The 71,816-nt window shown below is 36.7% G+C and overlaps 6 protein-coding genes, 1 long non-coding RNA gene and 1 pseudogene across 9 annotated transcripts; 7 read left to right on the plus strand and 1 right to left on the minus strand.

The window, feature by feature from the left end:
• The first annotated feature begins 1,720 nt into the window (after window positions 1-1,720).
• On the plus strand, window positions 1,721-2,703 carry LOC122089850 (annotated as a pseudogene).
• A 5,330-nt stretch (window positions 2,704-8,033) lies between these two features.
• Window positions 8,034-9,282, plus strand: LOC122089856 (putative germin-like protein 2-1). The gene is made up of 2 exons (XM_042659588.1): window positions 8,034-8,191; window positions 8,525-9,282. The coding sequence occupies exons 1-2, from the start codon at window positions 8,071-8,073 to the stop codon at window positions 9,064-9,066; spliced, it is 663 nt and encodes a 220-aa protein (XP_042515522.1). The 5' UTR covers window positions 8,034-8,070; the 3' UTR covers window positions 9,067-9,282.
• A 7,784-nt stretch (window positions 9,283-17,066) lies between these two features.
• LOC122063560 lies at window positions 17,067-17,705 on the plus strand. The gene has a single exon (XM_042627268.1). It carries the CDS (start codon window positions 17,067-17,069, stop codon window positions 17,703-17,705), a length of 639 nt encoding a protein of 212 aa, XP_042483202.1.
• A 6,153-nt stretch (window positions 17,706-23,858) lies between these two features.
• On the plus strand, window positions 23,859-25,031 carry LOC122089834 (putative germin-like protein 2-1). The gene is made up of 2 exons (XM_042659549.1): window positions 23,859-24,020; window positions 24,323-25,031. Exons 1-2 carry the CDS (start codon window positions 23,900-23,902, stop codon window positions 24,862-24,864), a joined length of 663 nt encoding a protein of 220 aa, XP_042515483.1. The 5' UTR covers window positions 23,859-23,899; the 3' UTR covers window positions 24,865-25,031.
• An 11,915-nt stretch (window positions 25,032-36,946) lies between these two features.
• Window positions 36,947-38,162, plus strand: LOC122060730 (putative germin-like protein 2-1). The gene is made up of 2 exons (XM_042623837.1): window positions 36,947-37,142; window positions 37,446-38,162. The coding sequence occupies exons 1-2, from the start codon at window positions 37,022-37,024 to the stop codon at window positions 37,985-37,987; spliced, it is 663 nt and encodes a 220-aa protein (XP_042479771.1). The 5' UTR covers window positions 36,947-37,021; the 3' UTR covers window positions 37,988-38,162.
• A 14,148-nt stretch (window positions 38,163-52,310) lies between these two features.
• LOC122071540 (putative germin-like protein 2-1) lies at window positions 52,311-53,540 on the plus strand. The gene is made up of 2 exons (XM_042635912.1): window positions 52,311-52,488; window positions 52,799-53,540. Exons 1-2 carry the CDS (start codon window positions 52,368-52,370, stop codon window positions 53,332-53,334), a joined length of 657 nt encoding a protein of 218 aa, XP_042491846.1. The 5' UTR covers window positions 52,311-52,367; the 3' UTR covers window positions 53,335-53,540.
• Window positions 53,541-59,479: 5,939 nt separating this feature from the next.
• LOC122063572 (ribonuclease 1-like) lies at window positions 59,480-61,335 on the minus strand. Its single transcript, XM_042627275.1, has 3 exons — window positions 61,105-61,335; window positions 60,140-60,338; window positions 59,480-59,823 (listed from the first exon to the last, which is right to left on the minus strand). The coding sequence occupies exons 1-3, from the start codon at window positions 61,333-61,335 to the stop codon at window positions 59,600-59,602; spliced, it is 654 nt and encodes a 217-aa protein (XP_042483209.1). The 3' UTR covers window positions 59,480-59,599.
• A 2,280-nt stretch (window positions 61,336-63,615) lies between these two features.
• On the plus strand, window positions 63,616-66,152 carry LOC122071549. 3 transcript variants are annotated; one of them, XR_006138205.1, is made up of 4 exons: window positions 63,616-63,696; window positions 63,831-64,027; window positions 64,395-64,462; window positions 65,927-66,152. It is a non-coding gene; the product is annotated as an uncharacterized LOC122071549 (long non-coding RNA). The 3 variants fall into 3 exon arrangements; XR_006138206.1 differs by having other exon boundaries at window positions 63,840-64,027; XR_006138204.1 differs by having other exon boundaries at window positions 63,622-64,027.
• Window positions 66,153-71,816: the final 5,664 nt, after the last annotated feature.

The following is a 71,816-nucleotide window of genomic DNA, read 5'->3' on the forward strand; positions in this document are numbered from 1 at the left end:
ATTTTAATTCCTCACTTAACAGCAACTGATGGCATGGGGTCTGAGTCTAATTTGGTGAAAGAGAAGAGGTATTCTTATAATACTGGCATTCTCCCGGGGGTGGAGCTGTAAATTACCCTTTATATTTTGATTGTCTTCTGTGCATATTTCACAGTATTATATAATATTATGTCATAACTTTGTCTACGAACCAATATTTTGATAGTATTATATGCATATTTTCACAGTACTATATAATATGCCATAGTTTTGGACTAGTAGACATGGTTTTAAACTCAGATTGGATCGATTGGTATCGTCAAATTGAATCAATATCAGCCTTCCCTAATGCATTGGTAAGTAACAAGGGTAAAATGATAATAAAAAATATTTTTTTATCCATCTGATATGATCGGATCAATATCAAATCAATATTGACTTTGATCAATCCCAAATTTTTAAACCTTGTTAGTAGACCCCAAGGTCCATTTGTACATAACAAATTTTAATCTAAAGAAACTTGCAATTCGACAAAATAAAAGTTTGAAAATTTAGGTTGATGGCTGATTCCATGGTAAATGTCGGAATATCGTAAATATGTATAGATATAATACATATCATGTATGCAAGTACACAAGAGAGTATTGACAGAACCTGAAATTTATATGACAAGTAACAACCTATTACAACCCTTACAAACCCAATATTAGCCCGTTTATTAATTGGCCCCGGTTTAAAAGTCTTGATTTATCAATCTCTACCAATTGCAGGAATCCAACCGGATGGGGGATTTTACAGCTTGGACAGTATCAAGCACGAGCTGAACAGAACCTAACCCTTATAGATTTGATTACAGTTTGGTTTTATTAAGTTGATATGACCCGAAACATTGCCTGACCAGTTGAAACAGAAATCAGAAATTGAACCGGACCCAAAATATGTCCAATTAAAACCTTTAAAAATTGCTTAACAAATAATTATTTTCTACATCAAATTAAAAAAATAAATAAATAAGACAGATAAAAGCCCAACAAGAGCCTATTGAGTCAACCCAATAATAGACCAAACCAAATCAAAATCAGACTAAACTGACCCATTGACACCAGGATATATACAGATTTGAAGGGCTGTGTTCAAGTCAGGTACTGCCACTCTTAGAGTTTTGATTTTTGACTGATAATAAAATAGTCCAGGCAAAAGAATTGATAGGAAACAAAGTAAGAAACAACGAAAAGTCTGTTTAATACTGTCCTAATTTTTTTTCTATACAGGAAAGCTTAATTTCACCCTTCATTTTAAGCTTTCAAAATGAAACCTAATCCAACAACTTAGTTTGGAAATATAACATTGAAATAGTGGATGAACCCCATCAGAAGATATCCCAAGAAACAAAAGCCTCAGAGCAGAAAAAGGAAATTTCTAGATAAATTGCCTCATCAATAAGAAAACCAAATATTGAAAGAAAATGTTTAGATTGATTGCCTCATCAATAAGAAAACTAAATATAAAAAGAAGAGTAGGATGTAGTCCTTAGAGAAAAGAATAGCTATTCCAATAGAAGAAACTAAACAGAATGACTGTGACTCTGGGACAACATAATTAGACCATTTCAATGACTCCCTCCTCGAGCCAAGAAAAAAACCTATAAATAGGCATCATTTCTAATCTAAAACAATCAACCCTTCACTCATCAAACTAGAAGAATCACTAGAGAGACTTGCGTGAGAAAAACAGTAGCTAGATGGATATCAATTTCGTTGGTGCTCTCATTCTCTTAGCTTTGGCTACTCCCATTGCCTTTGCTTATGATCCTAGTCCCTTGCAGGACACGTGTAGCTGTAAATGACACAAAATATGGAGGTACGTACATCTATTTCTTGTCCCAAATTATGTGTTTCTATTGCTTTGTCTGAAATCTTTGTGTTCGTCAAGTTGAGTTAGGATTAGCTCCCCACATGGGGAGAGGAGTTACCGTCCCCACATAGGATCTCATCTCCTAGGGTTATAAGTACCATGAGTCAGAGCATTTAATGTGCTTTTGACTCATGCTCTAAAACTCAATAGAGGATGGGATCTCATGTGAGGAGGTCACCACAGGAAGAGCGGATTCAGACTAGTGTTTGTTTTTGTGTGTGTGTTTGTGATCATGTTATTTGACTAACAAAAATGTATTGATGTACAGTGTTCGTGAATGGAAAATTCTGCAAGGACCCAAAGCTTGCCACAGCCAAAGATTTCTTATTCGCAGGGCTTGACATCAGTGGGAACACCTCCAACAGACTTGGAGTAGCAGTAACTCCGGTGACTGTAAACGAGCTACCTGGACTCAACACACTAGGCATATCCATGGTTCGCATAGACTATGGACCATATGGTCTCAACCCTCCACACACACACCCTCGAGGCACTGAGATACTTGTAGTATTGGAGGATACCCTATATGTTGGCTTTGTAACCTCCAACCCTGATAATCGCCTCATCACCAAAGTTCTTAACAAAAGAGATGTGTTTGTGTTCCCCATAGGATTCATTCATTTCCAATACAATACAGGGAAAACTAATGTTGTTGCCATTGGAGCTCTAAGTAGTCAGAACCCTGGTGTCATCACCATCACAAATGCTGTCTTTGGATCCAACCCTTCCATCTCGGACTACGTTCTTGCTAAGGCCTTTCAACTTGACAAGAAAGTGGTTGATGATCTTCAAGCTAAGTCATGGATGTGAACAATAAGAAGGATATTATTATTAGAAAAATAAAATTTTGTATTTTATATCTCTGGCATATCCGGTCCTTCCTATATAGGTAAGGCCTGAATTTATAGAATAATAAGTTTGTCTGTGTCTCAGTCGATGTGTTAAATTATAAGGAAAAATAACGTACACATTGGAAAATCAGAATTACAAAAAACAGACGCTTAACCAGCCATTTCTCTCACCTTCGGCATTGCCATCAACAGAGAAATGGTTGGAAAGCTCCAATAATCAAATTCATAAACAAAGCAAGACAAGGCTAAGTTAGTAAAATGATTTGTTTGTATTCTGGAGCTTCTGATTAAATAAAATGATTTGTTTGTTTACTCTCTCTCTCTCTCTCTCTCTCTCTCTCTCTCTCTTGTTCCTCTTTTAGATTCACTAATCAGATTTCCTGAAATACGGAAAATATCTTAAAATCTATAAATAAATAATCATACTAGAAAACCTAATAATCTAATTTATGTTTCTACTAAACTCAGAAAAATAAAATTAATTATCTCCGATCTTAAGCTCTTTTTAAAGAAACAATGGTTTCTAAACAATTTAAAGGGACAAAAGTATCCTTGAAAATCACCATTTAAAGGGCCTATAAAGCTTTTATTTCTTCTTACTATCCTCTTGTTGAAACCACCTAAGTTCTTAAAAAAATATAAAGATGTTTTTTTTTTTGATTGGGAAAGCATACATAAACTTGTTGAAAATATGAACAATATGATGGACTTTGGTCAGAAGTCAAAATTTATAATTTGTTTTTTTCTCTTTCTCATTTTAACACAGTTAAACAATGTTGGGAATATGAAGTTGGCAAAATGTTTTATATATGGCACACCCATATGGAACATACAGATGGATATATTTTCGTTTTTCCACATAGAAGAGTGATTTAGAAAACTAATCATTGGATATCTAGAGAATAATTTGAATTGACTTGATATATGTCAAATTTCTCCTCAAATTTGTACATAATATTCTCACATATATGCATGCATCTTTTTGTTAGTTTCATTGTTTTATACACAATCTTTGAAATTCTCAGTGTTTTGTTTTGCTCTATGACCAACTCCTAAAATTTCAATGTTTTATTTTGCTCTATGAACGATTCTTTTTTATTTTAAACTTAACATGTTAGTAGAGGACCTTAGGATTTACATATCCACAAAATTTCAATTCCATATAACTTGCCACAAAACCTTTTCCCTTGAAGTATGTGATCGTACACCCAGTACCATATACCTTAAATAGAGGGATGAATCACTTGAAAGACTTGTTCCCAAAGTATAATTCTTTCAACTTTTGGTTCAAGTAGGGTTTAAAATATTTGAAGGCATGAGATTTATTGTCATCAATGTCTAAATGATTAGGACACTTAATATGAAGCTAATTATGATCTAGTCTTTGAATAAGAAATATGGGCAATTGGTTCACATCACAGTAAGATCTTCTATTATATTCCGTAGGTCGTTCATATGGGATGCAAACCTTGCAAACTAGGGTAGGGTAAAATAGTCCAGAAAAATTAAGGTATCAGTATTTTGAAGAGAAAATGGGTCCAAAAAATCAGCTTGATATGCGATACTTGGCTAAGTCCATTCTTATGTTCCATATTCTAAGGGTTTGGAAAAAAAATCAACTACTAAATTATATATACAACAAAGTTTTGAAAACAAACTACATAATAATTTATAGGTTGTTTTTAAACATTACCAAAAGAAAAAGATTATTTTTAAAGATAGGTTAGGTGTGAAAGTTTGCCCCTATAAGACCGAACCTGCCTTGAGTCCAAATAGGGCCTAGGCTGAGATATTTCAAGCCTGAAAAGAGCTAGGTTGAGAATTTCAGGGCTTGAATCAAGGCCAAAATAAATTGGTTTGGTTTCAATGTATACAATGCGGCTCGGTTTGATTCACATTTATTTGGTTAAAATCAAAATCGCATCATTTATTAAATGGTTGCACTTTCTGAAACCACAACTGTTTAGTAAAAGATTTCGGTTCCATGGATTTTAAACAGTGTCGATTTCACTGTTTTAAATGGTTTCGATCGTGGTTTCTAAACGGTTAGCAATCAATTTGCTAGTTTATTCAAATGCTTACTAAAATTTTATTTTGTTGATAATGCTTCAATCTTGTATCAAATTAAATGAGGCATTGAACAAGCAAGGGTTTAACTACATAACTCCATAATAGGAGTAAATTATTAAATAGACTGTTGGACAACCTCTATGGTCCTTAATTCTTCCCTAAATTAAACCATTATGTTTTGTTAAAACAATCAAATATCTAATCGTTATACTGGTTAATCGGATCGGTTTTAATGGTGTAAATGTTCGATTTTCACGGTGTCAATTCGGTTTGAAACCAACGGGTTAAACTATTAAAACTGATCCTACCCATTTAACTAATCCATCTTAAATTTGAAATCAGAACCGAAACCATTTACTAAACGGTTTTGCGATTTCAGTCTAAATGGTTTGGTTCAATTTCGGTAAACGGTTTCGATTTTAAATTCACATCCTCAGACTAAATAGGGCTATGGTTGAGGAACAAAATATAAAATAATTATGTAGGGATTAAACAGAGACAGAACCCTTATAGGAAGTGTAGTGCTTCAGTATGAAGGTTTTATGTTGCGATGGCTATTGCCTTTTTTTTTTTTTTTTTTTTTCCTTTAATACAAATGATATTTTAGAAAAAAAAAATCATTAGCCTTTTTAACAACAAAAGTATTGTTAGCCAAAAAATGATGAAGCTCAATGCGATGAGCTAAAGTAAACCAAGGCCATGACAAAAAATTGTTAGGCTGTATTAGAGTATCTAGACCATTCACATCACTCCGAATTTCCCGAACCTCTCACCCTTGCTTTTGAGCTTCTTCTAACCCAAATAGAGTCCCTGCCGCGGCCTCTTCAGTAACCTCTCCAGTCATCAATAGTTAGTACAAAGGAATAAGCATTCTTGATTATGGAAAATAGCAACAGCCAATCCAAACATATCCCTATCATTAGAAGGGATAGAAGTGGTTATAAGGATCAATTCTGTACGGTCAATAGATCCTGGGAATATTATGGGCTCCAGATTGTATTTTGTTATGTAGGTAATTGGTTTTGGTAGAATGGGTAGTAAAATTAACCCAGTAGAGGATCTGGTCCATAATATTCTTTGTGTCTGGTTTATCTTTTCTTAAGGTTACAAGGTTCCTATGCTTCCATAGAAAATAACATATAACAATGAAGATTGAAAAGAAATACTTCAAGTCACACTTATTCATCTCATGCCGTTGAAAGAAATACATTATGAGAAAAGAAAAAGAAGAAAAATTCAAACACTCGCTTCGTAGGCCCAGAGGGCCAGCAGCCCAAATACGCTTTGAGAATTCACGAGCGAGGAAAACATGGTGAATGTTCTCCGTTCCACTCAAGCATAATTCATAGACTAGATCAAGGTCCTTCCAATTATGCAGATAAGCTTTGGTAGAAATCCTATGGTGAGCCAAACAACAAAAGAACAACTTAAATTTGGGGTGGATATATATGAAGATTCCAAAAAAACCGCCACCACTGAGAGCAAGGTGATGAGCATGCACACCTGTTATGACAGTCATGACATTCTGTTAGTAATTGCTGGTGAAGAAAGCGAGTTGTAGTCTTAGTAGTAAGAGTGCCTGATTTAGAGAGGTGACACCACCACCTATCTTTTTCTTATCAAAGAGGAACATCAAAGACAATGGTGGCATAGTTGGGGGGAAGAGCGTTATTGACCAAACTTCTATTCCAAGAGCTGTAACATGCTAATGACTTTATCAAGAGAGGAGCAAGAAATGGCTATTGCCTATTAATGAATGGGGTAAGAGATCAGTACACCTAGTCACATGGCCCTTGCATAACACGGAGCTAGTAAGAGTGCATGGTGAATCATCTAGACGGCATTCTTCATTTAATTGGGGAAACGTGATAATTTAGCGGGCTCCTTTATGTAGGTGTAGGTACCATGCAACTAGGTTGCATTCTTTCTCTCTAATTGATTGATTGGAGGTTAATAATCGTTTGGGTTTTCAAAATTGTATACTACTTGATCCTCTTAACCATTTGGGACGATTCTAACTCCTCAGATTGCAATAAATGCCAGAAGAATACCCACTTCCATCTCTTATCGTTTTCCTCTTGGATACTGTCCAAAGCATGGTTTAAAAGTATCAGTCTCGTATCGACTGTATTGGATTGGTATTGGCTAAGACTGATCCTTGATCCTTGATCCTTGACCAATCCGGATTGATATCCATATCGTTTCAGGGGTAAAATAGTAAAAAATAAGTACTTTTTAAAAAAGCAGGGATAAAATTGATCAATACCCACTGATTCAATCCAATCCGATCCAGATTGGTATCGGATCGGTACCGTCCCCTAAATACTTGGTCCAAAGTGTAAAATCCCCTATCGGATTGGATTTCTGCAATTGGTAGAGATTGGTAAATCATGAGCTTCAACTGTAGGATTAGCAATTATCGGCCTGGTCCACATCATCCAAACCGGGGTAAATTTCAAGCCCTAACTGTTGGACCAACCAAAACTGACTTGTTCAACACGTCTGAACAGAACCTAATTAAGCCCTATAGATTTGATTATAGTTTGGATTTCATGAAACTGGTATAAACTGAAACAGAGCCGGACCAGCTGAAACAGGAAATTGAACCAAACCCAAAACCCAAAAAAAACCTAATAAGAGCCTATTAAACCAACCCGATAACAGACTGAACCAAACTATACCAAAACGGAACTTCAACCTGCTACTCACCTGGTTAACCTGACCCATTCGTAGCCAAACAATAGATAGGAAAGAAAGAAAAAATGGACAGTCAACTTAATACCAAGTCCTAAATCTTTTCTTTAGAAGCAATGAAGCTTAATTTCTCCACTCATTTTAACCATTCAAAAAGAAACGCGTCTAATCCAACAACTCAGTTTGGAAAAATAACATTGACCTAGTTACACATACGTGAAATAGTGGATAAACCCCATTAGAATATATCCTTAAGTTACAAATTAACATCTCAGAAAGAAAAATGTCCATTTAAGATCAATATTAACTGCCTCATCCATAAGAAAACCAAATATCGAAAGAAGAGTTGGATGTAGTTAGAGAAATAAATAGCTAATCCAATAAGATAAACTTGACATAATGACCATGACTTTGGGACAACATAAGATCATTTCCATGCTTCCCTCCCCCAGCCAAAACAAACTATAAATAGGCATCAGTTCCAAGCTAAAGCTATCAACCCTTAACCTATCAAACTAGAAGAATCACTAGAGGTGATTTGTGTGAGAAAAACAATAACTAGATGGATACCCATTTCGTTGGTGCTCTTATCCTGTTAGCATTGGCTACTCCCATTGCCTTTGCCTATGATCCCAGTCCCCTGCAAGACACATGCGTTGCTGTAAATGACACAAAATATGGAGGTACACGTTTATATCTTTTCCCAAATGATGTGATAGTTTTGTGTCGCCCGAAATTATGTGTATGTTTAGTCATTGAGTCTGAATCAACTTCCCACATGGAGAGAGTTATCCTCCCCACACATGGGATCTTAGCTCACTACCCAAAGGTATCTAGACCATGAGTTGGAGCATTTAATGCATCATTGATTCGTGACTTGATAATCCATAGACGGTAGAATCCTATGTAGAGAGGTCATTAGGTACATGGGGAGAGGATTCAATCTCATGTTAACTTTGAGTATGTGTGTGTATGTGCGTGTGTTGTTTGACTAATGAAAATGTATTGATGTACAGTGTTCGTGAATGGAAAATTCTGCAAGGACCCAAAGCGTGCCACAGCCAAAGATTTCTTCTTTGCAGGGCTTGACAATTGTGGGAACACCTCGAACAAACTTGGGGTGGCAGTAACTCCGGTAACTGTAAACGAGCTACCTGGACTCAACACACTAGGCATATCCATGGCTCGCATAGACTTTGCACCATATGGTCTCAACCCTCCACACACCCACCCTCGAGGCACTGAGATACTTGTAGTCTTGGAGGGTACCCTGTCTGTTGGCTTTGTAACCTCCAACCCTGATAATCGCCTCATCACCAAAGTTCTTAACAAGGGAGATGTTTTTGTGTTCCCCATAGGACTCATTCATTTCCAATACAACACAGGGAAAACTAATGCTGTTGCCATTGGAGCTTTAAGTAGTCAGAACCCTGGTGTCATCACCATCGCAAATGCTGTGTTTGGATCCAACCCTTCCATCTCAGACTATGTTCTTGCCAAAGCATTCCAACTTGATAAGAAAGTGGTTGATGATCTTCAAGCCAAATCCTGGATGTGAACAAGAAGAAGGATATTAGAAGAATAAATTTATGTATTTAGTATATATTGCATATCCAGTCCTTCAATTCCTATAATGGAAGTGCCTAATTAATGGCATAAAGAAGTTTTCGCGATAGTTCCTTTCGTTCCTTTCGCCCAGGAAGAATTCATTTTTATGTTTGTCCCGGACGATGTGAGTGGGACTGCAGGTTAATAAAATCATTTATTCCTCTCTCTCTCTCTCTCTCTCTCTCTCTCTCTCTCTCTCTCTCTCTCTCTCTCTCTCTCTCTCTCTCTCTCTCTCTCTCTCTCTCTCTCTCTCTCTCTCTCTCACCAAATACAAGGTTGAAATGGATATCTAGAGAATAATTTGAATTGACTAGCTATGTATAAAGTTCCAACTCAAATTCGATGATAACACTTCCATCTATATCTATGCATCCTTTTGGTACTTTTGTACACTATCTTTGAAAGCTTCAATGCTATTGTTGTACTATGTGACCATGTCCTTTTGAGTTGAAACTTAACATATTAGTAAAGGACCTTAGGATCTACATATCGACAAAATTTCAATCCTGCCTGAAATTCCTATGAATGAATCATTCTTGGCTGAGCAGGATGTGGCTGAGGAGGGTCTACCAAAGGTTCCTACTGGAGACGAAGGGAGACGTTCTTATTCATCCGTGGTGGGGAGAGCTTTGCCAAATGTGGATAGTCTGCCAGACCCCATTCATGCTGGCAGTGATACCAAGGTAATAGTTCCTCAATATGCCTATGAGGAACGACTCCAGGGTTTCCAATTTGCCTTGATTGGCAGAGCAAATTTCAAATTCATATCTATGGATGATATCCGCAAGGAAGTGAGTGAAATCTGGAACCTCAAAGGCGGTGTGAAGATGGCTCCGATGGGGAAGGGTTACATCCTCTTCAAGTTTGAAAAGGAAGGTGATATGGCAGCACTGTGGCGAAGGAGCCTAACAAGAGTCGCTAGACACGTACTCAGATTCCAACTATGGAAGCCTGAATTTGATGTGCATGCGAAGAATATCACTACTAAGCTCATACGGATCAGATTCCCTGATTTGCCTCTTGAATATTGGTATGAGAAGATCCTTCTCACTATGGCTAAGGCTACTGGGAGACCTATCGCGCTAGATAGATGTACTCGAGCAGCCTCCATGGGATTTTTTGCTTGGGTCCAAGTGGAGATCGAAATGGGAGCAAATAGGCCAGAGGAGATTCAAGTTGAGAGACGACAACCGGGAACGGGGGAAATTTCTGGTTCAAACAGATTATTACCCATGAAGACGGCATGCTAAGGTGCGGACATTGTAAGAGGATGGGTCATAATGCGCAATCTTGTAGCCATCAGAAAGCACCAGTCAAAGAGATGCAACACCGTGAGGGATCCATATCTGGAGCGATGTTTGGTGAAGAAGAAGGTGGAAGATGGGATGAAGGCCGCTGGCAGGGAGGCGACGCGGCGGAGATGGTGAGCAATTCTGGAAGATTCTCCGCCCATCCAAGGGACGGATCTCTTTCCTTATCAAGAACGGCTATTCTAAGGAAGTCTACACCTAATAGCATAAATGGAGATCTTGAAATCATCCTTCCCTTAGAAGACAATACTGAGAAGGAAGGGAATGTGCCAAGTGGCAATGGGATCATTCCAAATCACATATTTGAAGGAAATTCGAAGGAGCACTCGGTGGAAGATAATGGCTCTGAGGCCAGCTCACCATATGGGTAGCGCATTACTCCATCTAGTGAGTTTGACCAGCAAATTGATGATCGAATTATGGTGGACAATCCATTGGGCGAAACTGAATATGGATCTGACCCAGCGGACTCTGAAAGCTCCTTGTCCAAACATGAATCTCTTTCTTCCAGGGAAGAGAGAAACCAGGAAGGTGCTGAGATTGAGGTTCCTAACACAGGTAGGGCCCCTGTGCCTCATACTCTCAGGCCTCGGAAGAACAGAGTAGTGAATACTGGTAGACAGGGAGGCCACGGGCAGACTAGAGTTGGCAGAGGAGGGCGCAGCCAGAAATGGGAGGGCCCTGAGCATGTTGTATCAAACTTGTCCCAATCACAAATTGAGGGAGGAAGGGTGATAGTCCAACACCAAGAAGTGACAGCAATTGACAGTTTTCTTCGAGGTGTGGAAGATAACTCTATGAGACTAGCACATGAAGGTGGAATGATGGGGCAGACTTCAATGTCTGGTCATCTGGATGCCAAAAGAAGTGATATGATGAAGGTCCTCTTCTGGAATATTAGGGGCATCAAGAAGGCAGTCGGAAGACGGGCCGTGAGAGAGTTGATTATTCAAGAGGATCCAGACCTTTTGTCTATCGCAGAATCAATGATAGGTACCTGTGACTTTCCTAATTTTTTTTTAATAAACTGGGATTTTACGGTGATTTTATTCATAACAATAGAATTGATAGAGTTCCAAATCTATGGATCCTGTGGAGAAAAAATTTGAAGGTCCCTGTATCTGTATCTGAGTTTGAGCAAGATGTTACAATTGCTTTGGAATCAGGTCTGAGCAATATCCGGATTTCCTTTGTTTATGCAAGTAGTTTCAGGGTGGGGAGAAGAGCATTATGGGTGGATTTGGTGGCCGATACTCCTCAAACTCCTACTCCATGGACCGTTATTGGTGACTTTAATGCCTGCCTTCAATCCCACAAGAAACGTGGCCCAGGAAATTTCAGTATGGGGTCAGCAGCGGAATTTGGAGCCATGGTTGACGCATGTCTCTTGTCTTAGGTGCCCTCGATGGGCAGAAAATTCACTTGGATAAACAATCGCTACAGTGGTAATGTCTGTGCTATTCTGGATAGAGGATTTTGTAACGAAGATTGGATATCCTTTTTTCAGGACTGCTCTCAATAGGTCCTTCCTCGATTTGCCTCTAACCACTCCCCTCTGCTCGTGGTATCAAGTAGCAGCCAACACTCTCCAAATTGCCCCTTTCGATTTAATAATTTTTGGACAGACCATGAGGACTTCGACAAGGTTATAGCTGAATCCTGGGCTGAGTGGGTTCTAGGTTCCCCTATTTTATCCCCAATGTCTAAGCACAAGTGGCTCAAAGGGGTGTTAAAAGGCTGGGTGAAATTGACCTTTCCCCATTTTGAAAGGGATCTCGACGACGCAAAGAAAAATCTCTCCCAAGTGCAGGAGGAGATTGACAATAATGGGATGTCGGATCAACTGTTCACAGTGGAGGCTGATGCTAAAACGGCTCTACTCAAGGTGCAAGATAATCATGAAAAAGCTTTGGGCAGAAAAGGCGAGAATCAGGTGGATGAATTATGGGGACAAAAATTCTAAGTTTTTCCATTTATCTGCTAAAATGCGAAGAAATAGAAATACTATTCCATCCCTCAAAAAACAGGATGGGTCAATTGTGGAAGGGTAAAATAATTTGGGTGAATATATTGTGGAATTCTATGAGGGATTTCACAAAAATGCTCCTACTATCGACCATCTAGAGCATTTGGACAGCATTCCGAGGGTCCTTCAACAAGTAGACATATTTCACCTGGACTCACTTCCTGGTAATGCAGAGATCATGAAGGCAGTCTGGGAGCTTGATCCTGAAAGCTCGCCTGGCACAGACGGCTTCTCTGGAAAAAATTTTAGGAAGTGTTGGAGCACTGTGGAAAGTGATGTTAGTAACACGGTGAAAGCCTTCTTCAGAACTAGTCGTATGCCTAAAGACGTTACCAACGATTTTCTAATCCTGATTCCTAAAGTTGATGGAGCCGAGACCCTGGATAAGTATTGCCCATTGTGTATGGGAAACTTTTTCTGTAAAATAATTTCTAAGGTGTTGGCTATCTGCTTAGAGAGATTTCTCCCCAGACTCATTTCGGAAGAACAGGGAGCTTTTCAAAAAGGAAAGCTGATCCATGACAACATTAGTGTGGCATCCGAGTTGGCGAACTTGATGTACTCTGCCACGAGAGGGGGTGGCCTTGGTCTAAAAATAGACATCAGAAAGGCATATGACACGATTTCTTGGTCTTTCCTCTTTAAGGTGATGGAAAAGTTTGGATTCTTAGAAAATTGGATCACATGGCTGCATCAATTATTGGCTTCAACTAAGATATCAGTTCTTGTCAATGGAGGTCCATAGGGCTTCTTTGGCATGGAGCGAGGATTGAGACAGGGAGACCCTATATCTCCCTTGCTTTTTATTATGGCGGAAGAGGTTCTATCTTAAGGTCTGGCGAGATTGATCCACTAGAAAGATCTTATGCCCATTCGTGGCCCTAAAGGCGCTATAACCCCTGGGCACATTTTATTCGCCGATGATATTTTTATCTTCTCAAATGGTTCATCCAGGTATGTGGCTAATCTAAAAAAATTCTTATGAAATATCAGGAGTTCTCTGGTCAACACATCAGCTTCGAGAAAAGCAAGCTCTTCCTAGGAAAAATTACTCTAGCTCGTAAGCAAGCCATCGCTGAGACTTTGGGCATCCCCATCTGCTGCTTTCCAACTCGATACCTCGGTGTTGAGATCTTCAAGGGAAGAATCAAAAAGGAGGCATTGCTACCTGTGTTGGATAAAGTAAAGGGGCGCCTTACAGGATGGAAAGGTAAACTTCTGTTGATGGCGAGCAGAGTGGAGTTGGTTAGATCAGTCATCTCTGGCATCCCTAATCATAATTTTGCAATCTATTGGTGGCCCTTTGCTCTTCTGGTAACCATGGAAAGATGGATGAAGAACTTCATCTGGGCAGGGGAAGTGGATACCTCGAAACCAATTACAGTGAAGTGGGAGTCTGTTTGTAAACCGAAGGAAGAAGGGGGTTTAGGTATTAGAAGACTCAGAGACACGAACATGGCAATGCTATGTAAATTGGTGTGGAGAATAAAGCATGAGAAATCTGCTGCCAATTCCTTTCTTAGAGCCAGATTTGTGAAAAAATATGGGTCATTTAATAAAGGTTGTCGGCCGTCATCTATTGCTCTGGGCATCAGCAAGGTGTGGAAGACTATGGAGGCAAACGAACGTTGGATTATTAGGAGAGGCGATCTAGAAAACTTTTGGAAAGACAAATGGTGGGGGCCTAGGTCTATTCTTGAGGAGATTCAGACTCCTAACCTCCCTCCCCTCCCCTGCAACGCTAAGGTCAGCGATTTCATTAGGAAGGGTGAATGGTCACTACCAAAGGTCAGCTCTAACTCACTCAGACAAATTTTCCTTGCAATTAAAGAGGTGAAGATTCCCAGTGTCCAATTTGAGGACTTATGTATATGGCAGCTATCTCCTCTTGGTTCTTTTTCTACCACTTCAGCGTGGGAGGATATTAGAAGAGCTTCACCGGCAGTGCATTGGAACTCTTTGGTTTGGCATAAAAACCTCCCTCCAAGAATTGCTACCTTTGGATGGCGACTAGTTCATGAAAGACTCCCAATAGATGAGCTTATAAAAAAAAAAAGGAATTTTACTAGCCTCTAGATGTAGCCTCTATGAGCAGGACAAAGAAAATATGGAGCATATTTTCCTTCATTGTTCTTTCTCCAGAGATATTTGGGAGAAGTTCACTTCTTGTTTCACAATTCGATGGTCTGAACATGGGTCAATTGATAGCTTATTTCAGTGGTGGAAGAGAAAATCAAGATCGATCAATTTTAAAAACTCTTGGATTATAGGGCTTACCATCATTGCTACTCAAATCTGGAGGGAAAGAAATATAAGACGGTATGAAGGAAAAAAGAGAAATGGGATGTACTCATTTCAATTCATCTGCTAGGATCTTGCTCTATATGCAGGGACCTCTAAGGGTGAAGTGAAATCAATTCCCAATATTATGTGCTGCAGAAAACTGGGGCTGAAAATTGATAACCCAAAGCTTGTGCCGCCACTGGAAGTTCATTGTTGTAAGCCTTCGGATCAGTCGATCAAAATTAATGTTGATGGCAGTTCATTGGGAAACCCGGGTCGTGCAGGAGCAGGGGGCATTGTCCATGACAAAAATGGTCAGGTATGTAAGGCTTTCAGTATTTTTTTGGGTGTTAAAAAAATATATGAAGCTGAATTTAGCACTGTCACGGAAACAATATTGGTTGCTATGAATATAAACACAAGGGGCTTGTGGATCTAGTCTGACTCGGCAGCTGTAGTGTCTGCCACTTAGAAGCTGCATATCCCTTGGTTTGTTTTACAAAAATGGCGGTTTTTCTCTCCTATTCCTTCAATCCATTACATGGAAGATCACCCACTGCTTCCGTGAGGCGAACACAGTGGCAGATTTTTTGGCAAAGAAGGCAGCAAAATTGGGAGCCTCTAACTACTCCACATATTTTCCCAGTCATGTATTAGATGATTTAGTAAATGACACCTCGGGTAGGCATAGTTTTCACTTCTGCCATAGTTTTCACTTCTGCTAGGCCCTCGCTTGTACTCTCTGCTGATGGTCATGCCGAAGGTGAAGTTTGCAAGTGGTTGTAGTGGTTGCGAGCCTGCTTGAATTTCTTTTCTTTTATTGGATGTATTTTTCCCCTTTTTCCTTCAATAAAATCAACCTTTAGGGAAAAAAAAAAAAAAAAAATAGAGGCATGAACCACTTAAAACTTTTTCTCAAAGTCTAATTCTTTTATTTTATTTTTTCTTGATTTGTTAGAGGTCATATGTAGAGTCTTGAGTCTCTTGACCCCTTGGAACAAGAAATAATATAATAGTCCAAAAATTTAATGTATTAGTTTACTGAAGTGAAAAACAGTCTCAACTAGCATTGATACGGCCAATCAGTATTGAAATCGGTTGTTATCAATCAAGATCAATACCTAACAAGTTCATGCATGCTTATGTTCCATATTCAAATTGCATGTATAATAATATTTAGAAAATACTATCTAATAGTTTATAGGTTATTTTCAAAGACAAAATAAAGGAGCGCAATGTTAGCCTTATCAGCCCGAACCAGCCCCAGGCCCGAATAAGGTGTAGGTTAAAATATCTAAGCCTTGAAGGCAAGTCAGCCCGTCAAGGTTGGAAATTTCAGGCCCTAAGTCAAGGTCAGGTCAGGTCAGGCAGGGCCAAAGTTTAGGCCTCAGGTATAGCCCGAATCTGTTCTTCTTCTTTTTTTCTTCTCTTCGGTAGTGGCTCCTTGTCGTCACTGCATCTCTCTTCCCCCTCCACATGGTTAGGGTCAATCGGGGTCTGCCTGGCCCAACCCTAAATCAGGGGCATGGTTGAATTTTTCAAACCCTAGGTCAAGGCTGAGCCATGCCTGGACTAAGGGGACTCAGGGTCGGGCTGAGGCTTAAAAAGCCCAGCCCAACCCAATTCTATTGCAATTAAGGGTGTTAACCGGTTCGGTTTTGGTGGAAACGGTTAAATTCAGTTCAATGCAAGAATTTTTAGGTAAAAACTGAAATCAAACCATTTAATAAACAGTTTCATATATGAAAACCGAAACCATTTATAAATGGTTTCGGTTTAAACGGTTTTCTTGTGTTTTCTAACTTTTTATCCAAACAACTTTTTACCTTTAACATTTTTAGTGAAATGCATGTAAATTGTAACATTGAATTGAATAGTTTATTTTATATGCTCTTTTTAATAGTTGTCTAATGTAAACTTAATTTTTTTTATCAAAATGTATGTAAACTTAACATTGAATGACTTAAGCTTACTATGTATACGTTAATCGGTGTGGCAAAAATTTTGTGACTGCTTTGGGTTTAAATGGCCTAGTTTTGAAAGGATTGAAAGAATGATAGCTTGGTGGAAGGATCCTTTTTTGCTAAGAATCAGCAATGAATTTTATTAATAAACAATTGAAGATCGAAGAATGAGAGAAAAAACAAACCATTGAGCTACTTTTCCACCTTCAGCATGGCCATCAACAGAAAAAGCAACCCAACCAAAGGAAATACAATCAAATGGTTACGAGAACCTAAATCTAGGTCTCAATTGAGCATCCCAATTAATATCAGATACAAGAAAAGATGGAATAACATCCAAAGTAGAAGAGAATCTAGTTGAGGCAGCATGCTTTGCGAGTTTGTCCGCTACACAGTTGATCTCACCAAGAAGACTAAGAAGACCGCCTTTAAAGGGGAGTGGCTGAAGGGTTTCGTGTTGATTCCTTATTTTATTTGGTTGGAGCGGAATGGAAGAAAATTTGAAGGAGTTTATAAATCGGTTGAGCATTGTTTTGCCCAAGTGAAAAGCGAAATAAGTTGCCAAGCGCTGGTTCACTCTGGGGTGGCCATTTCTATTCTGGACCTTGTTACTGCAAGAAGCTTGGGTTTTTCAGGGGTGCAGAGAAGGCCTCAGAAAATCTTCGAAGTTTTCTGGTGCCCTCCTCAGGCAAGATGGATGAAACTCAATTTGGATGGTTGCTCTATTGGTAATCCAGGGAAATCTAGAGCAGGGAGTATTCTTTGTAATGAGAAGGCAGAGGTTGTGGAAAATTTCAGAAAATTTCTAGGTACTCGCACCAATTTTGAGGCCAAATTTCTGGCGCTTATGATAGGGATTGAATTAGCTAAGCACCATAATGTGCAACGGCTATGGATAGAATGTGACTCGGTTGAAGTTGTAACTCTTTTTCAGAAGATGCGAAGTCCGTGGATAGCTCGGCAAAGATGGATGAATTGTGTTTCTTATTTGGAGGATGTGGAATGAAAAATAACCCATTGTTATCGGGAAGCAAATTCAGTGGCTGATTTTTTGTCAAAATCAACTGTTCGTTTTGAAGTGTCAACGCCTGTTTCAATTTGGCCAGCTCTGGTTCAGATGGAATTAGATATGGATGCTTCTGGCCGTCCAAGGCCCATATTTTCCTAGGAGATTTTCTAGTATTTTTGCTTGGTGGAGTTGTGTAGTTGCCTAATTCTTCTGATGGCAATGTCGAAGGTGGAATTAGTGCATCTCCCTCTCTTCCTTTTGTGAGGGTTGGGTTCTTTTCTCTCCCTCAATTGATGTATTATATTGATTCCTTTTTCTTTTTCCATATTTAATATACATGAATTTTTAGTGAAAAAAGTATACGCTAATCGGTTTAACAGTTTATTTAAATTGTTTACCAACAGTTTAAACTTTAAAAGCAAAACCGAATCATGGTTTCAATTTTAAAACCAAAACCAAACCATTTAACAAACGGTTTCACAGTTCAGTTCGATTTCGATTAACAATTTCGGTTTCAATTTCACATCCTTAATTGCATCCCTAAGACAGTAGAAGTACGTGCATATTTTATATTTTGATTGCATTATTTGCATTTTTTCATCATTTTATTTGATATTTTGCGATAGTTTTGGACAAGTAGATATCAATACTTTTTTCTCACATATGTTGTTAGAGGATGGAGGATGCCAATTCAAAATTTGATTGTCAGGAACTAGGTTTTTAAGTATCAGTATTGGATTGGTAGTATCTGCCAAAATGTATCAACATCGGCAGATAACGATATTTGGCCGATATATCAATATCCGATCAATGGTAAAAGTGGCATAAAACCATTTTTTTTTTCTGAAAAATAAAGAAAAATTGATCGAGATACAAGCCGATAAGATCGGTATCATATCAGTACCGATGGAGAACACTACGTACTGGTTCGATTCTGGCGGATTAAATCCCTATTGGGAACATATCTTCACATGCATTAGGGTTTTCGTCAAAAACCAAAAGTGTGTTGTAGATTACCTCTTTATGTTGATGACCAGTCATCATAACATAAATAAATTACAGAAATCATCATAGGGCACATCACCCACTTCTAATTACTGATTTTCAAAAAATAGAAACACTTTGAACCAAACAAATCCTAAATTTTGAAGGAACAACGTTACTGAACAGAACCCTTTCCCTATTGTTAATGTATTGATTGATTGGTGGTTAATAATCGTCCAATTTTCAAAACTGCTTCCTATTTGATCCTCTTAGCCATTTGGGACGATTCTATCTTCTAAGGCCTTACTCCTCTCTCCCTGTAGAGGACTGAAAATTTTCTTAGACTTGCTTACATGTCTCACTTTTTTTTTTTTTTTTTTTTTGTTTTGCTTTTTTTTGCTTAAGGTCAGTAAAAGAATAAAATTAAAATGATAAAAAATGAATATAATACAAATACCCAACAGGGCACCCACACACTTCTCATTCTTTCTTCACCTTTGACGCTACCATCAGCAGAGAGAAGAACGGGAAAACTGACTTAAATCAGAGGTCAAGAGAATCTAAACCGTGGTTTGCCCATGGCATCCCACTCCATGTCATAAATAGAAAACCTAGGAGGAACATCCCATATGATATCCCAGTCACAGCTGCATGCTTTGCCATCATGTTGATTTCCCGAAAACAGTGACAAATACTCCATCTAATTGAATTTAAAAAATCCAAGAAACTATACCATTGTTGTTTGAACTTCCACGGAATTAAACAGTTGGGGACACACCAGACCACAGCCTTCGAGTCAAATTCAATTTGAATCCAACTCAACCTCAACCTCTGAGCAATCATAATGGCATCGAAGAAAGCTGCAAACTCAACAAGCTTACATGTCTCACTAGTCATTCGTGAACAAACACAAATTAATTAATGGGAAAGTGTTTTCTGTGAGGGTGTGTGGATGCAATGCATGTGTAAGGGCCAACAATAGTGCAAGAGGAAGCATCTACAGAAGGGTCATTTTTCATTTCATGAGAAACGGGATGGTCCATCCAATTCAAACCGGGGGCCAATTAAAAAAGCTAACATTGGGTTTGTAGGGGTTGTAATGGCCGGGCTGTTACTTACCATGTAAATTCCAGGTTATCTCAATACATTGGCTTGAACATAACTCGCAAATAAGTACCATCAAACATCGGTTGGTTAAGTACTGCCACTCTAGTGTCTTGGTTTTTGCCTGATAATAGAATGGTCCACGCAATAGAATTGATCGGACCAGCTAGGCCCTAATATATGGGCCAGTATAGACAGGCTAGAAAAGAAAGAAACGATGGAAAGTATGCTTAATACTCGGTCCTAGATTTTTTTTCTTTACAAGCAATCAACCTTAATTTCTCCAATCGTTTTAAGCATTCAAAATGAAACCTAATCCAACAACTCAGTTTGGAAATATAACATATTGACCTATTCACATACGTGAAATAGTGGGTAAACCCCATAAAAAAATGATAAGAAGAGCCATTACATGAGGCTCTCACCGGAATTAGAAAGTCCATCTTGGATCAATAATAAATGTCTCGTCCAAAAAAAAAAAAAAAAAAAAAAAAAAACCCCAAGTATTGACAAATGAGTACGCTGTAATTATTTGTCAAATTATTAGAGAAAGAAATAGTTATCCCAATAAGATAAACTTGACGTAATGGCCATGACTCCTCTCTCTCTCTCAAATAGAATATTGATTTGGATATCTAGGGAATAATTTGAGTTGACTAGCTATGTACCAAGTTATTAAAAAATAAATAAATAAAATAAAATAAAATAAAAAACTGTGTACCAAGTTCAAACTCAAATTTGAACATTTCCATTTATATCTATGCATCCTTTTGGTTCTTTGTACAATATCTTCAAATTTTTCAATGCTTTGTTTTGTTATGTGACCATCTCCTTCTGAGTTGAAATATAAGATATTAGCATGTTGGCAAAATTTCAATTCTATCCAACTCAGCCACAAGATCTCTTCCTTATAAGTATGTAAAATATATAGATGGATGATCCACTTAAAACTCTTTCTCAAAGTCTAATTCTTTTATTTTATTTTTTCTTGATTTGTTAGAGGTCACATGTAGAGTCTTGACCCCTTGGAACAAGAAATAATACAATAGTCCAAAAATTTAAGGTATTAGTTTATTGAATAAAAAAACGGTCTGCACTGGCTTTTGATATGGCCGATCAGTATTGATATTGGTATTGTTATCCGTCAAGACTAATACCTAAGTCCATGCATGCTATGTTCCATATTCAAATTACATGTGTAATAATTTTTTTTAAATACTACCTAATAGCTTATAGGTTATTTTCAAAGGCAAAATAAAGAAATGCAAGTATAGCCTTGTCAGCCTAAATCAGCCCTAAACCCGAATAGGGTGTAGGTTAAAATATCTAAGCCTTAAGGCAGGTCGGGTTGGAAATTTCATGCCCTAAACTTCTTCTTCTTCTTCTTTTTTTTTTTTTGGTGGCTCCTTGTCGTCACTACAACTCCCTTCTCCCTCCATATGGTCAGGTCAGGCAAGGCCAAAGTTAAGGCCTCCGGCAGAACCCAACTTTGTTTTTCGATTTTTTTTTTTCTTATCTCTGCTAGTGGCTCCTTGTCATCACTGCATCTCCCTTCTCCCTCCATATGGTCAGGTCAAGCAGGGCCAAAGTTAAGGCCTCACGCAGAGCCCAGCTCTGTCCTTCCTTTTTTTTTTTTTTTTCCTTATCTTTGCTAGTGGCTCCTTGTCGTCACTGTATCTCCCTTCTCTCTCCATGTGGTCAGGGTCAACCTAGCCCAACCCTAACTCAGGGGTAAGCGGTTGAATTTTTCAAACCTTGGGTCAGGCTAAGTCAGGCTAAGCCAGGCTAAGCCAGGCTTAGACTGAGAGGACTCAAGGGTGGATTGAGACTTAAGAAATCCAGCCCAACCCTACTCTATTGCAACCCCAAGACAGAAAAAGTTCATGCATATATATTTTATATTTTGATTGTATTATTTGCATATTTTTATCATTTTATTTGATATTTTGCCATAGTTTTGGGCAAGTAGATCTCAATACTTTTGCTCACATATAAATTTTGTTAAGGAATGGAAGATGACAAATCAAAATTTTATTGTCAGGAACTAAGTTTCTAAGTATCAGTATTGGATGGGTAGTACCCGCCGAAACGTGTCAGCATCAACAAATAAAGCTATTTGGCCGATATATCGATATCCAATCAAGGGTAAAAGTAGCAGACTAAATCTCTATCGGAACATATCTTCACTTGCCTTAAGGTAGTATTCGTCAAAAACCAAAAGTGTGTTTTAGATTACCTCTTTGAACCTTCCCAAAAAGAACATTTACTACTGGTCAACATAAAATTTAGATAGACAAATTACAAAATCATCATAGGGCACATCACCCACATCTAATAACTGATTTTGAAAAACAGAAACACTTTGAACCAAACAAACCTTAAATTTTGGAGGAACAATGTTACTGGACGGAACCCTTACCCTAATTAATGGATTGATTAATAATTGGTGGTTAATAATCACCCAGTTTTCAACATTGCATCCTATTTGATCCTCTTAGCCATTTGGGATGATTCTAACTCCCAAGGCCTTACTCCTCTCCTTGTAGAGGGCTGAAAATTTCTTGACTCGTTTACATCTCTCACTAAGTCATAGATGAAAAAACACAAATTAATTTATATGTCGGAAAGTGTTTTCTGTAAGCGTTTATGGTTCCTACTTCTACGTGAAAGCCAATTGAAGTACATGAGGAAGCATCCATAAAATGGTCATTTTTCATTTTGTGGAAATTGATCATTTCACTCCCCTATATATATGAGCGCATAGGCCACTCCCCCACAAAAAATATTTTCCCTTAATTAAATAAATTGATTACAAACACAAGAAGATCACCTCAATGAAATTTTGATTTTGGCATCAATACTAAGAGACTCGTTTATCAAGACAAGAATATTGGAATAGGGATCCATGATCTCTCTTGCTTAACTCGTCATGTACTAAAAATTAAATTTGTTTAGTGGCTTAGTTCAAACATAACTTGTAAATAACTCCATTCTATGGAAGAACTCTCATTGCTTTAGCAAGGTGAATGCAATTGCTAATTACCTGGCCAAACAAGCTGTGAAAACGGGCGTGTCAAACACAATGATAGATTTCCCTCTTCACAATAAAGAGGAACTTACTGTTGATGCTTTATCTAGATCAAGGTTCAGGTTTCGCTAAGGTTGATTGGCTTCCCTGCTGATGGTGAAGAATTTCTTTCATCTTTAGCAAATCTGGGATATAGACGTCGTGTGATTTGTTTTCTTGTTTTTTCAGGTTCCATTATTCAATAGTAATGATCTTTAGCAAAAAAAAAAAAAAAAAAAAAAAAAAAATGGTACCATCCTACATAGACATGTCTATTTCAAGCCCAAACGAGGTGGACCAGCTAAAATTGACCAGTTCAACACGGCTGAAGAGAACCTAACCCTCATGGATTTAATTACCTTGGATATTTTGAAGCCGATGTACACCGAAATAGAGCTGGACCAGCTAAAACCGGAAATAATAAAACGTTCCAAATTTTTTTCTTTACAAGCGAATTGATCAACCCAGGCCATTACATATGGGTTAGTATAGACAGGAAACGAAGGAAGAATGGAAAGACTGCGTAGTACTCAGTCCCAAATTTTTTTCTTTACAAGCGAGCTTGATTTCTCCATTCATTTTAAGTTTTCAAAATGAAACCTAATCCAACAACTCAGTTTGGAAATATAACATTGACCTATTCACATACTAGAAACAGTAGTTATAAACATCTCAGAACAGGAAAAAAAAAATGACTAGATTCATGATGATGATAGGAAGAGCCATTACATGAGGCTCTCACTGGAATTAGAAAGTCCATTTTGGTTCAATATTAACTGCCTCATCCATAAAAAAAACCCAAATATTGACAGATTTGTAGGATGGAGTTGGTAGAGAAAGAAATAATTACCCAACAAGAAAAAACTTAATATAATTAAAGACTGACTTTGGGACAACATAAGGCCATTTCAATGTCTCCCTCATACCCAAGTCTAAGAAACTATAAATAGGCATCAGTTCCAAGCTAAAGCAATCAACCCTTTACCTATCAAATTAGAAGGAATCACTTAGAGTTGATTTGTGAGAGAGAAACAGTATGGATACCCATTTCATTGGTGCTCTTATTCTCTTAGCTTTGGCAACTCCCATTACCTTTGCCTATGATCCCAGTCCCCTGCAGGACACATGTGTTGCTGTAAATGACACAAAATATGGAGGTACGTATATCTATAATTTCTTGTGCCAAATGATTTCTTTTTCATTTTTTTTTTTTTGTGTTGTCAAAAATGATATATTTATGTAGTTGAGTCTGAATTAGCTCCCCCATGTAGTGTTCCTTAGGCGGTGGGATCACATGTGTATCCAGACCATGAGTTAGAGCATTTAATTCATTAATAACTTGTGGTTTAATACTCTATAAAGGTAGGATCCCATTTAGGGAAAAGATTCAGACTCGTGTTTACCATCTATGTTTGTGATCATATTGTTTGACTAATAATGAAAGTGAATTGATGTACAGTGTTCGTGAATGGAAAATTCTGCAAGGACCCAAAGCTTGCTACAGCCAAAGATTTCTTCTTTGAAGGGCTTGACATCTGTGGGAACACCTCAAACAAACTTGGGGTGGCAGTAACTCCGGTGACCGTAAATGAGCTACCTGGACTCAACACACTAGGCATATCCCTAGCTCGCATAGACTTTGCACCCTATGGTCTCAACCCTCCACACACCCACCCTCGAGGCACTGAGATACTTGTAGTCTTGGAGGGTACCCTATCTGTTGGCTTTGTAACTTCCAACCCTGATAATCGCCTCATCACCAAAGTTCTTAACAAGGGAGATGTGTTTGTGTTCCCTATAGGACTCATTCATTTCCAATACAACACAGGGAAAACTGATGCTGTTGCCATTGGAGGTTTAAGTAGTCAGAACCCTGGTGTCATCACCATCGCTAATGCTGTCTTTGGATCCAATCCTTCCATCTCAGACTATGTTCTTGCCAAAGCCTTCCAACTTGACAAGAAAGTGGTTGATGAACTTCAAGCCAAATCCTGGATGTGAACAAGAAGAAGGATATTAGAAGAATAAATTTATGTATTTAGTATCTATTGCATATCGGGTCCTTCCTTATATATGTCAGGGCCAAATATATAGAGTAAATAAGTTCTTATGTTTGTCTCAGTTGATGCGACTGGACAAAAATAAAATAAAATGATTTTTTTTTTATATATTTTTGAACAGTTGATTAAATAAAATGATTTGTCTGTTCATTAAGACACTCTCTCTCTCTCTCTCTCTCTCTCTCTCTCATATTTTGGCTCCAGTCATCAGATTTCCTCAAATAGGAAAATTATCTTAAGAACATATATATAAATAATTTTACTAGAAAACCTATTAATCTAATTTTCATATCGGCTAAACCCAGGAAAACAAAATTAATAATATCGGATCTTAATCTCTTTCTAAAGAAGAAGTAGTCCCTAAAATTTTTTAAAGGGACAACAGTATCCTTCAAAATACCACTTAGAGAGCTATAAAGCTTTTATTTCTTCTTCAAATTTTATGGCATATAATGTCAAATGTAAAAAAATATCTCATTTTAGGAGTATTTTTAAATATATTTTGATCAACTTATATGTTTCTTCTTCTTTTTTTTCTTTTTTTTCTTTTTTTCTTTTTTTTTTTTTTTTTTGATCAAAACTTATATGCTTCAATTACCCAAAATACTCTAACAAGAGGGAAAGAGATGATTTTTCTTCAATGTTTTGTTGAATATACAAATTAACCAATGGGTATTTTAGTGAGTTGTTTTATGCAAGGGTCATTTGCAGATTTTGTAATTAAAAAAAAAAAAGAGGAATTTTGAAACCCCCCTCTTTTTTGGAAATAAAAAAAATAGATGTTGAATCTTTTAAAAATACCTAATAGAGAAGCACAAGCAAGTGCCCATTTTAGTTAAAACCACCTAAGTTTTTAACAAAACAAATTAGGAAAATATAATGGACTTCGGCCAAAAATCAAAATCTATAATTTTTTTCCTTTTTTCTCGATATTTTAACAAAGTTAAAAAGATGTTGGGAATATGAAATAGACAAAATGTTTGAAACATACGGATGAACACATTTTATTTTTTCTGAATAGAAGGCTAGTTTGGAATTAGTTGTTGGATATATCTAAAGAATAATTTGAATTGTTTAGCTATATGACAAATTTTAACTCAAATTTGTTCATAACACTCCCGTAGACATAATATCTATGTATCATTTTGGTAATTTGTATGCTATATCTTAGAAATTTTAAATACTGTGTTATGCTTATTAGAACAACTCCCATTGAGTTGAAACTTAACATATTTATAGAGGACATTAGGATTTACGCGTTTACAAAATTTCAATTCCATCCAACTTGCCACAAGACCTCTTTCATAGAAGTATGTAACACCTAATACTCCATCCAACTTCTCACAAGACCTGTTCCATTTAAGTATGTGAACACCCAATACTCCAGGGTCGAGCAAGGTCAGGCCCTGAATCAGGGTCAGGTGGGGCCAATTTTGAGGCCTTGGGCTGAGCCCCGCCTGACCTAGTTCTTCTTCTCCCTAGCAATGGCTTCTTGTCACCCTTGCGTCTCCCTTTCTCACCTCCACTTAGTCAAGGCCTATGAGGATCAGTGCAGCCCAGCCCAGCCCAGACTCAGGGGCAGGACTGGATTTTTAAGGCCTTGAGTCAAGATCAGACAGGGCCTGGGCCTAGCTAAGGAGATACTCAAGGTTGGGCTGAGATTTTAAAAAGCCTAGCCCTATTATAACCCTAACACAAAAGAAGTGCATATATATATTATGTTTTGATTATATTATTTACATATTTTAACCATATTATTTAAGATTTTGCCATAGTTTACGATACGCAAATCCCAATGTCTTTGCTCTCATAAAACATTTTAGTCTAACTAGAGCTTGTCAAGTGACAAAACAGATACTTAGGACAATGGGAAAGTGCACAGTTGTGATCAGAAAATTTTACATTAAGGAGCTACACCCAAGGCTTGGTTGTAGCCATTCCGACTCAATTTCTTGACTTGTTCACATCTCTCACTAAGTCATTGAAGAAAAAACACATATTGCTTATATAACTTGATTACAAATACATGAAGATCAACTCAATGGATTTTTATTTTGCATCAATACTGAGAGACAGATTTATGAAGACAAGAATATAGGAATAGGGGATCTCTGATTTCTCTTGCTTCACTAGTCATGTATTACAAGTTAGAAAGTACGGAATTCGATCTTTGAATCGCATTCAGCTCGATCGAAAACAGATTGAACCAAGCGATTGACACCCCTAATTAAGTCCCTAACTATGGATTTGCATGAGTTGAATACCAACCCTTGGAGTAGTCTATGGTTGAATTTAAGTACTAAAATTCACATGGGGCATATCTAGACCGTCCACTATTTTTAACGGTCGAAATTGCCACATGATTTTCTTACAAGAAAATTAGGTGAACCACTAACATAAGCTTATCTACACTAAACCATGAAATGACAGTTTTCGCCTAAAATAAGAGTATTGTAAATTATAGAACAAAGGAGTTAATATGAATCATTTGATTCAGAGTCATCAGCCATAACTCGGGGCTGATTTTGCTTTCCTCTAATTGCATCCTTTGTGGAGGCCGGAGAGGAGGGGAACATGCTAGCTAAGGGTCTTGTGGTAGTGTGGTATACTCGATTGAACTATCACATCGAAGTTGCATTACTCTCTCTCTCTTTCATATATTAAAAGGTAATTTATGCTTCCTAAACCCAAGATCCAAATATAAGGGGCTTAATCATTTAACTATTAGGTAGAACAGTAGAAAGGAGAAGAAATGGAGGTTGGGGGTCCACTTTTAGTCCTTCAATTGAACTTAGATTTTGAATTTCCATGTGAAAACTAATATAGTTTTGTGTCCGTTTTAGGTTAGTGGGCGGTGATTTAATTAGAATTGGATAACCTTTGTAAGCCACATATAGAACAGGTTTCACATTGGATCCAAACCTTCAATTGCTAACTTCTTCACTATTCACATTGTCCACAAGCGAGGCTTTTTCCTTTTCTGTTCATGAAAATGAAACTCGCCATCACCCAACCCCACTCCTCCATACATCCACCTCTTGTCGGTAGCAATGGAAAAGGTCTGAAGCTTTTGCTTTTATTATTGGTCCCATACCAAGTTTCTCTTCACCATCAGAATCTCTTCATCCACCAGAAATAATCTTTTGATTTGGTTCTAGATAGGGGTGTCAATTCCAAGCCCGCATCGGTAAGCTCGATCGAGCTCGACACATTTATGGCCTGACCTGGATCGGCCGATTAATAAACTTGTCGGGCCTAAGTCCGGCCTGTTTATAAATATATAGTACATGGTGCAAGGGGTAAGTCCGATAGGCCTCCCAATCGGGGCCCCAGTCCATTTACAAGCCTGACTCGGACCGACACGTTTAGTCTGACCATTTATATAGGTATTTTGATTTTTTTGGGATAGAATAGGGTATATATTGATATTTTTATCAATTATTGACTGTAATTAAGTGTAATACCTTTTCAAAATTGTTGATAATTTAATCAAATAAATTAAAGTATCTTAAATCTAAGAAAAATAATGACCTTTTAAAGACCCTTTAAAATTTTATTGGTACATTACCCCGTTTAAGGCCCGATTATAGTTTGATTAGCCCGATTAAAGCCCAAAACCCGGTTGAACTCGACACGACACAGATCAAATCGACTCATTCCTTAAATAGGTAGGTCATGGTCCGAGGACATAGGCCCGCCAAGCCCGACTAGGCCCGATTGAGACTAGCCTAGCCTGACCTATTGAAACCCCTAGTTCTAGAAGGGTATTTTCCAACCTTGAACAATAAAGGCATCACCATTGATGGAGAGATTCTTTCTTCTACCCTGGATGAAAGAAAACTTGATCCTTAATTATTTGTAGTGCTAATAAAACTTTAGGTAGAGCAATGGGTGACCAAAGGCAATGTAAAACATTCAAAGAGGCCAAAACCCTCACTATCTCGAATTGTTAGAAGATCGCTAATGAACTTGACATGATTTTTTTTATTTTTTTTTGTTAGCCCATCCCAGCCGAAGGTCCGGCTGGGTTATCTCATCCCAAGTCCAACCTTGTCGGGCTTATTTCAACCCAGTCCAGTACCATTGGTTATTTGGTTGCTTGATCCTGATGCATTCCAGAGGTTAAAGACCAAGGTTTTCATATATATGTAGATTGTGGAAAATGAAAGACTTTTTTCCGACCTTTTAATTACTATAAGTATTCATTTATATATTAAGATATTTACATTATTATATACTTAATATGCAAGGTTGGGTTGTGTTGGATTGGGTTGGGTTGTGATGTCAACTCAGGCCAATCCAACCTGGCCTTGGGCCTGAAATTCTCAATCCTAACTCATCATATGGGTAGAAATCTAAGCCCAAGTCTTGTTTGAGCTCAGGGCAGGTGGGGGTGAGTGAGGGCTAACTGTTCGGGATTTTTTGACACTTTTAATCTTTTCCAATTAGATGACCAAATAGTATTATGTTATACTCCATTGCAACTCAAGTGAGTAAAGATAAAGATTGTGAAGAATCCTTGGCTCCGATAACATATTGGAGGATCCAACTCAAAACTGTAAGGTACAAATGATTATAACTCTAAAATTCCCAATGCCTCAACAAAACAAGTTGTTTTGTAGTGTTTACTCTTCTGTCTAATGGTTGGAGTTTAATTTTAGGGATTTTCTGTGGATAGACTCTTTTCCTCGTAGGTTGTTGGATGCATTTGTAACTTTATAATTTTAATTCTAGTTATATTATATTAATGAATTTCAAAATAAATTTTGAGTTTTGTGTCAGAATCCTTATAAATTTGGCATTAGGCAGACCCAGGGGAGCATTTTCTTACCCTTTATTTTATTTTATGAAGAAAAAACTCCTACCTACTTGTGTATCTATGCCTAAAGATAGCAGGGTTGGAAAGACTGTGCTGCCTCACGTTGAAGATTCTCACACACATTCCTCCCATTGGTCAAGATGGTTGACATGTACTTACACCAGTGGGCAGCATTCTCTTGCCCTTATTTTTTTGTTGAAGAAGTCAGTGAAATTTGAGTTCAAAATGATATAAACTTGCAAACTATCACTATACACCATATTGATCATAAAGACACAAATATCACTACATAAATATCCTAAAAATCATATGAATGCAAAGATAGTATAAATACATAAAATCAAAATACATAGAAATCAAGTTGAAAAATAGTCATATTTAGTTTAGGGTTAAAACGGTTGATGATCATTTAGCCATTAGTATTTCAATGTGAAACCCAATTCATTGAAATTAAAAAAAGAAAATAATAATAATAAATAAATGCAAGTGCTTTTAAAACCCTTGGTGGTTCAAAAGGGTATTTTCGAGCTCTGCATATGCAAACTCCTAGTTGCTCAGACTAATCATAAGCTTGAATTCCTTAATTAGCTTAATTACTATGATTTTGGAATCTCATATTCTACTAAATAGATATTTGTATTATGATCCAAATTTTAAAAAGAAAAATGGATGAGATTTTCTCCCATCAAATTTAGACAATCGTGTATTTTTTAACATGAAGAGATAACGAAGCCATTGCAATTGCTGGGAATACTATGCCTACTAAAAGCACAAAAATAGAGGGTAAGTTGAAGAGGCCAAAGATACCAGAGCAATGCCGTATCAGATTACTTGTCTCCTTGTAGTTGGATCTCCAAGTTTTTGGAATATTCCAAATTCTACTTGTGCATCCAAATCTAGGTTTTTTTTTGGGGGGGGGGTAATTTTATTTAGGTATCTTAATTAAAAACTACTGAAATTTGGTTGAGTATCTTCCCAAAGAAAGGGATTAGAGATTATATACATATGAGACAAAGTTTTCTGTCCGAGAGTGACACATGTACCACAAACACATAGGACATGCAATGACCATCATGCCCCTCCTAGGGTGGACCCTGTGTCTAGGCACAAGGATCGCTCTCGAATAGAAAACACTTGACGTATATTTATATAGAAGTTTGCCTTTTTGGTAGAAATTTATATAGAATTTTTTTTTTTTTCCTTTTTTGACTGGGAAGGAGGGACATGTATAAATGGAAGGAATAATTAAAATTTCCTAATAAAATCATTGCCAGAGAGAGAGAGAGAGAGAGAGAGAGAGTTGGAACCCCATGAAATATTTCCGAACAAAATCAAGAGGAAGAGCCAGAGTCGAACAATGGTAATGGTTTTGATGCTTTTAGAAACCTGATCATCTAGTCATACCTCATGAGAAGCTTTCTGTACAATGTTACACTAAAAAGGCCCCGTACTATTTTTGCTCTCATGATTATGCTACTTAACTCTTCTATAGTAACTTTTCCAATTGCAAAAGCTTTACCTGCTATATTACATGAATTATATTGCAAGGTTTGTCCTGCTTGATTTGGGGGGTCTTTCTTCCTTTCTTTTGATCTAACCAAAGAATGTTCTAGTGGTTGCCTTTCTAATGTCTTTATGTCTTTTCTCTTACATACATACAAAGTACCTATGAAAAAAATTTTGTTTTTATCTTTTTTTCTTACTCTTTAGAACCTGTCAAACTTAAAAAACAAAATTATTAGTTGCATATTTTCTTATTATTAATTAGATTGGAATCGGCTAGATTATATTCTTAACTATCTGAATTCAAATCCAGATACTTCTGACCGAATATGAATTCCCTTGAACAAATATGAACTATAACTCAAAAGAAAGAATTTGAGATATGGCTCGACTTCCATTTGAGACTACTACTACGTCTTCTCCTTCAAGTTTTGGAGGGTTATGTTGATGTACGATATCTTATATTCCGTCGTAATTTAATCTAAGGAGTACTAGTGTAGGCGTCTCAACAAAACAAAACGGTGGTCCAGGATGTAGACAATACGGTGGTCCTAAGGATGTAGACAATCTTGCCGAACCTCGTAAACCTATGTACATTGTATGTTCTTGGTTTTTCGTTATCTACATCAATTTTAGTGTTGTAGAAATCGTTTTTAGGATTACGTTTCTACATGTTATTCGATGGCAGCAAGAAGAAAGAATTGTAGAGGTGGTGCTAGTGGTGTCATGATAGAATTTTGAAGAGACTTGACACGCCGATCCTTCTTTCTAGTTCTAGTGAATTGAATGGGAGGAGTTAAATTGTGGTAAGACAGGTTTTGTTTATGGGTTTGTCTAGTTGTAACCTACGTAGAAAATCCTATAATGTAAAGGGTAAAATGATTCAACCCTACAAAAATTGAAACTGGTTTGGTTTTCATTAAACCAGTAGAAAATTGATTCATAGCGGACTGATCTAATATAAAAATCAAATTGAAATCTGAAAATTTTGAAAAAATGGGAAAATATATATAAGGCTCCGTTTGGTTGCACTGGGAATTTTAAGGGAAGGGAAGTGAAATTTTTATACTTTAAAAAGAAAGGTTTATAATCATTACCCCATGTGATTGTATAAACTACTTAATTTTTTAACCATATTTAGTAATAATATATTTTACATATAATTTTTATTTTACATATTATAGTAAAGGGTTTTGGATGCAAAGTGAAATGAAATTTAATAACCAAATATGGAATGATTTGAAGTTAATGTTAAAGTCACATTGGTAATGATTACATATATTTCTTTTTTAAATATGAAAATTTCACTTCCCTTCCCTTTAATTCCCCTTACAACCAAACATACCTTAAAGGAAACATGTTTTTTTATTATTTTAAAGTATATATATATATATATATATAAAATCGAAACCAAACTTTGTCGTAATGAGTTGGTTTCAATTTAACATAATACTAGATTGAAATCCGTTCAGCCTGATCGAAACTTAGACCAAGCTAACTGTTGACACTTAGATCGGATCAAATTGGCCAGAATCAGTCCCAGAAACCCTAGAATTGATCTTCAAATTTGTAACCCAGTAAATCCAGTTCTAAATACCCTAGAATGGGCTGTTTTAGAGTCGTTGGAATTAGTATTGGTCATGTCGATACCAATCTGAATGGATCAATGATTTTAAACTTGATATCAAAGATCGAATGATATTGAATCAATCTCTATCAATTTCAATTTGAATTTTAAATTAGGAAACGAAGATCTAATCAATCCCTGCCAATTTCAATTAGATCAGATGGGAATTGATCGGAATCTGGGGTCTAGGGAGAGTCATAATATACGCAGCCTAACTAAACCCCCACTAAGGTGTTTCTCAATTTAAATCCACGGCCACTAAGTTGCAATGAAACAATCTCACATTATGTGAGGTCTCGCTGTTAGGCTTTAAAAAATATGTAAATTAGGTAAAATGGCTTTCTTGTATGATTATTTATTAATTTATAAGTTGTCAAGACATTTTTCACAATTGAAAGCTAAAGAGGAACCAGAATTGAGAGAGAGTCACAAGCAGAAAAAAAAATCATTTTATTAACCCACACTCCCAATCACATCAACAGAAACACATAAAAAACTTATGTATGGATAAGCCATAGAAACTAATTTTATTTTTCTAATATCCTTCTTCTTGTTCAGATTCAGGATTAGCTTGAAGATTATCAACCACTTTCTTGTCAAGATGGAAGGTTTTGGCAAGAACATCATCTGATATGGAAGGCTCTGATCCAAAGACAGCATTTCCCACAGTGATGATACCAGGATTCTAACTATTTGGAGGTTATGAAGCCAACATATAGGGTACCCCTTAAGTCTGTTAGGATCTCTATACCTCAAAGGTGTATATGTGGAGTGAAGAAACAAAGACACTGTTTGTGAATGGCTTTTCTCCAATAGAGAAAGCAAATGGTTTATTGTTGATAAATATAGACATTTTGTTACAAAGGGATTACAATGGAGATTGTCTGCAATTGAGGACAAAAGGTAAAGAATAAGAAGAAGAAATATTGTTACCACAAAATGATTCAATATCTTTTATGCTGGAAAGATCTTGAGTCCGTTGAGGTAAAGCATGGCTAAGATGAAGGTTCTGGTGTCCCTTGAGCTGACGCAGCAATGAATTGTGCATTTCCTTTACTCCCCCTTGAACTGAGCATGGGGTATGAAGACAGGCCCAATTTGATGCATAAGCTAGTGAAGAAAGCGCGTGGGAGGGGTTTCATAAATATATCAGCAAGTTGCTTGGAAGAAAGAATAAACCTGGTGACAAGTAATACAAGGGCTACCTTTTCACGCACAAAATGGTAGTTCAGCTCTATGTGTTTGGTTCAAGTATGAAAAACTAGGTTAACAGGAAGATGAAGAGCACTGATATTGTTACAAAACAGAGCTGGAGGTTGCGGTTGTGGCATTCCAATGTCTCAGAGAAGGAAACACAGCCAAGTGAGCTCAGCTGTAGCAGATGCCATGGCCCGGTATTTGGTCTCGGTACTAGAGCGCACCACAGTCGCTTGCTTCTTGGCACTTCATGACATACAATTAGCCCCCATGAATGTGCAAAAACTCGAGGTGGAACGACAAGTAAGAGGACAACCAGCCCAATCGGAATCGAAGAGGCATATAGGTTAAGAGTGGAATGCTTGAGAATTTGCAACCCATGACCAAGAATGCCACTAATGTAGTGCAAAATGCGTTTGACCATCCGAAAATGAGCATTAGTATGGCTATGCATGTGTTGGCAGGCAGAGTAGACAGAATATGAAAGGTCAAGTCTTGTGAGAATGAGGTACTAAAGGGTGCCAACAATGCTGCGAAAAATGTGAATATCAAGAAAAGGTCATCATCATCTGAATCCTGAGGAGGTTTAACTGCCAGAGGAGTAGAAAGGGGCTTAAGGCTAGGCATGTGGGAACGGTGTAATAAATCCTGGGCATATTTCGTTTGGGAGCGAAAAAGGCCATGTGGAGTGTGAGTGACTTCTATGCCGAGGAAGAAGTGGAGCTGGCCCAAATCAGTCATGGAGAAAATAGTGCCCAATTGTGACACCAATTGATTAAGTAAATCAGAATCACTCCCGGTGAGAACAATTAATATCGTCCACATAGAGGAGAAGGATGAGAGTATGCCCATAATGATGATAGACAAAGAGGGAGTGGTCCATTATCAATGTGAATTGGGTTTTGATGAGGTCCAGGTGCTACTGGGCCCAAGTCTGGAGTGGGAACCATGTGACTTGTTGAGCAACAAGACTGATCTGTTGGGCTTGGTGCAATTGAGCTGGCTGATTCAGTAGGTTGTAGTCATTATGTGAAGGTGCTAAGGTCACCTAAAATGAGAGGAGCAAAAGTATCAGTAATTCCAAATCTATGCAACGGAAATAGAGATTCATTGAAGACGACATGGCATGAGATGTACACGTAGCCAGTAAGGTAGTGAAGACATCTATATCCATTATGATGATCACCATATCCCAAGAAGATGCATGGGAGTGATCGTGGTTCCAATTTATTTGTGGTGCTATTCCGAATATACGGGAAGCATTGAGAACCAAAAGCTCGAAGCATGGAGTAGGCTAGAGTTTTATTAAACAAAACATGCAGAGTAGAATCCATCTTGAGGATCATAGAAGGCAGTCGATTAATCAAGAATACTGCAGTGGCAAAAGCCTCAACCCAGAAGCGTCGAGGAACAGAAGCATGAAACATCATTGCTAACCCCAATTCCGCAATGTGGCTATCTTTCCGTTCAACCACACCATTTTGCTCCGGTGTACCAGGGCAAGAAAGATGATGTATGATGTCATGTTGATTTAGATAAGACAAAATTTTCTGATCACTAAACTCTCCACCCCCATCAGATTGGAAGATTTTGATTTTCTGATTTAGTTGCCTCTCCCATTGTATGAAAAATTACAAATTGTTAAAGAAAATCTACTGAATCTAGAGTAATCATCCAAAAATAGAATGTATTATTTATATTTTTGAACTGAAGTGATTGGAGCAGGCCCCCACAAGTCACTATGTATCCAATGTAGTGGCTCTTTGCTCTGAGTAAAAGAGGATACAAAGGGTAATTTAGAGCTTTTACTCATTTGACAACTATAACAGAAATTCAACTTCTTATTTGAAACTGAAATAGCTCCTTTAGAGATCAAAAACTCAGTAACACGTCATTGTGGATGGCCCAATCTATGGTGCAAATGTCTACACTTGTAGTTTGAAACCGATTAGAAAAGTTTGCTGTGAAATGAGAACTGTGAAGCGCATAAGGACTATCAGCTTGTTTAATCCCTGATGCCAAAACATTCTTGGTCCGTTGATCCTTGATCACAATACAAGATTCGTTTAATTTAACCGAGCAAGGATAATCAGCAGTTAATTTTGAAATGACATCAAACTTTTCTTAATTGAAGGAACAATTATAACATTTTTCAAAGGACGAGAAGACGATCAATTACCAATTTGTCCTTCTCTCTTTCTCTCTCTGATCTTTCCAACCATCAATCCAATCCAAATGTGATGGATGTATTGTAGGTGGGGTGGTGAACTATCGCTTTAATGACCGGTATACCCTCACATCTTCTTAAGTCTTAATCTCATTGCGTGTTTCTGTGGTGGAAGGCTAATTAGAATAGGGGGATTATTATTATTTAGTTCTTCTTGTCTGCTTGTGTCGGTGGCCTTCTTATCATTTCGTGCATGTAATCAGATATAAAAATGGAAAAGCAAAAGGACCTCTCTCTCTCTCTCTCGCAATGAGGAATGAGAACGGAGGACACGTTTGTCATTCTAATAAAAGTAATACTTTTCTTAAGTGGAAAAGAACACTAACACACGTTAATCATCAGATTAAACTAGATTACAAAGCAAATCATATTGCTTACTTGTGACAAGATCCATGCATGATGATAGGAAGAGCCATTACATGTGGCTCTCACTGAAATTAGAAAGTCCATCTTGGTTCAATATTAACTGCTTCATTCATAAGAAAACCCAAATATTGACAGATTTGTAGGATGGAGTTGGTAGAGAAAGAAATAATTACCCAACAAGAAAAAACTTAATATAATTAAAGACTGACTTTGGGACAACATAAGACCATTTCAATGTCTCCCTCATACCCAAGTCTAAGAAACTATAAATAGGCATCAGTTCCAAGCTAAAGCAATCAACCCTTTACCTATCAAACTAGAAGGAATCACTTAGAGTTGATTTGTGAGAGAGAAACAGTATGGATACCCATTTCATTGGTGCTCTTATTCTCTTAGCTTTGGCAACTCCCATTACCTTTGCCTATGATCCCAGTCCCCTGCAGGACACATGTGTTGCTGTAAATGACACAAAATATGGAGGTACGTATATCTATAATTTCTTGTGCCAAATGATTTCTTTTTATTTATTTTTTTTTTTTTTGTGTTGTTCAAAATGATATATTTATGTAGTTGAGTCTGAATTAGCTCCCCCATGTAGTGTTCCTTAGGTGGGATCACATGTGTATCCAGACCATGAGTCGGAGCATTTAATTCATTAATAACTTGTGGTTTAATACTCTATAAAGGTAGGATCCCATTTAGGGAGAAGATTCAGACTCGTGTTTACCATCTATGTTTGTGATCATATTGTTTGACTAATAATGAAAGTGAATTGATGTACAGTGTTCGTGAATGGAAAATTCTGCAAGGACCCAAAGCTTGCTACAGCCAAAGATTTCTTCTTTGAAGGGCTTGACATCTGTGGGAACACCTCAAACAAACTTGGGGTGGCAGTAACTCCGGTGACCGTAAATGAGCTACCTGGACTCAACACACTAGGCATATCCCTAGCTCGCATAGACTTTGCACCCTATGGTCTCAACCCTCCACACACCCACCCTCGAGGCACTGAGATACTTGTAGTCTTGGAGGGTACCCTATCTGTTGGCTTTGTAACTTCCAACCCTGATAATCGCCTCATCACCAAAGTTCTTAACAAGGGAGATGTGTTTGTGTTCCCTATAGGACTCATTCATTTCCAATACAACACAGGGAAAACTGATGCTGTTGCCATTGGAGGTTTAAGTAGTCAGAACCCTGGTGTCATCACCATCGCTAATGCTGTCTTTGGATCCAATCCTTCCATCTCAGACTATGTTCTTGCCAAAGCCTTCCAACTTGACAAGAAAGTGGTTGATGAACTTCAAGCCAAATCCTGGATGTGAACAAGAAGAAGGATATTAGAAGAATAAATTTATGTATTTAGTATCTATTGCATATCCGGTCCTTCCTTATATATGTCAGGGCCAAATATATAGAGTAAATAAGTTCTTATGTTTGTCTCAGTCGATGCTACTGGGCAAAAATAAAATAAAATGATTTGTTGTTTTTTTTTTTATATATTTTTGAACAGTTGATTAAATAAAATATTTGTCTGTTCATTAAGACTCTCTCTCTCTCTCTCTCTCCCTCATATTTTGGGATGAAAATCCTCTGTTTTTCTCATCCCTGTTTTTCCTTATTTTGTTACCTGCAGAACATGACACGTGGATTACTTTAAGATCAACGGTCAAGGTTGGGTGAGGATTATTACATCCGGTGCATTGGTCTTAAAGTTGTCCACGTGTCGTGTTCTGCAGGTAGCAAAATAAGGAAAAACAGGGATGAGAAAAACAGAGGATTATTTTCCCATATTTTGGCTCCAGTCATCAGATTTCCTCAAATAGGAAAATTATCTTAAGAACATATATATAAATAATTTTACTAGAAAACCTATTAATCTAATTTTCATATCGGCTAAACCCAGGAAAACAAAATTAATAATATCGGATCTTAATCTCTTTCTAAAGAAAAAGTAGTCCCTAAAATTTTTTAAAGGGACAACAGTATCCTTCAAAATACCACTTAGAGGGCTATAAAGCTTTTATTTCTTCTTAAAATTTTATGGCATATAATGTCAAATGTAAAAAAATATCTCATTTTAGGAGTATTTTTAAATATATTTTGATCAACTTATATGTTTCTTCTTCTTTTTTTTTTTTTTATCAAAACTTATATGCTTCAATTACCCAAAATACTCTAACAAGAGGGAAAGAGATGATTTTTCTTCAATGTTTTGTTGGATATACAAATTAACCAATGGGTATTTTAGTGAGTTGTTTTATGCAAGGGTCATTTGCAGATTTTGCTAATTAAAAAAAAAAAAAAAAAAAAGGAATTTTAAAGCCCCACCCCTTTTTTAGAAAAAAAAAATAGATTTTGAATCTTTTAAAAATACCTAATAGATAAGAACAAGCAAGTGCCCATTTTAGTTAAAACCACCTAAGTTTTTAACAAAACAAATTAGGAAAATATAATGGACTTCGGCCAAAAATCAAAATCTATAATTTTTTTCCTTTTTTCTCGATATTTTAACAAAGTTAAAAAGATGTTGGGAATATGAAATAGACAAAATGTTTGAAACATACGGATGAACACATTTTATTTTTTCTGAATAGAAGGCTGGTTTGGAATTAGTTGTTGGATATATCTAAAGAATAATTTGAATTGTTTAGCTATATGACAAATTTCAACTCAAATTTGATCATAACACACCCGTAGACATAATATCTATATATCATTTTGGTAATTTGTACGCTATATCTTAGAAATTTTAAATACTGTGTTATGCTTATTAGAACAACTCCCATTGAGTTGAAACTTAACATATTAATAGAGGACATTAGGATTTACGCGTTTACCAAATTTCAATTCCATCCAACTTGCCACAAGACCTCTTTCATAGAAGTATGTAACACCTAATACTCCATCCAACTTGTCACAAGACCTGTTCCATTTAAGTATGTGAACACCCAATACTCCAGGGTCGAGCAAGGTCAGGCCCTGAATCAGGGTCAGGTGGGGCCAATTTTGAGGCCTTGGGCTGAGCCCCGCCTGACCTAGTTCTTCTTCTCCCTAGCAATGGCTTCTTGTCACCCTTGCGTCTCCCTTTCTCACCTCCACTTAGTCAAGGCCTATGAGGATCAGTGCAGCCCAGCCCAGCCCAGCCCAGACTCAGGGGCAGGACTGGATTTTTAAGGCCTTGAGTCAAGACCAGACAGGGCCTGGGCCTAGCTAAGGAGATACTCAAGGTTGGGCTGAGATTTTAAAAAGCCTAGCCCTATCATAACCCTAACACAAAAGAAGTGCATATATATTTTATGTTTTGATTATATTATTTACATATTTTAACCATATCATTTAAGATTTTTCCATAGTTTATGATACGCAAATCCCAATGTCTTCGCTCTCATAAAACATTTTAGTCTAACTAGAGCTTGTCAAGTAATAAAACAGATACTTAGGACTATGGGAAAGTGTACAGTTGTGATTAGAAAATTAGACATATCCTGATCATTTTCTAAGGTCAAAATAGTAATATCATTGACCTACGTAGCACAATTATCTTTAAAGAAAGAATGCTACCCGTTTGTGTTCTCTACGCTCAAACATAGGATGGTTTGAAACGATGCCCTTGCCCCAATTAATGTATTTAACTCAAACCTAACCCATTTTACATTAAGGAGCTACACCCAAGGCTGGGTTGTAGCCACTCCGACTCAATTTCTTGACTTGTTCACATCTCTCACTAAGTCATTGAAGAAAAAACACATATTGCTTATATAACTTAATTACAAATACATGAAGATCAACTCAACGGAATTTTATTTTGCATCAATACTGAGAGACAGATTTATGAAGACAAGAATATAGGAATAGGGGATCTCTGATTTCTCTTGCTTCACTAGTCATGTATTATAAGTTAGAAAGTAGGGAATTCGATCTTTGAATCGCATTCAGCTCGATCAAAAACAGATTGAACCAAGCGATTGACACCCCTAATTAAGTCCCTAACTATGGATTTGCATGAGTTGAGTACCAACCCTTGAAGTAGTCTATGGTTGAATTTAAGTATTAAAATTCACATGGGGCATATCTAGACCGTCCACTATTTTTAACCGTCAAAATTGCCACATGATTTTCTTACAAGAAAATTAGGTGAACCACTAACATAAGCTTATCTACACTAAACCATGAAATGACAGTTTTCGCCTAAAATAAGAGTATTGTAAATTATAGAACAAACGAGTTAACATGAATCATTTGATTCAGAGTCATCAGCCATAATTCGGGGCTGATTTTGCTTTCCTCTAATTGCATCCTTTGTGGAGGCCGGAGCGGAGGGGAACATGCTAGCTAAGGGTCTTGTGGTAGTGTGGTATACTCGAATGAACTATCACATCGAAGTTGCATTACTCTCTCTCTCTCTCATATATTAAAAGGTAATTTATGCTTCTTAAACTCAAGATCCAAATATAATGGGCTTAATCATTTAAATATTAGGTAGAACAGTAGAAAGAAGGAGAAGAAATGGAGATTGGGGACCACTTTTAGTCCTTCAATTGAACTTAGATTTTGAATTTCCATGTGAAAACTAATATAGTTTTGTGTCTGTTTTAGGTTAGTGGGCAGTGATTTAATTAGAATTGGGTAACCTTTGTAAGCCACATATAGAACAGGTTTCACATTGGATCCAAACCTTCAATTGCTAACTTCTTCACTATTCACATTGTCCACAAGCGAGGCTCTTTCTTTTTCCGGTCATGAAAATGAAACTCGCCATCACCCAACTCCACTCCTCCATACATCCACCTCTTGTCGGTAGCAATGGAAAAGGTCTGAAGCTTTTGCTTTTATTATTGGTCCCATACCAAGTTTCGAATCTCTTCATCCACCAGAAATAATCTTTTGATTTGGTTCTAGATTGGGTGTCAATTCCAAACCCGCATCGGTAGGCTCAATCGAGCTCGACACATTTATGGTCCGACCTGGATCGGCCTGATTAATAAACTTGTCGGGCCTAAGTCCGGCCTGTTTATAAATATATAGTACACAGTGCAAGGGATAAGTCCGATAGGCCTCCCAATCGGCCCAGCCCATTTACAAGCCTGACCCGAACCGACACGTTTAGCCCGATTGTTTGTATAGGTATTTTGATTTTTTTGGGATAGAATAGGGTATATATTGATATTTTTTTATCAATTATTGACTGTAATTAAGTGTAATACCTTTTCAAAATTGTTGATAATTTAATCAAATAAATTAAAGTATCTTAAATCTAAGAAAAATAATGACCTTTTAAAGACCCTTTAAAGTTTTATTGGTACATTACCCCGTTTAAGGCCCGATTATAGCTTGATTAGCCTGATTAAAGCCCAAAACCCGGTTGAGCTCTACACGACATTGATCGAATCGACTCATTCCTTAAATAGGTAGGTCATGGTCCGAGGACATAGGCCCGCCAGGCCCGACTAGGCCCGATCGAGATTAGCCTAACCTGACCGATTGAAACCCCTAGTTCTAGAAGGGTATTTTCCAACCTTGAACAATAAAGGCATCACCATTGATGGAGAGATTCTTTCTTCTACCTTGGATGAAAGAAAACTTGATCCTTAATTATTTGTAGTGCTAATAAAACCTCAGGTAGAGCAATGGGTGACAAAGGCAATGTAAAACATTCAAAGAGGCCAAAACCCTCACTATCTTGAATTGTTAGAAGACAGCTAATGAACTTGACATGATTTTTTTTTTTTTTGTTAGCCCATCCCAGCCGAAGGTCCGGCTGGGTTATCTCATCCCAAGTCCAACCTTGTTGGGCTTAATTCAACCCAGTCCAATACCATTGGTTATTTGGTTGCTTGATCTTGATGCATTCCAGAGGTTAAAGACCAAGGTTTTCATATATATGCAGATTGTGGAAAATGAAAGATTTTTTTCCAACCTTTTAATTACTATAAGTATTCATTTATATATTAAGATATTTACATTATTATATACTTAATATGTAAGGTTGGGTTGTGTTGTGTTGGATCGGGTTGGGTTGTGATGTCAACTCAGGCCAATCCTACTTGGCCTTGGGCCTGAAATTCTCAATCCTAACTCATCATATGGGAAGAAATCTCTGCCCAAGCCTTGTTTGAGCTCAAGGCTGGTGGGGGCAAGTGAGGGCTAACTGATCGGGATTTTTTGACACTTCTAATCTTTTCCAATTATACTCCATTGCAACTCAAGTGAGTAAAGATAAAGATTGTGAAGAATCCTTGTTTGAGCTCAGGGCTGGTGGGGGCGAGTGAGGGCTAACTGATCGGGATTTTTTGACACTTCTAATCTTTTCCAATAATACTCCATTGCAACTCAATTGAGTAAAGATAAAGATTGTGAAGAATCCTTGGCTCCGATAACATATTGGAGGATCCAACTCAAAATTGTAAGGTACAAATGATTATAACTCTAAAATTCCCAATGCCTCAACAAAACAAGTTGTTTTGTAGTGTTTACTCTTCTGTCTAATGGTTGGAGTTTAATTTTAGGGATTTTCTGTGGAGAGACACTTTTCCTCGTAGGTTGTTGGATGCATTTGTAACTTTATAATTTTAATTCTAGTTATATTATATTAATGAATTTCAAAATAAATTTTGAGTTTTGTGTTAGAATCCTTATAAATTTGGCATTAGGCAGACCCAGGGGAGCATTTTCTTACCCTTTATTTTATTTTATGAAGAAAAAACTCCTACCTACTTGTGTGTCTATGCCTAAAGATAGCAGGGTTGGAAAGACTGTGCTGCCTCACGTTGAAGATTCTCACACACATCCTCCCATTGGTCAAGACTGTTGACATGTACTTACACCAGTGGGCAGCATTCTCTTGCCCTTATTTTATTTTTGTTGAAGAAGTGAGTGAAATTTGAGTTCAAAATGATATAAACTTACAAGCTATCACTATACACCATATTGATCACAAAGACACAAATATCACTACATAAATATCCTAAAAATCATATGAATGAAAAGATAGTATAAATACATAGAAATTTTAACATAAAATCAAAATACATAGAAATCAAGTTGAAAAATAGTCATATTTAGTTTAGGGCTAAAACAGTTGATGATCATTTAGCCACTAGTATTTCAATGTGAAACCCAATTCATTGAAATTAAAAATACAAAATAATAATAATAAATAAATGCAAGTGCTTTTAAAGCCCTTGGTGGTTTAAAAGGGTATTTTCGAGCTCTGGATATGCAAACTCCTAGTTGCTCAGACTAATAATAAGCTTGAATTCCTTAATTAGCTTAATGACTGTGATTTTGGAATCTCATATTCCACTAAATAGATATTTGTATTATGATTCAAATCTTGAAAAGAGAAATGGATGAGATTTTCTCCCATCAAATTTAGATAATCTTGTATTTTTGAACATGAAGAGATAACGAAGCCATTGCAATTGCTGAAAATGCTATGCCTACTAAAAGCACAAAAATAGAGGGTAAGCTGAAGAGGCCAAAGATACCAGAGCAATGCCGTATCAGATTACTTGTCTCCTTGTAGTTGGATCTCCAAGTTTTTGGAATGCTCCAAATTCTACTTGAGCATCCAAATCTGGGTATCCAAATCTAGGTCAATCCTAGCAAAAACGTCTCTGAACAAGGTTTTAGCACCATGCCAAATGTGTTTGAAAAAAAAATTAAATTAAATTAAAATTAGAATAAATAATTATTCTGAATAAAGGCATCAATTTACGAGGGCCCACAATTTACAAAGCCCAAATGACAATCTCTCAAAATCCAACACCCAATGAACACTTATGAAATCTCCCAACAGAAAATAGGAATCCCACATCCATCTCATAGGACAAAGTTCAGTCTAATACGAACATTAGGATCAGTTAATCCAAGCAAAGAGATTAACCCTTGTATTAATACAAGGAATTTTCTATTAGATAAAGGAAAGTTTTCTAGAGAGAGGTAGATAAGTTCCCATTGCAATTGCTGAAAATATTAGGTCTACTAAAAGCACAAAAATAGAGGGTAAGTTGAAGAGGCCAAACATACCAGAGCAATGTCGTATCAGATTACTTCTCTCCTTGTAATTGGATCTTCAAGTTTTTGGAATACTCCAAATTCTACTTGAGTATCCAAATCTAGGTCAATCCTAGCAAAAACGTCTCTGAACAAGGTTTTAGCACCATGCCAAATGTGTTTGAAAAAAAAATTAAATTAAATTAAAATTAGAATAAATAATTATTCTGAATAAAGGCATCAGTTTACGAGGGCCCACAATTTACAAAGCCCAAATGACAATCTCTCAAAATCCAATGCCCAATGAACACTTATGAAATCTCCCAACAGAAGATAGGAATCCCACATCCATCTCATAGGACAAAGTTCAGTCTAATACGAACATTAGAATCAGTTAATCCAAGCAAAGAGATTAACCCTTGTATTAATACAAGGAATTTTCTTTTAGATAAAAGAAAGTTTTCTAGAGAGAGGTAGATAAGTTCCCATTGCAATTGCTGAAAATATTAGGCCTACTAAAAGCACAAAAATAGAGGGTAAGTTGAAGAGGCCAAAGATGCCAGAGCAATGCCGTATCAGATTACTTGTCTCCTTGTAGTTGGATCTCCAAGTTTTTTGGAATACTTCAAGTTTTTGGAATACTCCAAATTCTACTTGAGCATCCAAATCTAGGCAATCCTAACAAAAACGTCTCTGAACAAAGTTTTAGCCCCATGCCAAATGTGTCTGAAAAAAAATAATTAAATTAAATTAAATTAAAATTAGAATAAATAATTATCCTGAATAAAGGCATCAGTTCACGAGGGCCCATAATTTACAAAGCCCAAATGACAATCTCTCAAAATCCAACACCCAATGAACACTTATGAAATCTCCCAACAGAAGATAGGAATCCCACATCCATCTCATTGGACAAAGTTCAGTCTAATACGAACATTAGAATCAGTTAATCCAAGCAAAGAGATTAACCTTTGTATTAGTACAAGGAATTTTCCGTTAGATAAAGGTGAGTTTTCTAGAGAGAGGTAGATAAGTTCCCCTCCCCCCTCTCCTTCCCCCCCCCCCCCATAAAAAAGAAAAAAAGAATTTATTAAATATAAATTTTCTACTAGCTGAGAAATTAGCTGTATAAAAACTTTCCCCATAACTGAGGAAATTATAGGGGCGGGACTTTAATAGGATGAAAGAGGACATGTATAAATAGAAGGAAACATCAAACTTTTCTAAAACTAAGGATTTTTTTATAGAAAATATGTTTCTTATTAATTATATTTAGGTTTTTTTTTTTTGGGTAATTACATTTATTTTTTTTTTTTTGTAATTATAATTATGTTTTTTTTTGGGTAATTTTATTTAGGTATCTTAATTAAAAATTACTGAAATTTTGTTGAGTATCTTCCCAAAGAGAGGGATTAGAGATTATATACATATGGGACAAAGTTTTCTGTCCGAGAGTGACACATGTGCCACAAACACATAGGACGTGCAATGACCATCATGCCCCTCCTAGGGTGGACCCTATGTCTAGGCACAAGAATCGCTTTCGAATAGAAAACACTTGACGTATACTTATATAGAAGTTTGCATTTTTGGTAGAGACCTATACAGATTTTTTTTTTTTTTTGGTAAAGGACTTATTTAGAAGTTAGGCCCGATAGGAAGGAGGGACATGTATAAATGGAAGGAATAATTAAAATTTCCTAATAAAATCATTGCCAGAGAGAGAGAGAGAGAGAGAGAGAGAGAGAGAGAGAGAGAGAGAGAGAGAGAGAGAAACAGCTGGAACCCCATGAAATATTTCCTAACAAAATCAAGAGGAAGAGTCAGAGTCGAACAATGGTGATGGTTTTGATGCCTTTAGAAACCTGATCATCTAGTCATGACTCATGAGAAGCTTTCTGTGCAATGTTACACTAAAAAGGCACCGTACTATTTTTTCCCTCATGATTATGCTACTTAACTCTTCTATAGTAACTTTCCCAACTGCAAGGTTTGTCCTGCTTGATTTAGGGGTCTTTCTTCCTTTCTTTTAGTCTAATCAAAGAATGTTGTAGTAGTTGCCTTTCTAATGTCTTTATGTATTTTCTCCTTCATACATACAAAGTACTTATGAAAAAAAATTTGTTTTTATCTTTTTTCTTATTCTTTAGAACCTGTCAAACTTCAAAAACAAAATTATTAGTTGCATATTTTCTTATTATTAATTAGATTGGAATCGGCTAGATTATATTCTTAACTATCTGAATTCAAATCCAGATACTTCTGACCGAATATGAATTCCCTTGAACAAATATGAACTATAACTCAAAAGAAAGAATTTCAGATACGGGTCGACTTCCATTTGAGAATGCTACTACGTCTACTCCTTCAAGTTTTGGAGGGTTATGTTGATGTACGATATCTTATATTCCGTGTAATTTAATCTAAGGAGTTCTAGTGTAGGCGTCTCAACAGAACAAAACGGTGGTCCTAAGGATGTAAACAATCTTGCCGAACCTCATAAACCTATGTACATTGTATGTTCTTGTTTTTTCGTTATCTACATCAATTTAAGTGTTGTAGAAATCGTTTTTAGGATTGCGTGTCTACATGTTATTCGATGGCAGCAAGAAGAAAGAATTGTAGAGGCGGTGCTAGTGGTGTCATGATAGAATTTTGAAGAGACTTGACAAGCCGATCCTTCTTTCTAGTTCAAGTGAGATGAATGGGAGGAGATGAGTTGTGGTAAGACAGGTTTTGTTTATGGGTTTGTCTAGTTGTAACGTACGTAGAAAATCCTATAATGTAAAGGGTAAAATGATTCAACCCTACAAAAATTGAAACTGGTTTGGTTTTCATTTAACCGGTAGAAAATTGATTCATAGCGGACTGATCTAATATAAAAATCAAATCGAACTCTGAAAATTTTGAAAAAATGGGTAAATATATATAAGGCCCTGTTTGGTTGCACTGGGAATTTTAAGGGAAGGGAAGTGAAATTTTTATACTTTAAGAATAAAGGTTTATAATCATTACCCAATGTGATTGTATAAACTATTTAATTTTTTAACCATATTTAGTAATGATATATTTTACATGTAATTTTTATTTTACATATTATAGCAAAGGGTTTTTTATGCAAAGTGAAGTGAAATTTTATAATCAAATATGGAATGATTTGAAGTTAATGTTAAAGTCACATTGGTAATGATTACATATATTTCATTTTTAAGTATGAAAATTTCACCACCCTTCCCTTTAATTCCCTTTACAACCAAACATAGCCTAAAGGAAACATGTTTTTTTATTATTTTAAAGTATACATATGTAAAATCGAAACCAAACTTTGTCTAAATGAGTTGGTTTCAATTTAACATAATACTAGATTGAAATCCGTTCAGCCTGATCGAAACTAAGACCAAGCTAACTGTTGACACTTAGATTGGATCAAATTGGCCAGAATCAGTCCCAGAAACCCAAGAATTGATCTTCAAATTTGTAACCCAGTAAATCCAGTTCTAAATACCCTAGAATGGGCTGTTTTAGAGCCATTGGAATTAGTATTGGTCATGTCGATACCGATCTGAATTGATCAATGATGTTAAACTTGATATCAAAGATCGAATGATATTGAATCAATCTCTATCAATTTTAATTTGGATTTTTAATTCGAAAACGAAGATCTAATCAATCCTTGCCAATTTCAATTAGATTAGATGGGAATTGATCGGAATCTGGGGTCTAGGAAGTGTCATAATATACGCAGCCTAACTAAACCCCCACTTCGTAGGTAAGGTGTTTCTCAATTTAAATCCCCGACCACTAAGTTGCAATGAAACAATCTCACATTATGTGAGGTCTCACTGTCAGGCTTTAAAAAATATGTAAATTAGGTAAAATGGCTTTCTTGTATGATTATTTATTAATTTATAAGTTGTTAAGATATTTTTCACAATTGAAAGCTAAAGAGGAACCAGAATTGAGAGAGTCACAAGAGGAAGAAAAATCATTTTATTAACCCACACTCCCAATCACATCAACAGAAACACATAAAAAACTTATGTATGGATAAGCCATAGAAACTAATTTTATTTTTCTAATATCCTTCTTCTTGTTCAGATTCAGGATTAGCTTGAAGATTATCAACCACTTTCTTGTCAAGATGGAAGGTTTTGGCAAGAACATCATCTGATATGGAAGGCTCTGATCCAAAGACAGCATTTCCCACAGTGATGATACCAGGATTCTAACTATTTGGAGGTTATGAAGCCAACATATAGGGTACCCCTTAAGTCTGTTAGGATCTCTATACCTCAAAGGTGTATATGTGGAGTGAAGAAACAAAGACACTATTTGTGAATGGCTTTTCTCCAATAGAGAAAGCAAATGGTTTATTGTTGATAAATATAGACATTTTGTTACAAAGGGATTACATATAGGAGTACCCCTTAAGTCTGTTAGGATCTCTGTACAAAAGGTGTATGTGTGGAGTGAAGAAATATTGTTACCACAAAATGATTCAATATCTTTTATGCTGGAAAGATCTTGAGTCCGTTGAGGTAAAGCATGGCTAAGATGAAGGTTCTGGTGTCCCTTGAGCTGACGCAGCAATGAATTGTGCATTTCCTTTACTCCCCCTTGAACTGAGCATGGGGTATGAAGACAGGCCCAATTTGATGCATAAGCTAGTGAAGAAAGCGTGTGGGAGGGGTTTCATAAATATATCAGCAAGTTGCTTGGAAGAAAGAATAAACCTGGTGACAAGTAATACAAGGGCTACCTTTTCACACACAAAATGGTAGTTCAGCTCTATGTGTTTGGTTCAAGTATGAAAAACTAGGTTAACAGGAAGATGAAGAGCACTGATATTGTTACAAAACAGAGCTGGAGGTTGCGGTTGTGGCATTCCAATGTCTCGAAGAAGGAAACACAGCCGAGTGAGCTCAGCTGTAGCAGATGCCATGGCCCGGTATTTGGTCTCGGTACTAGAGCGCACCACAGTCGCTTGCTTCTTGGCGCTTCATGAGATACAATTAGCCCCTATGAATGTGCAAAAACCCGAGGTGGAACGACAAGTAAGAGGACAACCAGCCCAATCGGAATCGAAGAGGCATATAGGTTAAGAGTGGAATGCTTGAGAATTTGAAACCCATGACCAAGAATGCCACTAATGTAGTGCAAAATGCGTTTGACCATACGAAAATGAGCATTAGTATGGCTATGCATGTGTTGGCAGGCAGAGTAGACAGAATATGAAAGGTCAAGTCTTGTGAGAATGAGGTACTAAAGGGTGCCAACAATGCTGCGAAAAATGTGAATATCAAGAAAAGGTCATCATCATCTGAATCCTGAGGAGGTTTAACTGCCAGAGGAGTAGAAAGGGGCTTAAGGCTAGGCATGTGGGAACGGTGTAATAAATCCTGGGCATATTTCGTTTGGGAGAGAAAAAGGCCATGTGGAGTGTGAGTGACTTCTATGCCGAGGAAGAAGTGGAGCTGGCCCAAATCAGTCATGGAGAAAATAGTGCCCAATTGTGACACCAATTGATTAAGTAAATCAGAATCACTCCCGGTGAGAACAATTAATATCGTCCACATAGAGGAGAAGGATGAGAGTATGCCCATAATGATGATAGACAAAGAGGGAGTGGTCCATTATCAATGTGAATTGGGTTTTGATGAGGTCCAGGTGCTACTGGGCCCAAGTCTGGAGTGGGAACCATGTGACTTGTTGAGCAACAAGACTGATCTGTTGGGCTTGGTGCAATTGAGCTGGCTGATTCAGTAGGTTGTAGTCATTATGTGAAGGTGCTAAGGTCACCTAAAATGAGAGGAGCAAAAGTATCAGTAATTCCAAATCTATGCAACGGAAATAGAGATTCATTGAAGACGACTGGCTGAGATGTACACGTAGCCAGTAAGGTAGTGAAGACATCTATATCCTTTATGATGATCACTATATCCCAAGAAGATGCATGGGAGCGACCGTGGTTCCAATTTATTTGTGGTGCTATTCCGAATATACGGGAAGCATTGAGAACCAAAAGCTCGAAGCATGGAGTAGGCTAGAGTTTTATTAAACAAAACATGCAGAGTAGAATCCATCTTGAGGATCATAGAAGGCAGTCGATTAATCAAGAATACTGTAGTGGCAAAAGCCTCAACCCAGAAGCGTCGAGGAACGGAAGCATGAAACATCATTGCTAACCCCAATTCCACAATGTGGCGATCTTTCCGTTCAACCACACCATTTTGCTCCGGTGTACCAGGGCAAGAAAGATGATGTATGATGTCGTGTTGATTTAGATAGGACAAAATTTCTGATCACTAAACTCTCCACCCCCATCAGATTGGAAGATTTTGATTTTCTGATTTAGTTGCCTCTCCCATTGTATGAAAAATTACAAATTGTTAAAGAAAATCTACTGAATCTAGAGTAATCATCCAAAAATAGAATGTATTATTTAATTTTTGAATGAAGTGATTGGAGCAGGCCCCCACAAGTCACTATGTATCCAATGTAGTGGCTCTTTGCTCTGAGTAAAAGAGGATACAAAGGGTAATTTAGAGCTTTTACTCATTTGACAACTATAACAGAAATTCAACTTCTTATTTGAAACTGAAATAGCTCCTTTAGAGATCAAAAACTCAGTAACACGTCATTGTGGATGGCCCAATCTATGGTGCAAATGTCTACACTTGTAGTTTGAAACCGATTAGAAAAGTTTGCTGTGAAATGAGAACTGTGAAGCGCATAAGGACTATCAGCTTGTTTAATCCCTGATGCCAAAACATTCTTGGTCCGTTGATCCTTGATCACAATACAAGATTCGTTTAATTTAACCGAGCAAGGATAATCAGCAGTTAATTTTGAAATGACATCAAACTTTTCTTAATTGAAGGAACAATTATAACATTTTTCAAAGGACGAGAAGACGATCAATTACCAATTTGTCCTTCTCTCTTTCTCTCTCTGGTCTTTCCAACCATCAATCCAATCCAAATGTGTTGGATGTATTGTAGGTGGGGTGGTGCACTATCGCTTTAATGACCGGTATACCCTCACATCTTCTTAAGTCTTAATCTCATTGCGTGTTTCTGTGGTGGAAGGCTAATTAGAGTAGGGGGATTACTATTATTTAGTTCTTCTTGTCTGCTTGTGTCGGTGGCATTCTTGTCATTTCGTGCATGTAATCAGATATAAAAATGGAAAAGCAAAAGGACCTCTCTCTCTCTCTCTCTCTCTCTCTCAATGAGGAATGAGAAGGGAGGACACGTTTGTCATTCTAATAAAAGTAATACTTTTCTTAAGTGGAAAAGAACACTAACACACGTTAATCATCAGATTAAACTAGATTACAAAGCAAATCATATTGCTTACTTGTGACTAGATCCATGCATGATGATAGGAAGAGCCATTACATGTGGCTCTCACTGGAATTAGAAAGTCCATCTTGGTTCAATATTAACTGCGTCATTCATAAGAAAACCCAAATATTGACAGATTAGTAGGATGGAGTTGTTAGAGAAAGAAATAGTTACCCAACAAGATAAAAACTTAATATAATTAATGATATGACTTTGGGACAACATAAGACCATTTCTATGTCTCCCTCATCCCTGTGTCTAAGAAACTATAAATAGGCATCAGTTCCAAGCTAAAGCTATCAACCCTTTACCTATCAAACTAGAAGAATCACTTAGAGTTGATTTGTGATAGAGAAACAGTATGGATACCCATTTAATTGGTACTCTTATTCTCTTAGCTTTGGCTACTCCCATTGCCTTTGCCTATGATCCTAGCCCCCTGCAGGACACATGTGTTGCAGTAAATGACACAAAATATGGAGGTACGTATATCTATTTCTTATCCCAATTGATTTGTTTTTTTCTTTTTGTTGTCCAAAATGATATATTTATTTAGTTGGTCTGAATTAGCTCCTCGTGTGGGAAGAGGAATTACCCTCCTTAGACGGTGGGATCACATGTATATCCGGATCATGAGTTATTTAATTCATTACTGACTTGTTATTTGATACTCTATAAACGATGGGATCCCATGTGTGGATGTCACCATGTGAGGAGAAGATTCAAACTCTGTGTTTACCATCTATGTTTGTGATCATGTTATTTGACTAACGAAAATGTATTGATGTACAGTGTTTGTGAATGGAAAATTCTGCAAGGACCCAAAGCTTGTCACAGCCAAAGATTTCTCCTTTGAAGGGCTTGACATCTGTGGGAACACCTCTAACAAACTTGGGGTGGCAGTAACTCTGGTGACTGTAAACGAGCTACCTGGACTCAACACACTAGGCATATCCATGTTTCGCGTAGACTTTGCACCATATGGTCTTAGCCCTCCACACACACACCCTCGAGGCACTGAGATACTTGTAGTCTTGGAGGGTACGTTATCTGTTGGCTTTGTAACCTCCAACCCCGATAATCGGCTCATCACCAAAGTTCTTAACAAGGGAGATGTGTTTGTGTTCCCCATAGGACTCATTCATTTCCAGTTCAACACAGGAAAAAGTAATGCTGTTGCCATTGGAGCTTTAAGTAGTCAGAACCCTAGTGTCATCACCATCGCAAACGCTGTCTTTGGATCCAACCCTTCCATCTCGGACTATGTTCTTTCTAAAGCCTTCCAACTTGACAAGAAGGTGGTTGATGATCTTCAAGCTAAATTCTGAATGTGAACAACAAGAATGATATATATTATTAGAAAAATAAATTTATGTATTTAGTATCCATGGCATATCCGGTCCTTCCTGTATAGGTAAGGGCCGAATATATAGAATAAATAAGTTTTTATGTGTTTCAGTCCATCGACTGCAGGTTAATAAAATGATTTGTTTGTATTTTGGAACTGCTGATTAAAAATAAAAAGATTTCTCTCTCTCTTTCTCTCTCTAAATTCTGTTCCTTTTTTAGCTCCACTCATCAGATTTTATGAAATAGGGAAAATATCCAATAAATAAATAATCATATCAATCAGTATCATTTTTTATTTTTTTTAATGAGAAAAGAGTATACATCACTACCAATTAGAGAGACATTAATTTTACTGTTTATGATTATAGATGTTAAAAGTTAAAGTAAAAGGATTACTTCGTCGGTAGGCTACGCCAAAATTTTGAGTGGGGAATGATATCATAGACATGTAAAAATCTTGGCATGATGCTTCAAGGCCACGATGTAGTACTTTTTTCCAAAAGCAATTATTCAAGTTCCTCATAATCACTCCAAACTTCCGCCACCTTCCACCCATTAATTTTTGCTTGCTTTAGTTTGTATAGAAAGCTCCTTGTGATTGCTTCAATAACCTTTCTTGTCATAAGATAGTTAGTAGTCAATAAGATGCATTTTCCATTAATAATAATGCAATATGCTAGTGTGCAGATCATGAGAGGAAAGTCAAGTATGGGCATGCAAGGAAATGTTGGTACAAGTTGTTGGATTGTCACCTGTTGAAGTTGGGTTGGTTTGCTCTGTAGGTGAATCCACTGATTTGCAGGGTTAAGTATGGAATAAGGATTTGGTTTATCATGGTTAGAAATATTTTCATTTTTGTGTATCCAAATGAAATAACATATAATAATAAAAGAGCTAAAAAAGTTACTCAGACTATTCTTTGGGATTGTGTTAGAGTTGAACAAGTACATACTAAGATGCTTAATGGAAAAAAGCAGAGAGGTTTTTAGAGCGTAAACCGGAAGGGCTTGCAGCCTAAATTCTCTTAGTGAATTTACAAGAGAGAAATGTATGCCAAATAGACTCCTGATGGTTTTGACAGAATCCACATGTAGATTCAACAATTATTTATTTTTCCAGAATATCCTTTGTGGGGATTCCTCCATTTGCAAGTCTCCATCAGTATCAACATTGGTATTGTTGTTAATCAAGACAGATACCTAGCTAAGTCGATGCTTATGTTTCATATATAAAGGGAGCGTGAAAAAAAAATCAACAACTAATTGTATATACAACAATTTTTTTTTTTTAATACTACCTAATAATTTGTAGGTTATTTTCAAAGAATAAATTCGTGATAGAAGAAGTACATAATATTTTTCATAGTTTTGGCCCAGTAGATCCCAATGCCTTTGCTCTCATATAAAATGTTAGTCTAAACAAAGGTTGCCATGTGACAAAATTGATATTTAGGACTATTTGAAAGTGTGTAAGAGTTGTTAGAATATTGTAAATATGTATTAGGCATACATGTTAATGCATGCTAATACACAAAATGATATTTAATTGAATAAGGTTCCAAAATTAGACAAGTATCTAATAATCCAGATTATTTTCTATCTACCTGGAATTGGTAGAGATTATTAAATCAGGACTTTCAGACCGGGGTCAATTAATAAATGGGTTAATTTGGATTTACTTAATACTCAGGCCTAAATTTTTACTTTACAAACAAGCTTAATTTCTCTATTCATTTTAAGTTTTCAAAATGAAACGCGTGTAAGCCAACAACTCAGTTTGGAAAATATTATATTAACCTATACACATATACGTGAAATAATGGATGAACCCCATCAAAAAAGATCTCAAGTTACAAACACCTCAGAATGGAAAAATTCCTTCTTGGATCAATATTAATTACCACATCCATAAGAGAACCAAATATTGAAAAGAAGAGTTGGACGTAGTTGTTTGAGAAAGAAATAGCTATTCCAATAAGAAAAAACTTTATAGAATAACATGACTTTGGAACGAGATATATAAAGACCATTTCAATGACTCCCCCCAAGCAAAAAAAGAAAAACTATAAATAGGCATCAATGACTAGATAAAGCTCTCAAACATTTACTCATCAAAGTAGAAGAATCACTAGGCACCGTTTGATAATGTTTCTGTTGTTTCTGTGTCTAGAAATAGCAAAAATGCATTTTTATGTTTCCAAAAACAAAAATGGATATTTTAGTGTTTGGTAAACTTGTTTCTCGAAACATTTTTTACAGACATAATACTACTAATAACCCAATAGTATCATCGGATGTCTAAAAGGGAGAGGGGGTTCGGTTGTCTCTTTTTAGGTTTAAATAGTTAAGAAATTTATCGGGCACAACAGCCTTTTTTTTTTTCTCTCAAATTCGTTTCTAGAAACGACGAAACAAGTCGGACTTGTTTCGTCAAAGTCATTTCTAGAATTGTAAACAGGCATAAATTTTGATTTATATTTCTAGAAACGGGTGAAATGGATTTGTTTCTCCGTTTCTAGGAACAAGAAAACACAGAAACATCAGAAACGGAAGTTATCAAACGGTGCCTAGGTGATTTGTGTAAGAGAAACAGTATGGATACCCATTTCTTTGGTGTTCCTATTCTCTTATCTTTCGCTACTGCCTTTGCCTTTGTCAATGATCCTAGTCTCCTACAAGACACATGTGTTGCTATAAATGATACACAATATGGAGGTACATATATTTCTTGTCCCAATTTATGTTTTTGTTTTGTGACGTCTGAAATTATGTGTTTGTTGAGTTGGGTCTGGATCAACTCATGTGGGGAAGGACTCATTCATTTCCAATACAATACAGGGGAAACTAACATTGTTGCCATTGCAGCTATAAGTAGTCAGAGCCCTGGTGTCATCACTTGACATCGCAAATGCTGTATTTGGATCCAACCCTTCCATCTTGGACTACGTTCTTGCCAAAGCCTTTCAACTCGACAAGTGGTTGATGATCTTCAAGCTAAATCCTGGAATTGAACAACGAGCAGGATATTAGAAAAATAAATTTATGTATCTAGTATCTATGGCACATCCGGTCCTTATATATGCAAGGGCCTAATATATAGAATAAATTATAATTTATGTTTGTCTCTGTCTATGTGACTGGACTGTAGGTCAATAAAATGATTTCTGTCTCTCTCTCTCTCTCTCATCAGATTTCCTGAAGTAGGAAAATTATCTTAAGAACCTATATATAAATAATTATAATAGAAAATCTATTTATCTAATTTTCATACCTGCTAAACCTAGGGAAAAAAGTTAATTATATCCGATCTTAAATCTCTTTTTAAAGAAAAATTAGTTTCTAAACATTTTAAAGGGACAACATTATCCTTGCAAATCACCATTTAGAGGGCAATAAAGCTTTTAATCTCTTCTTAAAATATATTTTATGGCATATAATGTCAAGTGTAAGTAAATATCTCATTTTAAGTGGATTTCTAATATATAAGTATCAACTTCTATGCTTCAATGACCCAAAATACTCTAACAAGAAGGAAGGAGAGGATTTTTTCATCAATGTTTTGTTGGATATACAAATTAACGAATGGGTATTTTAGTAAGTTGCTTTATGCAAGTGTCTTTTAGAGATTTTTCTTAAAAAAAGAATTTTAAACTTTTTTTGCAAAATATATATATATATATATATATAGATGTTGAATCATTTAAAAGTACGTAGCTAAAGCTAATAGATAAGCATACACAAGTGGCTATTTTAGTTAAAACCAACTAAGTTTTTAACAAAACAAATTAGAAAAATATAATGGACTTTGACAAAATATATATATATATATATATATTTTCCTTCCTTCTTGACTTTTCTAACAAAGTTAAAAAAATGTTGGGAATATGAAATAGGTAAAATGTTTTATACATTAACACACACCCATAAGGAACATACAAATGAACATATTTTATTTTTTCTGAATAGAATTCTGATTTGGAATTTAGCTGTTGGATATATCTAGAGAATCGTTTGAACTGATTAGCTATATGACAAATTTCAGCTCAAATATCTATGTATCATTTTGGTAACTTGTTAGTTATCTTAGAAATTTTAAATACTTAGTTATGCTATTTTGTCAACTCCTGTTGAGTTGAAACTTAACATATTAATAGAGCACATTAGGATTTACGCATCTGCAAAATTTCAATTGCATCCAACCTGCCACAACACCTCTTCCACGTAAGTATGTGAACACCCAATACTCCATCAAACTTGCCACAAACCTCTTCCATATAAGTATGTTAACACCCAGTACTCTAGGGTTAAGCGAGGTCAAGACCTAAATCAAGGTCTGGCAGGCCATTTTTGAGGCCTTGGGCTGAGTCCCGCCTGACCTAGTTCTTCTTCTTCTCTCTAGCAATGGCTTCTTTTCGCACTTGCATCTCCCTTCCCCGGCTCCACTTAATAAAGGTCTATCAGGGTCAGCGTAGCCCAGCCCTGACTTAGGGGCAAGACTAGATTTTTTAGGCCTTGAGTAAGGATTAGACTGGGTCTGGGCCTAGCTAAGAAGACTCAGGGTTGGCTAAGATTTTAAAAAGCCTAGCCATGTCGTCTCCCTAACACAAAAAAAATACATATATATTTTATGCTTTGTATTATTTGCATATTTTCACCATATTATTTAATATTTTGCCATAGTTTTAGGTGGGGTTGCAAGTTTGGCTCGGACAGCCCGAACCCACCCTTGACCCGCCTTGATCTTGAACAAGTACTGACCCGAAAATTTTGGCCCTGAGGGCAGGCCCGACCCTGAAATTTCTGACCCTGAGTCAGGGTCAGGGCGGGTAAAGGTTGATGTCTTCGGCCTGCCCAGTCCGCCCTGAACCCAACCCTAATTTTTTTACCTTAACTTTTGGCCCTGGTTTTGGCTCGACCCAACCTTGGTTTTTTCCCCTGATGTTGATCCTGGTTATGACCCTGATGTTAACCCTGATATTAACTTAATTTTAGATATTATTTGACATTGAGTCATTGACACCTTAAAAACCTCTAATATATCTTCTCCCCGATCTCTCTTGCTTTTTTTAGCAAGAGAAAAAAGAAAAAAAGACCTATCTTGCTTTCCTTTTGCCACAGAAGTTCTACCTTTAATAATATCTTCATTGATTACCCTGGACGTTAGGGTTTCAAATCTTTCGATATCCCATCGTGGGATTTCACATTGTGTCACCCTTCATCCCTTAACGAATGTTAGGATGATATCTTTGTTTATCATGACAAATAATTTAAATATTTGAGATTATTTGCTTTCTTAGGATGATCGCCTCTTTGTTTATCACAATAGTTTGTGTTATTTGTATTGTTTGAATGTTTGCTTTAGGATTTTCTCCTCATGACAAGTAATGTGTGACTTTATGTTTTTTATCTCCTCTTTTATGGATTTGTTTTTAATATTTTAGTTATTTCATATTTTGTAACGTCAGGGTCAGAGTATACCCGGCCCTTCATGGCGAACCAGGGTCAGGGTTAATCAGGGTCATCTTGGCCCGACCCCGAAAAATCAGGGCCAATCAGGGCAGGAAAGGGTTGGGCCGAACCTTGAAGGGTTGGGCCTAGATTGAAGTTTTGTTTGGGCCCAATTAAGGGCACTCAGGGTTGGGCTAGGGTTTTAAGAAGCTTGGCGCAACTCGGCCCTATTGCACCCCCAATTTTAGGTAGGTAGATCCCAATGTCTTTGCTCACATATTACATTTTACTCTAACCCGAGCTTGCCAAGTGACAAAACAAATACTTAGGACATTGGGAAAGTGAACAGTTGTGATTAGAAAATTAGACATATCCTAATCATTTTCTATCTACCAGTCACAATTGTTATATCAGCAACCTACGTAGCATAATTATTTTCAAAGAAAGAACGTTACCCGTCTATGTTCTCTACGTCCAGACACAGGTAAGGTAGTTTGAAAAGATGCCTTTGCCCCAATTAATGTATTTAACTCAAGCCTAGCCCATTTTACATTAAGGAGCTACACCCAGGGCTGGGTTGTAGCCACTCCGACTCAATTTCTTGACTTGTTTACATCTCTCACTAAGTCCTTGAAGAACAAACACATATTGCTTATATAACTTGATTACAAGTACATGAAGATCAACTCAATGGAATTTTATTCTGCATCAATACTGAGAGACAGATTTATGAAGACAAGAATATAGGAACAGGGGATCTCTGATTTCTCTTGCTTCACCAGTCATGTATTGATAGTTAGAAAGTAGGGAATTCGATCTTTGAATCGCACCAGCCTTTCGGGAATACCGGACACTTGGTGAAGTCAGACCCGGAATTATCCACGCAAAGGTAAACCTGATAGAGCTGGCTATTGCCGGAGTCGTCGACATTGCACTCTATAAAGGGAGTGTATCCACTTCCATCCCTTATGGCCTGCTTGATACTGTCCAAGCTGTAAAATCCCCCATCCGGTTGGATTCCTGGAATTGGTAATTCATGAGTTTCAAAACTGAACCGGTAAAAGCTCGATAATAGATCAAACCAGATCGAACCAAACCAGACCATAACTGACCAGTTAACAGCCTATCCATACATATTTTATGGGCCGTGTTCATGTCAGGTATTGCCACTAGAGTGTTGGTTTTTGCCTGAGTAGATCGGCCCAGGCCCATATTAATGGGATAGAATTAGCTCCCTTCCTTTTCAGTTTTAACCAAAACTTTCGACTCAGTAGATGACTTCTTAAAAATAATTAGAATGATTAATCAAAGTTTAATTGCTTGACCGAAAAATTACCTGCGTTTTCGAGGATTTGGAGGAGGTCCACTTTTTTCTTGAGGTTGAGAGCAGTTTCAAAGTATCCATGTTGATCGAGGACAGATTCTGAGCAAGTCCCATGTTTCTCCCATTCGTGTGACCAGAATTTCAGGCCGGTGCTGCTCGGACAGGCTAGCGATGGCCAGTTAGTCTGCATTCGGCTGGTCAGGTCTGAGATCTGTGACCACAACATGTAAGGATATCAGAGAAACTAATCCATTACAATCTCATAGGTTTAACCCCATGACAATAACAAAATGAAATGGGCCTAAAGCCCATTTATTAAATAATAGCCCGAAGACCCACAAGATGCTCTCAGTTCCCCTCTTTGGGATGGTCTATCAGACTATCACACATAACCAAGGCAACAATATCCATGAATTAAAAGTGGCCAATTGTGACAAAGCTAGATGTCACTAGCTGTGGTGAGACATTAAATTTTCCCTCTAAACCGAAGGAAACATTTTTCCTCTTTGGGTTAGATGAGCAATCTCGCCAGATTTTTAGGCGAAAGAGAGAGAAAAATGGTCGTGGGCTTTCGCTTGAACCGTAAGAACTCTCTTTAGGAAAGGTTTCGTGTGGTTTTGGTAATTTCTTATGGGCTTATCCCATGAAATCCTCTAGAAAAGATTCTGTGATGATTACCAAAATTAGAATTGAAAGGTACAGGTTGGCCCATAATGGACCAAGGCCCAAGGTATGCAAACAAAAGCAGTCACAGGAAAAGCTTGCTCGATCGAACCATTCAACGGCCAGCAAAAAGAATCACAAGGGTAATTTGGTGTTAACAGAGGTCCAGAAAGACCCAAATGTAGCCCATAGACCCATTTTCACTGTTTCCATGCATTATCTTCAAACTATCTATTGGAAACAGCTTTCACATCTTAAATCCACTCTAATTAGTAGGAAAGAACAGAAGAACCAGAAAGGGGAAGAAGGAGTACCACTGATGCATCGAAGGAGTTGCTGGAATCACAGTTGGAACAACCAGAAGATGTAACACCAGAATGTGAAGCGGTGCTGAAATTGTGGGCTTCATCTCTCTCTCTCTCTCTCTCTCTCTCTACAACACAGATGGAATTCTTAAGGATGATGTTTGGTTGGGTGTTACTGAAAATTGTATTTATAAGGCAAAGATTGGAAGGATTTGATTGGAATATTCGAAAATAAGGCATTAATTGGAAAAAAGGAAACCATGATTCGAAAAACTTACAGAAATTCATGAATGGGTTTCATTACAGGCTGTGTCTGGTCACTGCTTTCCGTCGCTATAACCAATTTGGAACCATTACATAGTATGAGTCATTGCCTACGCAATCGCCCCAACATTTTGCCATGTGGATTAAGTATGGCAAAGAAACCCATTATTGGCCACACAAACAGAGATTTGTATCTGTATATAGTGAGTCCCTCCATTATATCGATAATGAGGGCACAATCACCGCCCGATTAGAATCAAACTACAATAATATGGATGTGCATAGACCATTCGATCGGAATTTTACAGAAGGGCACCATTGGTTACCTGTGAAGTGTGAACGACTGGTTCTAAGGTCAGCAAATTTGGCTCAGGTGTAATAATGCATAACGACCGAGTTAGAGAATCGGACACTGCCCTGCAGAACTTCTAAATCGGGAGTTCTGCAGGGCAACGTCCGATTCTCTCAATTCCGTGGTCTTGCACTAAACCACGTTTTGCCCTTCAATTGAATTTAGATTTTCCAAAACCGGTGAAACCGGACTGTACTGACCCAAAAAGCCCAAACCAAATCGAACTGATTCCTTATAATTGGTTAGGTTTCAGATTGATGTATTGTGAGTCATAAAAAACCAGACTGCCTCAAAATCGATCAAAACCGCACTGAACAAGAAAAAATTTGACTGTAACCAAACCTAAACTAATATCAATCTGAAAATCATAAAATATGAATTTTTTTTTTTTCCTCAAAATGAAACTAAACATGATATCAAACCGTTAAGAGAGAAAATTGAACTAAAATAAAGCCAAACCGGACTGAAACAGAACGAACCCAAACCTTCTCTTATTGGTTTAGTTTCAGATTCATCATTTTTTACTCTAAAATTGATTAAGCTCGATCAAAATTAAAGTAAACCGACCCATTGACACCTCTAAACTACCCCTTAACTATGGAGTTGCATCCCAACGCAAGGTGATTTATGATTGAATTTGACTCTTAAATTTCACAAGGACATATCTATACGATCCACTATCTCGTTAACGGTCAAAATTGCCACATAATTTTCTTTCTATAAATTAGGTGAACCACTAACATAAGCTTATCTACACTAAACCAAGAAATGACAGTTTTTTGCCTAAAATGTAAATTATAGAACAAACAAGTTAACATGAATCTTTCGACTCAGAGTCATCAGCCATAACTCGGGCTGATTTGTCTTCCTCTATTTGCATCCTATGTGGAGGCGGGGCGGAGAGGAACATGCTAAGGGTCTTGTGGTAGTGTGGTGTAATCGAATGAACTATCACATTGAAGTTGCATTATACTCTCACTACAGGAAAAGCAATTTTCGACCATAGTTTTGGGTGACGGTATTTTTTTTTTTTTCATCTCCGAATATAATATACTCCCACGGAAAAAAATAAGTGTCATCATAAAATTATTTTGGGTGACAGTAAAACTTATATTGTCACCATTTATTATTTATAGAGACGGTAATATAAGGCTGTCGCTGAAAAATATTTACTATGATGGTAGAAAACTAATTGTCACCATTTTTTCGTTTCAGACCACGGTATAAATAAAACTATCACCAAATATTGTTTTTGAAGACGATAAATATTTCTGTCATCCTTTATAAATTTACAATAACGAAAAAATATCGTCACAAAATATTTGATTATTGAATTCAATTAGTAAGAACGTCATGGGATTGGGCAACGTCAAAGTTTACCATCTCAAAAAATATTTAGAATGACAATACATATGATACGACCGTCACCCAATGAGAGGAAAACTAATCCAAAAAGAGGAATTTTTAGTTTAGTTTTCGCGGTTTAATTCACTCCAAATCTCCACCTTCCCGCTACTCTCTCTCTCTCTCTCTCTCTCTCTCTCTCTCTCTCCCCAAATCTCCCTCTTGCTCTCAAACTTTTTGAAGTGAGAACCGTAACCTCCATTCACTCCAAATCTCCACCTTCCCGCTTCTCTCTCTCTCACGAATTACCCTAATCTTTTGGGGTTGAAATCGTCTGCAATTCCGATCTCGTACAATTCCGTGCAATACCACCTTCAGGTGGTGATACGTGTATTGATACCAATATAATGGTCCAGATCTAGTACAACTAATAAAACATTAAATCAGTGAAGAGGCATTTAAATCGTCTGCCATTCGTATTCGTACAATACACGTGTCACCGCTTGAAGGTGGTATTGCACAGAATTGTACGAGATCGGAATTGTAGACGATTTTTTTCCAACCTTTTGGTATTCTTTTGAAAGGTTGCTTTGCATCGGTTGTTCTCGTTGGAAGCGAGGGTACGGACAACCTAGCTGCTGGTGAGTTTCTCTCTTTTATGGGTGTGATCCTTCGATGGCAGAAATTATCTCAAAGGATACAACATTGTTTATATTGAAGGTTTAGAAATTAGTTGATCTCTCTCTATCTCTCTCTCATTTTTTTTTTTCCGGAGGGCAAAAAGGCTATTGTCGAGGAAATTCTGGTTCTGGTCGAAGCCATCAAGGACGGATCGATGAAAGGGAAGGAATTCGCAATCTTAACGCTTCTGCAACTCTGTATGTTCGGAACAGGGGTTTGCTTGTAAGGGAAAGTGGAATCCTTCCGTTGGTCGCTCTCTCACAGTCGGGAAGTGCCCGAGCGAAGCACAAGGTAAGAACTATAGTTTGGGGCTTGGGATACAAATCTGCCCTTTTCTTACTCTCTATTAGGGTTCTACCTACTGAAATCATGGTAGCAAATAGAGATTGAAACTTGAAAGGCTTACAGGTTATATGCCTAATTTGATTTCCTCCGTCTCTTCCGAACTACACAATGGACATACCCCATGAGTTGGTGATTGTCTTTGTATCACATCTGCAATTGTTACAGAGTGGTAGAGAATTAGAGATGAGATTATGTTCTTGCAGCCAATTTAAATAATTCTTGCCTGTGTAGCTCACAGAATCCTCGTTTTCTTCCTCTTCTTATTCACAGGTGAGTTGATCCTAACTTTGAGTTTGGTTGTGCTACTCCACAGGCTGAAACATTACCTGGGTATCTGAGAGAACCGAAGCAAGAGGCATCCTCTTCTAATCCTGTGGAGAGGTAATGAAATTTCAGCAGTGGGTACTTGTGTTCTTAACTGTGTACATAGCTGAGTGAGTGTTCTGATAATGGTTTTGTTTGTACAGTCTGTAAACCATGGACTAACTCGTGGGGTCATCTAAACTAAAGATTTTGATCATGCATGTCTTAGTGGTTTCAAAATGGATTTAGTGTTCTGATAATGGTTTTGTTTGTTTTGTTTTGTTTGGGAGAGCCAAATTTCTAGTAAAACACACAAAAGAGTTTTGATTGAGGCCTTTCAATTTCTAGTAGGGAAGTAGTGAGTGTGAGATAGAAGATGAAGGGGGCTTGAGTTATATTTCTGACAGACTGTGTTGAGTGTGTTGGGGCGGTGTGATATAATCATGTACATGGTCCAATGAAACCTTAACTTCATTTATAAATGTGTTGGGTGACTTGTGTCTTTCTGTTGATCTATCCTTTCTCGTTGACCAGATGATTGGATCATCATCCTATCCATAACATTAACATTGAAGGGCACCTCTCTCTGTTTTTTGCATATTTGTTTCATGTGTGCACCGTCATATGATTTGTTTGGGTTATGCCTTTATCTATGATCTCTACATTGATTTTGTCATTTGATAAAACTACAGACTTACATTGTGTTTTTTTTTTTTTTTTCTTTGAAGGTTCTTCTCTTATATTTTGTGATCAAGTACGGTCATCCTTTTTCAATACATGCATTGTGATATATCAGTTCTGGTTTTAGAGATATATTGTAGTTTCTAATGGGTGTCTACTGATTAATATCATAATTAACTCATCTTCTGAAATCTGTTGGTATGGTACTTGTACTGAATTCTGTCCAAGTTGAACTTTCCTCATTAAAATAGGATTCTTTAATATCTTCTATTTCAACCATCAGAAACTACGGAGCTTTTACTGTGGTATCCATCCTGATTAATAGACCACTTGGTTTTCTTTTGAGCCAATTATGACTTTTAGTTATTGAAGTGACTGAAGTTCTCTGTTTAAGCAATCCTTGCTCGGATTGGATTTAATCAATGCTCAGATATCTGTCCATTAGATTAATCTAAGACTTCAATATCATGTTTCTTCATTAAACTAGCATTCGACCAAGGTTTGGTCAAAATCTGAGTTTCTAGATTGGTTAGCTCGGATTTCTCTTGAATTCTAGAATATTTATTGATTTGTTTGTTGCTGGTTTTGAAAAACCTAGTCTTCATTAAACTAGCATTCGACCAATTAAATCTGAGTTTCTAGATTGGTTGGAGGTTTCTTCATGTCTTGATAGCATTCGACCAATTTGGTAGTGTAAATTTTTGATGACTTTGACAAGTTTTGAATGTGATACTGGCTTTTGACTAGATATTAGTAATCGATAATAATATATTGATGTCTTAATTACGTAAAATATATGTTCTTTTTACTTTGGTAGTGTAAATTTTTTTTCCTAATTCCACTCTTTATTTATAATGGCAGGTACAATCCTACGTAGCTGCACAACTTTAAGGATCAATATTAGCAATTACTATATATTTGGCGTTGAGAAGAGGGATTTCTTTGGGTTAACACCAATAGGTTCAGACAAATGAGCATTTGGGATGGAGTTTTTTTTTATCATTGGTTTTTGTACAATGTTTGTAGAAAACGATTGTATACATTTTAGTTTTTAAAAGTTGAATGAAAACAATGAATTCTTATGTCCTATGGATGGGTCATTGATATATCTTTTTATGAAATGAAGAATGCATTCAGATATAATAATAGGTAACAATTGAGATTGTAATTATAAAAATACAATTTTTTTTTAAATTTCATTTATTAACTATGGATAAAAACAGCCATAGCAAAAATGTAATCAAAGACGACGGTAAAAGTCTTAAACCCTTCACATTCGTCATTTTTTACTTCATAAAAATACAAATTTTTTCTTTAAATTTCATTTATTTTACAGAAAAAGAACACTACCCATTTGCGTAGACACACACCTAGAAACAGCATGTGCGAAGCCTCTGTATTGAAGATGCTCTCATGCATCTTCCCATTGACCCATGCGTTGGTGTGTACTTGCACCATCATCGAAGCATTCTCTTGCCCTCTATTTTATTTTATGAAAAAAAGAAACGTACCTACTTGTGTGTGTCTATCCTTAGAGATAGCGGGGGTGGAAAGACTATATTACCCCATGCTAAAGATTCTCGTACACATCCTTCCATTGGTCAAGTGTATTAATGTGTACTTGCACCAACGGGAGCATTCTCTTGCCTTTGTTTTATTTTCATTAAAGAAGTGAATAAATTTGAGTTCAAAATGATATAAACTTACAAACTATCACCATACACCATATAGATCATAAAGACACAAATATCACTAAATAAAAAAATCCCTAAAAATCATATGAAGGCAAACATAGTATAAAATACCTAGAAATTACAAAATAAAATAAAAAAACATAAAAATCAAGTTTAAAAATAATCATATCTAGTTTAAGGTTAAAAAGTCCTTTTGATGATCATTTGGCCACTATTATTTCAATGCAAAACCAGATTAACTGAAATAAAAATAAAATAAAATAAACGCACGTGCTTTAATTCAAGCCTTGTTCGTTCAAAAGAGTGTTCCCGAGCTCAGGACATGTAAACTCCTAGAAGCTCAGACTAATCATAAGCTTGAATTCTTTAATTAGCTTAATTACTATGATTTTGGGATGCTTATTTCAGGATTTGCATCGGTCATTTTGACTGAAAACAATTAGATTGATTTAAAATTAGAATAAACAATTTGTTTATCCTGAATAAAGGCATCAGTTGACGAGGGCCCACAATTTACAAAGCCCGTATGACAATTTCTCAAAAATCCAACGCCCAATGAACACTTATGAAACGTCCTAACAGAAGATGGGAATCCCACATCCATCTCATGGAACAAAGCTCAACCGAATACAAACACTAGAACCAGTCAATCCGAGCAAAGAGATTAACCCTTGTAATGGCAAAATTATCCTCTGCACTCTGCAGTAAGTGCCGTCACACAGTGAGCATCCGATGGCCGAGACAATATCAAGACATATGTCCGGACTAGAACCAGTCAATCCGAGCAAAGAGATTAACCCTTGTAATGCAATAGGAGTTTTCCGTTAAATAAAGTTAAGTTTTCCAGAGAGAGATAGCTAAGTTTCCAAAAACAAAAAGAGAGAATTTAGTAAATATAAATTTTCTACTAGCTAAGAAATTAGCTGCATAGAAAGTTTCCACATAACTGAGGAATTTATAGGGAAGGGACTTTATTAGGATGAAAGAGGACATGAATAAATAGAAGGAGACAACACAATTTTCTAAAACTAAGGATCTTTTTATTAAAAATATATTTCTTATTAATTATACGTAGATATCCTCTTCTTTTTCTTTTTTTGATAATTATATTTAGGTATATTTTTTTTTAGTAATTATAATTAGGTTTTTTTTTTTTTTGTAATTTTATTTAGGTATGTTAAATTAAAAATTACTGAAATTTGACTAAGGTATCTTCTCGGAGGGAGGAACAAAGGTTATATACTTATCACTTATGGGATAAAGTTTTTCTTCCGAGAGTGACCCCTGTGTCATACACATACAGGGTGCAATAACCATCATGCCCCTCCTGGGGTGGACCCTATGTCTAGGCACAAGGATCGCTCTCGAACAAAAAACACTTGCCATATACTTATATGAAAGTTTGCTTTTTTGGTAGACTTATATAGAAATTGGTTTTTGATAAAGGACTTATATAGAAGTCCAGCCCGAGAAGAACGAGGGTCATGTATAAATGGAAGGAATAATTAAAATTTCTTATAAAATCATTGCAAGAAAGAGAGACAGAGAGAAACAGGAACCCCTATGAAAGAAGATGACTATGTTTCCAAAAACATACCCTTAGTTTTTAGGGAAACTACTAGTGTAGATTTGTATAAATAGGTGATATGTTTCATTCCCTACCCATATCCATTCTTTGCTCTCTCTAACAATGGAGAAAACTCAAAGGTCTTCCATCCTAACAGTTGTGTTCTTGGTTGGGTTCCTGTTTGGAGCGTTACTACAAGCCTCTCATGGTGCACGCATTGCTGGTTTCGCCACTGGATATCATATTGATTCAGAAATAGGGTATCCTGCTATAGGAAGGGATTTACCACGAAATTCACCACCTGGTCAAGCCAATCCTCCACAAAGAGGTTGTAATCCACAGAAAGGTTGCAGAGGTGGTGGTGGTGTTCCACCATCAAAGGATGCACATCTATGAAATATCATATCATATTTAGTTCATATGCATATATGAAAAGAATGATACGTAGTGGTCAATAAGTAAAACTCATTATGAAGAGTATTCTTTTGAATAAGACACTTTATTTTGAAGATTTCTGCTCCAAAATCTATGTGCATGGTTTGATTGATGAATTTTTTTTTTTTTATTATTATTTTTTTTTAATCCAAGCTATTGAGAAAATAAAGTAGATATGTAAATCGATTGGATAAAAACGAAAGTGACTAGATCCCGATATACCCTCATTGGATACAAATACCCTTAGATGGATATGGATGCGAATCAAATTTGGTTTTTTCTTCGGTTACGATTTGTTATCAATTCATGTCTCCATAGTGTGGAGATGACCCATTGAGTTGATAATATAGAGGGTACACAAGGATTTTCAAAAGGAAGCATTAGAGTCAAATAATGGTTGTGATCCTGATGTCCTTACAAACTAGTCCATCCAGTTATGAGAAGTTTTCTGCAAAAGAGTGTCGCATTAAAAAGGCCCCATACTATTTTCGCACCCGTGATGAGGCTACTTAACTCTTCCATGTTATTTTTTCCCAATTGCAAAAGCTTTACTTTCTATATTATATGAATTATGTTGCAAGGTTAGTCCTGCTTGATTTAGAGATCTCTCTTCTTTTCTTTTAATCAGATCAGATAGATTATATTCTTAATTATCTGAAATCAGATCCGGATACCTTTCATCGAATATGAATACCCTTAAACAAATATGAATCGTAACTCAAAAAAAAAGAACCTGAGATACGGCTCCAACTTTCCTTGAGACTGTTACCGAGAAGTCTTCTTCATAGTTCGGAGGATTATTCGGTGGCAGAAAGAAGCAGGAACCGGGACAAGTACTGGTGGTGCTGATGGAGGCAGGAAAGAAATTTTGGAGAGCCTTGACACACCGATTCCTTGTTTCTGGTTTAAGTGAGAAAAATGGGAGGAGTCAAGTCGTGGTAAGACAGGTTTGGTTTATGGGTTTGCCTAGTACCTACATTGAAAATCGTATAAAAAAATAAAATGATTCATCCCTACAAAAATTGAAATTGGTTTATGGGTTTTCATTAAATTGGTAGAAAATCGATTCAGAGCAGACTGATCGAATATAAAAATCAAATCAAAATTTAAAAAATTTCAATAAAAATTGAAAAAAAAAATTTATAAAGAAAACATGTTTTTAGTATATATCTATAAATTCGAAATTGATTTTTGTCTTAACGTTTTCGTTCAATTTTGAAATCGGTTCAACCTGACCTAAACCAAAACCGAATTAACTGTCAATACCTAGATCGGATCAAAATTGGACGGAATCAGTCCCTAAAACCCTAGAATTGATCTTCAAATTTGTAAACCCAATAAATCCAGTTCTGAATACCCAAGAATTGGCTGTTCTAGAATGATCGGAATCAGTATTGGTCATTGTCGATTCCAATCTGAATCGATCAAGGATTTTAAACTCAATATCAAAGATTGAATAGAGTCAATCCTGATCTTCAAATTTGGATTTTAAACTTGAAATCGAAGATCTAATCAATCTCTGCCAATTTCAATTAGATCAGATGGGATTTGACCAAAATTTTGGGTCTGAGGAGAGTCATAATGTATGTAGCCTAGTTAAACTCCTCATTTCTTAGGTCATGTGTTTCTCTTAATTTAACCCCACCACTACTAGGTTGCAATGGAATAATTTCACATTGTGTGAGGTCTTGCGGTCAGGCTTTAAAAAATATGTAAATTAGGTAAAATGGTTTTCTTGTATGATTATTTATCTATAATTTGTTAAGATATTTTTCAAAATTGAAAGCTATAGAGAGAGAGAGAGAGAGGGGGGGGGGAAATCATTGTATTAACCTAAATTTCCATTCACATCAACAGAAACACATAATTTTATTTTTCTAATATCCTTCTTCTAGTTCAGGTCCAGGATTTAGCTTGAAGATTATCAACCACTTTCTTGTCAAGTTGGAAGGCTTTGGCAAGAAGAACATCTGATAAGGAAGGCTCCGATCCAAAGACAGCATTTCCCACGGTGATGAGACCAGAATTCTGACTATTTGGGTGATGAGGCGATTTTCAGTGTTGGAGGTTATGAAGCCAACATATAGGGTACCCCTTAAGTCTGTTAGGATCTCTATACCTCGAAGGTGTATGTGTGGAGGGTTGAGACCATATGGTCAAAGTCTATGTGACCCATGGATATGCCTAGTGTGTTGAGTCCAGTAATATATTTGCCGGAGTATTTTCAACCCAAGTCTGTTCGAGGTGTTCCCAGCTATTTTGAGCCTTTGTTAAGAAGAAATCATCGGCTGTGGCAAGCTTTGGGTCCTTGCAGAATTTCGCATTCACGAACACTGAAATAAAACTTTTTCATTAGTTTGGCCTATGCGTCTAGCGTTTCCTAAGTTAGATGGCTGAGTTCTTTCACCTAGTTCATTTTTAAGTGAAAGAAGTCTTAAAGGTGGTACAACCCTAGGCCAAGACATAGAGAGGGCAGAATGACTGCCCCACCCCTCATAAAAGTCTGAAAACCTGGTCTTATTGATGCTCCACATGCTATTGACACCCCATGTTGACCTAAGTGTCTATGCCCACACACAACAAGTATGAAAAGACTACACTACCCCTTACTTGCCTTTTAATTGGTTGAGAACGCTAACGGGCCGGGTCATGTGGTGTTCTCTCACCCTTTTTTTTTTTAATTATTTATTTGTTGATTGATGAATGCTAGTATTACGAAAATAAATCTTTACAAATTCTAGGAACATCATAACTAGCATACACGTCAGCTTTGTGATATATACAATGAAATTATTAGCATTTTATTATTATTATTATTATTATTATTTATGCAAGTTGGACCCACCACTATCATGATCCAAAGGGGAAGTGGGCACCCACTAAGGCCTAATGGATAGGAAGTAAGGGGGGAATAATGGTGCATGGTAGTATCAGTGCACTTACTAGGGGAGTTGATCCAGTTAAGGATGTGAATTTAAAACCGAAACCAAATCAATCTGTTTACACTGAAACAGTAAAATCGTTTAGTAAATAGTATGGTTATGGTTTCAAGTTT

Source organism: Macadamia integrifolia, chromosome 2 (assembly GCF_013358625.1).
Source record: "Macadamia integrifolia cultivar HAES 741 chromosome 2, SCU_Mint_v3, whole genome shotgun sequence".
In the NCBI taxonomy this organism is placed as follows: domain Eukaryota; kingdom Viridiplantae; phylum Streptophyta; class Magnoliopsida; order Proteales; family Proteaceae; genus Macadamia; species Macadamia integrifolia.

Bases quoted from the DNA above. Each gene is read 5' to 3' on its own strand.
- LOC122089834 (XM_042659549.1), top strand. From the start codon at position 23,900: ATGGATACCCATTTCATTGGTGCTCTTATTCTCTTAGCTTTGGCAACT. The intron at 24,021-24,322 runs GTACGTATATCT...ATTGATGTACAG, and splicing joins AAATGACACAAAATATGGAG to TGTTCGTGAATGGAAAATTC.
- LOC122071540 (XM_042635912.1), top strand. From the start codon at position 52,368: ATGGATACCCATTTAATTGGTACTCTTATTCTCTTAGCTTTGGCTACT. The intron at 52,489-52,798 runs GTACGTATATCT...ATTGATGTACAG, and splicing joins AAATGACACAAAATATGGAG to TGTTTGTGAATGGAAAATTC.
- LOC122089856 (XM_042659588.1), top strand. From the start codon at position 8,071: ATGGATACCCATTTCGTTGGTGCTCTTATCCTGTTAGCATTGGCTACT. The intron at 8,192-8,524 runs GTACACGTTTAT...ATTGATGTACAG, and splicing joins AAATGACACAAAATATGGAG to TGTTCGTGAATGGAAAATTC.
- LOC122063560 (XM_042627268.1), top strand. From the start codon at position 17,067: ATGCTTTGCGAGTTTGTCCGCTACACAGTTGATCTCACCAAGAAGACT.
- LOC122060730 (XM_042623837.1), top strand. From the start codon at position 37,022: ATGGATACCCATTTCATTGGTGCTCTTATTCTCTTAGCTTTGGCAACT. The intron at 37,143-37,445 runs GTACGTATATCT...ATTGATGTACAG, and splicing joins AAATGACACAAAATATGGAG to TGTTCGTGAATGGAAAATTC.
- LOC122063572 (XM_042627275.1), bottom strand. From the start codon at position 61,335: ATGCCTTATTTTCGAATATTCCAATCAAATCCTTCCAATCTTTGCCTT. The intron at 60,339-61,104 runs GTACTCCTTCTT...TTGTGGTCACAG, and splicing joins ACTCCTTCGATGCATCAGTG to ATCTCAGACCTGACCAGCCG. The intron at 59,824-60,139 runs GTAATTTTTCGG...TACCAATTCCAG, and splicing joins CCAAATCCTCGAAAACGCAG to GAATCCAACCGGATGGGGGA.